A 60,948-nucleotide genomic window follows, 5' to 3' on the forward strand; every position below is an offset into this window, starting at 1 on the left:
ATTTGTCTAAGAACGTGCTGAGCTTTAGTCTTGGAACAGTTTTGAGGGAAGCGTTCTGTACAGTGCTGACGTATCACTACAGTAATAAAATATTTCCTTTTTGCCTTCATGCTGGATTGCAGTATGCTGCCATGTAAGTATGAAGGATGAAGTTTATACCGTAGTTTGTGTTTCTCCACCTGGGGTCACTTTCTTGCAGCCTCGGTAGCTTTGTATTGCAAAAAGTGTTTTTTAATCTCTTGTGGTCAAGTGAATTGATTGCCCTGTTTTAGCATGTGCTGCTTGGAATTATAAACCTAGAGCTATAAAATGGATGCTCATTCAGGCCACCTCTTAGACTTATATATATATATATATAAAATTTCTGCCTACCTGTCAGTTCTTGAATGGGCAGGAAAGATATAAAATCCACGGACCATGGAGGCATTATGCTTCTGAATGCTGGTTACAGGAGGGGAGAGTGTTCTTGTGCGCAAATCCTTCTTTCTAGTTTCTCACAGGCTGTCACTGTGCAAACAGAATACAGGATTAGATGGGCCATTGGCATGATCCTGCAGGCTCTTATGCTCTCAAATGCATTGTGATAATTTAAAAGTAATGCTAATTTTAGGAAAACAACTATAACAAGTTTGTTTCTTGTTGGATGTTCTGGTCTTTATTGCTTGCTACTGTCAGAAAGGGACGCGGGTGGCACTGTGGGTTAAACCACAGAGCCTAGGACTTGACAATCAGAAGGTTGGCGGTTCGAATCCCCGCAACGGGGTGAGCTCCCATTGCTCGGTCCCTGCTCCTGCCAACCTAGCAGTTTGAAGGCACGTCAAAATGCAAGTAGATAAATAGGTACCGCTCCGGTGGGAAGGTAAACGGTGTTTTCGTGCACTGCTCTGGTTAGCCAGAAGCAGCTTATTCATGCTGGCCGCATGACCCGGAAGCTGTACGCCAGCTCCCTTGGCCAATAAAGCGAGATGAGCGCCACAACCCCAGAGTCAGCCATGACTGGACCTAATGGTCAGGGGTCCCTTTACCTTTACCTTACTGTCAGAAGATTGGTGGGGATTTGAAGATGGAAGAGAGGGGGAGAGAGAAAGAGATTATTAGAAGCTGCTGTACAAACCTGAGTTAATTTAGCTTGTGTTGGCCACTGCAAAGAGCAGAAGTAGAACCAATTCAACTCCCCAGCTGCTTTGCCCCGTGGTAGAGATGGATTCTCCCAAGTGCTATTTATCTACTTAAGCTCTACACAGATATTTAAGATCGCTGGGAGTATTCATCGGATTCTTAAGCCTACATGACTACATTCAGAATTATGGAAGACTTAGTTATGGGAAAGCCTCTCTAGATTCACAAAACTTCCTCCCTGCTACTCTGAAGATGTTCACTTCTCGCTGGTCATGAAACATCAAAGAGATGTCAACCAAGCATCTTTTTACCCTTACGAAAACTTTAAAAGGCCAGCAACTTTAAATGCATAAAGTGGTTTAAAAAACCACTTATTTCATTTAATACGCGACACTGTGTGTATTCCGTATGTTCCTTCAGATCATTTGTAGATGATTCAGGGGCGGGGGAGCCATAGCTCATGGTTTATGTTCATTAGAATCCAAGTACCGTATTTTTCGCTCCATAAGATGCACTTTTTTCCTCCTAAAAAGTAAGGGGAAATGTCTGTGTGTCTTATGGAGCGAATGCGTGGTCCCTGGAGCCGAATTGCCCAGGGGCAAAAAGCAGATCATGCCTCTTTTTTTTAGAAAGAGGGAAGGGGATGTTGAAACAAAACCACTGAGCAGCTGATTGGCAAGCAATCGGGAGGGATAAGGGACTCTAGAGAAAAAAGGAGGCTGCCTGGGAGGGGGGAGGTAAAAGCACATAGATCCTCAGGATTTTTGCACTGGGTCACCCCAAATTCACCATCAGATCACATAGCATGCCAATGGCTACAGCCTGCATCAAAAAATCACGCACCCACTGTTTCGTGGGGCCACAATGGCACGGATCCACATGGATTCTCAGGATTTTTGCATTGGGCTACCCCAAACTCATCGTCAAATCACATATCATGTCTGTGGCCACAGCATGAACCACAAAAATCATACATCCATTGTTTCGTTCAGATTTTTGGGAATTGAATTACGAGAGGATCTGTCCTGGAGTGTCAACACAAGGGGGCTTGTGAAGAAGGCGCAGCAGAGACTGTACTTTTTGAGAATTCTAAGGAAAAACCATCTTCCGCAGAAACTGCTGCTTGCCTTCTATCACTGTGCCATCGAGAGCGTGCTCACTTATGGCTTATGTGTGTGGTACGGAAGCTGTACTACCCAGGACAGGATGGGGTTGTGCAGAGTTGTTAAGGCAGCAGAGAGCATTGTTGGCTGCCCACTCTCCACCTTAGAGCAGATTTATGCCACAAGGTGCCATAGGAAGGCACTGGACATAGTAAAAGATCCATCGCATCCTGGTCACTGTCTCTTCGAGCTCCTGCCGTCGGGACGGAGATACAGGACGATGAAGACAAGAACGAGCCATCTTAAGAACAGCTTCTTCTCCAGAGCGATCTCGGCCCTGAATGGGAAGCCTGGACTTTGAAAGTCATCTAATCTTCCTTGCTGTACTATACTGTATTGTCTTAATTAGTGTTTTTATGGAGCAGTCAAGTAATTTCGTTGTCCCCGAGAGGGGGTAATGACAATAAAGATATTATTATTATTATTATTATTATTATTATTATTATTATTATTATTATTATTGTTTTCCTCCTCTAAAAACTATGTGCGTCTTATGGTCAGGTGCATCTTATGGAGCAAAAAATACGGTACATTCCCCTGCTTTTCCAGTTTAAAAGTTCTTTGACAGTCATGCTAGGCATGGCCTCTACCTGGAACTTTGTGGAGTGCTAATTGGATTTGTGTGGATGAGGGGAGAAAGGGAAGCATTTACAGTAGCTAACAGTAAAGACTTTACAGTAAGGTAAATACAGTTCTTCATAAATCGGTGCCCAATCTCTAACGGAAAGTCTTGACATTTTCCATGCCATAGCAAATAATATAGCAACTTAAGATGAGACGCAACATTTTTTTTTACAATATATGATAATGGGGATTGAGGTCAAGAAATGAATGACCTGATCGTATCATTCCCTCTGCATTTCCAGTCATCAGATTGATCATGGTCAAATTCCTAAGCAATGTGCCACAATCCAAGCTTGCTAAACTATAGTTTCTCTCAGTGGTAGAACCATAGTTTAGCTGTAAAACCATTGCATGTTTTCCCTTTCATATGTTTACTTTGTGTTCTGATCATGTCAGGGTTCTTAAGTGGGGAATCCTTGTTTTTACAAAGTCTGCTTACTCCCCAGGATCTTAAATCTGGAGCAAATTAGTTTAATATCCTGGCTAGCAAATGCAGGACTGAATTGTTGATGTTGGTACCTGGAATGAAGCAGCACCTTTCAGGCCTAATATTTGCTCCCACATTACTGAATCATGTTCTAGTGATCCAGGGTGTGTTACATCTGAAAGGGCCCATCATTGGATGCATTGTGTTATGTATGACAGAATCTACCTCTTTCTTTTTTTCTTTCTTTTTTCATTTATGTAAAGCTCGTCCTTTTTGGTCTGAGTAACCAGTTGGTGGTTTCTTTCAAAGAGGAGAACACTATGGCTTTCAAGCACCTATTTCTGAGAAACTACCCTGGCATTGATGAGGATGACTACAGCTGCAGTGTGTACACACAGCAAGATGCTTACGATAGCATACATTTTGTGGTTGATCAGGTAAGCATCCGTTTTATGGCATCCGCACACAGAGTTTAATATCATAGTTCACATTGCTTTAGATGTGCCAGTTTCTGGGTTGTAGTAACAACCACTTTCAAACCCATATTCACCAGCGACTTGTTCCAGATGTGAACAGGTATTCTTAGCATATCACTTGAAAATACGGTTTTGCCATTACTGGTTTGCAGCCTTTCTGAAGAAGTGTTTTCGTTTTGTGTGTTTGCTTCTCAACTAGTACCGGCAACTGAAGAATATATCCCTGGGTACACTTGGTTATGAGCAAGATGAAGATGACTTGCGAGGCTTAAAGATTTGTAAAGAAGAGTATAAGAAAGGCACAGTACTTTCCTCCAATGATACACTGCACATAGACAGCACGGTTGAAGAAGGTATGGTGCTATTTTTTTTCCCCTCTGGGAGAAAATAGGTCTAACTTCATTGACGAAGGAGGAATTGAATCCCATTATATCACCTGTTTTTATACAGGTTTTGTACTCTTTTTGTACAGTTTAGCTGCCAATGTTTTTAAAAACAACAGGTGTATGAAGGTGTAGAATCTTCAAGGCTTCCCATTACACCAGGGAACTCATTTTATACTTTGAGGCTGTTTACAAGTGCTTTTATCATGTTGTTACTTCTTGTGAATGCTCCTATCTGTAAAAAAATATGCAGCTGTGGCGTCTCTCTGCCACAAGTCTTCCATTCCTTGATGTGATTACAGCACACAACAATTTACCAACCTGTAGAGAAGTTCCAGGTATTCCTGTGAATTTGCTCTTGCTACCTTGTAGATTTCTTTCTTTGGGGTTTATATTTGAACTCATGTACTAAAAGTTGCACCTGTGTCTTGATGGAGGTACCAGTATAAAATCAAAAGCTACAGTATACTTCTGTGAGCCTGTGCATATGACCGTTCTGCCCCCAATGTATATTAAAACTCCTTACCATTGTGCAGTGGCGTAGCGTGGGTTGTCAGCACCCAGGGCAAGGCAAGTAATTTGCGCCCCCTAACCCGTGGATTTGCGCCCCCTAACCCCCAGATGTTGCGCCCGGTGCAGCCGGCCCCCCCTGCACCCCCCACGCTATGCCACTGCCATTGTGGCAAACTAATACAGATGAACAAATTCTTGGAGCAGTTTCACTGTCTGCATGGACTCGCTTTATATACAGACAGAGCCTATTGTTCCCCATAGCTAATTTGGTGGGAATTAGACATGCATAGGCTTTGGGCTGCATGGATAGAGAAGTAGCCTGCTATTTACATGCAGAAGATGACACAGACTGTTTCTGAGATTTGCCATTGCATGGCATTGCAAAGTGGGGTCAAAAAGGTTGCCGTTTTGCTGCATAATCCTCCATAGTCTTAATAGTCCTAAAATGAATTATTCCCAAGTAGATGTCTCTATGATCACAGTTCTAGGTTACTTGTGGTACAATTAGAAATGCATTTATGTCTTTTGGTTTTCCCTTTCACTTCCAGAATGCATTGTTGTGAAACCACACGACGAAACGGGCCACTTTAAGAATTCGTCTTTTTTCAACTTTGAGTTTTATAGGTAAAGTGCGGTTTGGGGACACCAGTTTTATTTGTGTTTCTAAAGAAGCGGGGAGAACCTAACATAATACAGTATCTTCTTGCACCCAGGCTGATACAGGTGATAATTTCATTCAAACTGAAAGGCATTGATCTACAAACCATCCATTCTCGTGAACTGCCTGACTGCTATGAGTTTGAAAATACTGTAAGTGCTGTTCTTGTTATTATACACATAGACAATGGGATCCTGTCTCTTAAATTACTTACGATGGGCTTCAGTTCCTTTTCAGTTCAATAGGCTCCCCACCCCCACCTTGAAAAGTACATAGAGCTGAAGGAGGAAGTTGGTAGAGTGGCAGAGTTCTACACTTTCTCTTTAGCTCCAAGTTTGGATCAGCAAAGAGTGGCCCAAGAGGACAGGAGCATAGCTGTCAACTTTTTTAAAAGGGAATTTCCCTTATTCCGAATAGGATTCCTCGCAAGAAAAGGGAAAAGTTGACAGCTACGGACAGGAGGTAAAGGGGAGCAATATGGGACACTGAAAAAGGAGATGGGTGGGTGGGAATTTGAATTCCAGAAGAATCAGGGTGGGGCAAGGGAAAGAAAGAACATGCACGCACTGGATGCAATGAAACATTTGTAACATAAAGTGCATAATTCCCCGCCCCCCACTTCCCTCAACCACTGTCAAATCACAGGTTGCAATTGTTTCCATTGACAGAACAGTAAAAATCACTGATATTTACACCAACCTTGTGATATAATATTGGATGAGAACACTTCTGCCCATTTCTCGTTGTAAATATTGTCCAATTCAGTTTTAGTCCTCGTTCCAAATGCATATTTGCCATAATTGGGCACAGAGTGTCTTAAAGGTTCTGTCTGTATTTTTCTTTTACACCTGTTAAGAAAATGAACAACTTTTAGCTTTATGCCAGCATCCTCAGTGTTTTCAAAAGGGACCCTATTAGACATGTACAAAAAAATATATATTATTTTATTTTGTAATGCCACTTCAAAAAAATAGCACATGTGGTATTTTCCAGCGCTGCCAAAGTGTGTGTGTGTGTGTGTGTGATGTGTATGTATGAATGAATGAATGACATGGATCGTTACAGATCACCATACTATTTACAAGGGTTGCCATCAAATTTATAGATCACGTGTCCACAGATGTGTTCTGTGCCTTGTTGTTACCCTCATGGATCCTCAATTTTTTCTTTTTACATAGTATATGTGCCTTCCATCAATGCTTATGTGCCATTGGCAAGCATTGGATGTGTGATTTTTTTTTTTTACTGCGCAGTCTTTAAATTGGATGGTGGTTCTTTGGAGACACCATGTGAAATCATGTTTGTTTAAAAAGATCCCAGTTCAATTCTTACTTATATCCAGACCCCTTAGGAAAGCTGTGTGTGTGTGTGTGTGTGTTACACGTATGCTCTGGCTTGTTTGGTGGAAGGGGAGGGGTCTAATCTAGCATCCAATTTATAGATCCCAATTTTCAGGGTATTGATGGCTGGTTCTGTCTTTTGGCCACAGTAGGTTTGGGACAACATGATTGTCAGGCCTTTGGAAGGTGCGTGTCTGTCTGTGTGTTTGCACACGAAGTATATTGATTTTAAAATTTTCAGATGTGTAAAAGTTGATATGTGTGAGCAGGGCCTTTATTTCCAGAAGCTCCGTTCCAACACATCTCAGGTGGGCACCATTGCCCTTCTAAGAGAACAAGGGAGAAGTTCATGGTGAGCTCCGGCACCTCTTTTTCTGGAAAAAAACAGCACTGTGTGTGAGTAATGCACACTGATGCTGTATTGCTTCAAGCAAGTAAACTAAAAACAACAACATTTATCTCAACAGATTACTTTTAACAATAAAGCCCACAGTGGTAAAATGAAAATATTTTTTGATACGGATGCTGATATTGAAGAATGTAAAGACTGGAACATAACTGGCTCTAGTAAGTATCTGTGTGTGAGAGAACTATATCCATGTTTGAAGATGAGCACAAAGAAGCCTGGGATTTTCGTGTGTGTTTCGCTGATGAGTTGGCGTAGGGGCTGGTGGCACTGTGGCAATTTGCAGAGCTAACTTTCTTGCAAGCAGCAATTTTTACACAGGGACAGGCTTGTTCAGCGACATTGTGCTGCAGCTAGCAAAGGTGATCCTGCTAGCCAATAAACCTGATCCCATGTCTGCATTTTTACTTTGCTATAATAATGTTAAAATTTTAGAAGAAGAAGAAGAGTTTGGATTTGATATCCCGCCTTTCACTCCCCTTCAGGAGTCTCAAAGCGGCTAACATTCTCCTTTCCCTTCCTCCCCCACAACAAACACTCTGTGAGGTGAGTGGGGCTGAGAGACTTCAGAGAAGTGTGACTGGCCCAAGGTCACCCAGCAGCTGCATGTGGAGGAGCGGAGACGCGAACCCGGTTCCCCAGATTATGAGACTACCGCTCTTAACCACTACACCACACTGGCTCAAGCGGGACACTACTTGGATTGTTTTGCAAGCCCTCTTCATAAGACTGAATTCTATTCACTCTTGTTGGAGGGCTGCTTTTTGGAAGAGGTGGTCCACCTACAGATGTGCAATAACTTTTTCCTGTTCATTCTTTTGCTTCTTTTGCTTCTCAGCCCTCTGTTTCATTTAAGACTTACTGAAAGAAAGGGGAATGTAATTTAGACTTTCTCTCTAAATTACTTGAGCACCCCTATGCTGATTAAATTTTGCATTTTTTTAATCTCCTCTAATAGTTCAGAAAAACACACAGTATCTTTTGGTTTTTGATGGGGCTGTCATTGTCATCTGCATCGCTTCCCTTATCCTCTGCACACGATCCATCATTCTTGCTCTGAAACTGCAAAAAGTAAGCATACCTTTGTCTTTGTAGTAGATGTGTGCTTGGCTTAAAAAAACAAACAAAAAACTATCCTAAAACAGGAAGGATGGGCTGAACCTACAAGAAATAAAGTAAGAACAATTTGTCTGGCATTATCTGCCTTGTAGCTTAGTCAGGAGTTCTCTATGGTGGCTGTACTATTGGCAATTTTGGATTTGTCTCTCAAGCAACATGGAGGATAAGGCTGTCATCCACTGTCAGAGGCACCATACCTTTGAATACTAGTTGATTAGAACAGAATTGGTGTTATGTACTGAGTTGAATAGGATCCAAAATGCAGCAGTCTGATTGGTCCTCGAACAATAGGATTCAGAATGCAGCAGTCTGATTGGTCCTCAAACAATAGGATTCAGAATGCAGCAGTCTGATTGGTCCTTAAACAATAGGATCCAGAATGCAGCAGTCTGATTGGTTCACAGGAGCCACCCAATCCAGCTCCAGGTGGAAGTGAATCCGCAACCTGATTGGCCTACAGGAGAATCCTCCGGAATTAGCCAATCATGTGGAGCCTATTGTGTAAATAATTTATATAAAGCAGACATTCTGGGGGAACTTCCATTCCTCCTCATCACTATGAGCTGAATAAAAAGCATGAAATCCACTCTCGACTTCGAGTATATTTCAATTGGGGAGTTTAGAACAGAATTGGAGTACTGCTGCTGCACTCATGCCCTGCTTCTGGGCTTAAGGAATCTGGTTGGCCACTGTAAGAACAGTATGCTAGACTAGACAACAAGACCGGTAAGGGGCCATGCGCTGTGTAAAGGAATTATTGCCCACACATTTATGGCAAATATAAAATTTAGTTATCTTTCGCAATCTTCTGGTGGCCATCCATAGTGAAACAAAACCACTCTACAATTTAGTGCAATACCTGTTATAGTCGCTTGGTGGACTCTAGTAATGTGAAGTAAATAGGTTTTCTGCTCTGAAAGAGTGGGAGTTTTCTAATCGTTCTTCTCAACGCTTAAAAACAGAGATTTGTGAATTTCTTCCTGGAGCGATATAATCGCCACGTGTGCAATGCAGACCGCCTGGAGTTCTTAAACGGGTGGTACGTCCTGGTGATTATCAGTGATGTGATGACTATCATAGGCTCCATCATGAAAATGGAAATAAAAGCCAAGGTGAGCCTTAAAAAACAAACAAAAAACCAGTCATAAATATTTTGGCCTGTTCTGGAGCAGCGGCTGTGGGAATCCTAAATTGCCAAGCCATGCTTTTGAGGTATTGGAGGAATCAACTGTGCGAAATCTTGTTTTCCTTTTTTTCTTCCAGAATCTTACAAGCTATGATGTCTGCAGTATTTTGCTTGGCACGTCTACTTTATTCGTTTGGGTTGGAGTCATTCGGTACTTAGGCTACTTCCAGACCTATAATGTAAGCACTAGAGTAGAAAAAAATCAGTGGTGGAGTTTTCCTTTCTTTTAATGCGTGTGAGAACACCACCTTACTTCAGACAAGCAGGTCCGGGTCTGGTCAATGCCTGGATGGGAGACTCCCTGGGAACAACATGTTTACAACCGTGGGTACAATGATGGATTAGATTCTGCCTTTCTTCCAAGAAAAGAAAGTAACACTCTCGTCCTTTCATAGGTGCTCATTTTAACAATGCAAGCATCGTTGCCCAAAGTGCTAAGGTTCTGTTGCTGTGCTGGGATGATATACCTGGGATATACTTTTTGTGGCTGGATCGTTTTAGGACCATACCATGACAAGGTATGTGGGTGTCTCAGTTTGTGTAACTGGGATAATGTGAAAAGTACCGTATTTTTCGCTCTATAAGACGCAGCAGACCACAAGACGCACCTAGTTTTTGGAGGAGGAAAACAAGAAAAAAAATATTCAGAATCTCAGAAGCCAGAACAGCAAGAGGGATCGCTGCGCAGCGAAAGCAGCAATCCCTCTTGCTGTTCTGGCTTCTGGGATAGCTGCGCAGCCTGCATTCGCTCCATAAGACGCACACACATTTCCCCATACTTTTTAGGAGGGAAAAAGTGAGTCTTATAGAGCAAAAAATACGGTACATGTAAGCAAACACGGTGCTCTCCAGGTGTGGCTGAAGCACAGTTCTCAAAGCCTGCCAAAAAAAATTAAGCTGTGCATACTCTCCATTCAAGATACTTATTTGTATATGCATGCTTCACTCTGCGTTCTGAATGAAGCGTATGTCTTGGAGTCCAAATAACCTGCAACACTTGGTTTTGTAAAGCAAACCTCTTTACTGGAAAAGAAAATCGAAGGAAATAATGAAGTTTGCTCAGGAAGGAACGGAAAACTACTAGGGCTTTTTGTCTGTGCCTCACCCTCAGGTTTCTCACAAGAGGGCAGTCTTGTATCACAGTTGCCCATCGACTGTGAACATGATCTCTTCACTGAAAGAAGACCGGTCTTGGTAGTTAGGTCAGAAGTTCAAGTGTTTTCATCCACTTCTTTGGTCCAAAATACCTTCAAACAGCAGTTTAAATTTGATCTCGCTGAAATCGCTGACAGAAAAGGCTCATTGTTCTTCATAAGACTTTGCACGTGCATTATGCAGAGTCTCAGCACTATTTTCTAACTCAGTTGGCGGTTTCCGAACAAAGAATTTTATTTTATTTTTCACACCATTTATATGATGGCATTTGGCTTTTTAGTTCAGACTTAAGAGGTATGAATGATATTTAGGTCTGTGCACGTCAATTTATAGTGGTTTTAAAGAAAGATTTTATAAAGCGAGCCTTTGATTCTTTCAAGTGCAGTTTTCTCTAATGCCAGTTTTCATGCGTTCTAGTTTGAAGATCTGAACACGGTAGCTGAGTGTCTGTTTTCTTTGGTCAACGGCGATGACATGTTCGCGACATTTGCTCAAATCCAGCAGAAGAGTACTTTAGTGTGGCTCTTCAGCCGACTCTACTTGTTTTCCTTCATTAGCCTCTTCATCTATATGATCCTCAGCCTTTTCATTGCCCTTATTACGGATGCATATGATACAATAAAGGTAAATTTATTGAGTTTGTGTTTATCAAGAGAGATGAGCTATAGCTCAAGAAGTAACAAGAAGTTCCCAGATGGTGAGCTGGACTTCAATAACATTTACTAACTTTTGTTGTTGCTCCTTAAAAGTATGTAACTGTGTAGACTGGGTGGGTAGAGTTTGTTAAAAGGGGCATGAAAATTGGCTTCCTCTCAATTTCACTTGCTTGCCCTGGCATGCACCATATGTGACGGTGATGGAACCTTCCAATCTCTGTCTGTAGTAAGTTGCAAAACTAAGGTTTCTCTATTTTTGGGAATGCTAATGTTCCATTTTATTAAGCTATTTGACAGCTATTTCTCCACATAGAATATGAAACTTCAGCTCTTCCAACTTTTGCTGTAATAATAAGGCAGGAATAATAATAATAATAATAATAATAATAATAATAATAATAATATATTATTTTTACCCCGCCCATCTGACTGGGTTTCCCTAGCCACTCTAGGCGGCTTCCAACAGAACACCAAAATGCAATAACCTATTAAACATTAAAAGCTTCCCTAAACAGGGCTGCCTTCAGATGTCTTCTAAAAGTCTGATAGTTGTTTTTCTCTTTGACATCTGGTGGGAGGGCGTTCCACAGGGCAGGAAGCAGGTAAAGGCAGTCCCAGGCCCATGTAGAGTTTATCTGAGGCCAGGGGCGGAAGTCTTGTTGGTATAAAGTTATAAACGCAAACAAAAAAAGCGGTCCGTCCCTGACGGGAGCCCCCCGGCCGGCTTACCCCTCTGTGGCCCAGGGCAAATGTACTCTGCTGCCCCCCACCTCTGCATGGGCCTAGGCAGTCCTGTTTTGGCTGCACAGCCTCAAAAGACACTGAAAGCCAGAAGATACCGCTGTCTTCCCTGCCCTGGTTGTTTTGAACAGTAGTATTGAAAACCCTGTACTAAAGTAGCCTGGCAGAGTGTGTCTTGGAAAGGATATAGGGAGCAGGAACAGCAAATTGTTTGATATTTTGTCAAGCCCATGCATAAGAACATTAGTAGTTTTGTACTGATGTTGCAGGTTGAGCTTGTTCTATTTAGAATAAGAGGATGCAAAGGGGAGAGCATTTTTATCTCCCTCCTTACAGCGTGCACTATAAAAAGAAAAAAAAATTGATCGCAACCCTACAACTTGGTTTAGCCTTGCAAGCTTCTGCTGTGACTTCACCCATTCCTCTCCACCTGTGATATACAGAGTCGGGAGAGCAGTATGAAACGGAGAGTGGCTTCCTAAACAGATTGTCCCCCCTCCCTCCAACTCCTGTTTCAGAAATACCAACTGATTGGTTTCCCAGACACAGACCTACAAGAATTCCTAAAAGAATGTAACAGTGAAGAATACAGCACAGAGCCACGAACGTTCAGGAGTTTCTGCTGCTGCAAGAGGTCAGTGTGTTGTTTCTTCAGATTCCTTTAAATTCTGCATACCGTATTTTTCTCTCTATAAGACGCACTTTTTTCCTCCTAAAAAGTAAGGGGAAATGTGTGTGCGTCTTATGGAGCGAATGCAGGCTGCACAGCTATCGCTATAGTAAGAGCAGCAAGAGGGAGCGCTGCGCAGCAATCCCTCTTGCTGTTCTGGCTTCAGGGATAGCGGCGCAAAGCCTCTTCAGCGAAGTCGGAGCGTTCCTCCTCCCGCTTCGCTGAAGAGGCTTTGCACTGCTCTGCTGAAGCCAGCACAGCAAGAGGGAGAGCTGCACAGTGCCTCTTGTTGCGATGCCTTAGCCTGATCCTCCCTCCTCCTTCCTCTTCAACAACATTTGATTCAGAATATTTTTTTTCTTGTTTTCCTCCTCTGAAAACTAGGTGCGTCTTATGGAGCGAAAAATACGTTCTTTGTAAAGAGTTCTTTGTAAAGAGCTTTCAGGTTAAAGTATCCACCTGGCTTTTCTGCTGTTGTACCTTCTATGCCAGCTTTTAAACACCTGCTGGAAACTTTAAATTCCTCCAAGCTTATGCAAGCAGTTAAGGATCATACGAGTCGGAAGGGAGCCAACAAGGGTCATGTTGTCAAACCACCTGCAATGCAGGGATCGCAGCTAAAGTCTCCATGACAGAAGAGTACATCCTCCACAATGGGTTACTGGTCTTTGTTTTGAACCTTGTTGTTTTTTTGACTTTTTTTGTATTGTTTTATCTCACTGTTACAAACTGTTTTGATAGGTTTGGCTGGTATAGCGGTAGATAAATATAATAAGTAATAGAATAAAACTATTTGGAAGTGGCTTCTTCTAGCAATGGAGGGGAAGAAAGGGATCACATGCAAACCTCTCCTCTTGTGGAGCAACTGTGCTAAGGACATGGCTGCCCACCAGGAGTCATGTGGTTGTGAGGTGTATTGTCCAGAATGCCTCTCTTAGTGATTGCATAGGGGGGAAAGGATTGTTTTCAGTTACATTTATTCAGAATCATAGAGCCGGAGAAGACCATGAGGGTCATCCAGTCCAACCCTCTGCAATGCAGGAATCTTTTTGCTCAACGTAGGGCTCAAACCCAAGACCCTGACATTTAAGAGTGCTGTGGCATCTACTATTGCTCTAGCACTGGGGCTCCAGGAGCAACTAGGACCAAGCAGCAGAAGGGTTGAATGGAAGTAAGTGCTGGATTTCACATATGGAACTAACCAGTTTTTTTTTCTTCTAAAGTCTTTTAGTCTTGAGTATTAATATTTACAACTCGCCTCCATCAAGCAAGACTTCCAAACGGCAGCTGAAAAATGCCGCATTTAAAATAGCCCCTTCAATATCCCTAAAGACAGGCTTCCTCAACCCCAGCCCTCCAGATGTTTTGAGACTACAATTCCCATTATCCCTGACCACTGGTCCTGGTAGCTAGGGATCATGGGAGTTTTGTAGGCCAAAAACATCTGGAGGGCCGAGGTTGAGGAAGCTTGCCTAAAGACTTGTTTTCTTTTTTAAAAAAAGAAAGGAAATGCTTATCAATACTGAAGCAATATTCGACCATTTTGGATAACTTTTTAAATAGCCGCATATGGACACGTCCTGTACTTATTGTCCAAGGACAGCTTGAGGTTAAGGGCAGAGCACACCGGCCTTTTTTTCCTGCCCTACTTCTCTCCTTGCATCTCTCTCTCTCAAGCATAGCAGTCGTTTGCTGACACCGAACATGTATGCGCTAGCCTTGAACTAAAATAGAGGGCGCACAAGTGCCCCCTGGAGATGCATGTTGTCCAGTATTCAGTCTTTGCTGGCTGTCTCTCTTTACACCAGTCTTTGGCTCCTCATAGTAGGTGCATAGCAGGGAAGGTGAAATATACTTGGAGTCCTGTAGTGATTTCATGCTCTTTGTTGCAGCTTGTAAAACAGTGATTGAATTGCCCCCCAAACCTCAGGCTTTTATATACATTATTTACACAATGAGTCCCATCTGATTGGCTGATTCTGCTTCCCTCCTGGAGCCTGATTGGTCTTTTCCTGCAGGTCAATCAGTTGTTGCATTCTACGATCCTACCAGCCTAATAGGCTGGTTAACTTCCTTCTGGAGGCTGACTGGTCTTTTCCTGCAAGCCAATCAGTTGTTGTATTCTAGGATCCTACTTGCCTATTGTTCCAGGATCCAAGCTTAGTACATAACAGAAGGGCTGTGGCTCAACGGGAGAGGATCTGCCTTGTATGCAGGTTCAGTTGCTGGCAGGTAACCTAGTCTGGGGCTGCTGCTACTTGATGCAGACTACTCCATGCTAGATAGACCGATGGCCTGACTGGCAACTTTCCGATGTTCACCTGCGATTCCTGGTGAACATCTGGAATGTGTTGTGAGACCCTCTTGCCTCTTTTCATGAACTCTGGATGTAGGGAAAACCCAAAGAGAGCTGTAAATATATGAAAGGGGACTGATGATAGCAGAGCCCGGGACTCATCATTGCCAGGAACTGATAACTGAGGAGGTTGGAAGCGCAGAAAACAGCTGCAGCTACAGATTTTAGCGCTTTATCCTGTCTTTTCATTATTATCCATCTGAAACGGTGAACTTCTTCTTTCTGCAGACGGAAGAGCGATGACAACTTGATACTTATTAACTGAAGATGAGTGGTGCTGGCATAAATTTTTGCACACGTGGAGGTAACTGCTGGGAAAAGCTGAGCCTCCTGAACTGCAGTAGAACCACCGCCATGTGGTTCTTTCCCCCCTCTACGAACCAACGACTACAACTTTATAAAGAGAAGTGGTGGAGTCGTCCTGCAGTCCACAGTTGGAAAGCTCAAAAACTGTACATCTTGAGCTAGCATTTCATCAATAGCTGATGACCATTTCTTGCTTCATTTGTAAATAGCTCATCTTGCAAGTCGTGGTCAATGAACTTCAGAGAATCGGTTATCATTTGGTCACTTCTTGATTTGCAACCTGCTTTCTAGGTATTTTTATATTAAAATATTTAAATGAAACTCACCTCCTAAAAGAACACAGAATATTGCGGTTCTTGGTGACAGTACCTTTGGGGGGATTCATTTTTAAGGTTTCTTTTTTTGGAATTACAAATGTAGGTTTTCCCTTTAAACCTATGCAAAACTTGTACCATTATGCTTTCTCTTCTTTCTGGATTTTGTTTCATGAAATTGATCTAAAAAGCTGTTTGGTCATTTGAGGTTCACTCAGCCAGGTGTGCATTCCCCCCCCCCTTTAAAACAAACAAAGAATCAATCATTGTGTGTGTCATCCCTATTGTCCCCTTGCATCTAAATGAGGCTGCAATTCTTTAAGTTGGCCAGGAGATGATACTTGCCTGCAAATCCTTTACAAATCCATGGCAATGGGAGGCCTGTTCGCTCTTCATTGGCTTCTGAAGCAGAAAAGAGGCTGCACCCTAAAACCATCAATGGATGATAGAGCCCCACCAGGACCCTCTCAGCCAGGAAGGCCTAGGGGGGCTTTGCCTCCTATCAAGATCTACCCTGCCTTCCTTCACCTCTCACTGTCTGCTTGTAACCACTGGCCACCAGGTATAAAGCAGTAGTGCAGGTGAGGACAATGCGGGATTGAGAAGGAGGGTGGAACTTTGGGTGAGCCGCTTGAACTTTAAGGCAATTATAAACCCTCAAAGCTGGTATTAGAGCCCCAAGTCTTTCCTGGCATCTGCAGTAGAAACAATGGCAAGTCAAGGCAGGTTGTGTGACTCCTAGCAGTAAATTCAAAGGGGGGGGGGGAGCCAACAGCACAGGCTACAGCCTGCACCCTAAGAAAGAAGGGAGGCAAGCAAACCAGGCAAATTGGGGTCCTTTTCTTTGTTATCTGTTTGGTGGCAGAGGGTGATTTCCACCCCCTTTTCCTTAGGCTGCCCCCATTAAATAGCCCTTGGAATTAGGTAGAGTGGAATGACAGTTCAGAGTGAGGTGAATAATAACCAGGTTTCGTACCAGATTTTTCCAAAACAACCTGTGCTTTTGCTAAAAGTTTTAAAAGGCAACGAGCTTAAAAAGCTGTTTCGAGGAAATTAGTTTAGAAAACCCTGAATGCAAGGACCTTCCCATTACATAAAACCTTTTATTGAAATGAAAACGACACATGTATTGATAATTCTCATGCGCTAATATCTGAGAGTCGGACTTGCATAGCAGGTGGGACTGGCTTTGTGGAAAGATCAGGACCTGCTGATCTTAGCCTAGCTTAGCCAGATGCTTGCAAGAGGTGTGATAGCCCTTGGTATCTTTTGGAGCAAAATAGCTTTTCTGTTTTGTTTGTTACATGGGTGGGTGTTTGTTCTAAGTTTGCTATATATCAGGCAGTGAACTCTTGTAGATTTCACTATGTTCGAGCTCAGTTCAACTCCCAATAATGACAGTGCGACTGAAAACGGGTTTATTGGAAAATGAAAGGTCTAGGAAACCCAGCCAAGAGAGATCCTATTGCCCAGTACATAAGGAAAGAACCTAGCATGATCTGCCTTCAGGAATTTTGCCGTGTTAACTGTTGGCAATGTTCATCAAAACAAAAACAATTAGGACTTCACTTTTCTGCATCTGGCACTTAAAAGTCTCATGGGATAGCAATCATATTATACTGTAATTTCCCCTTTTAAGTGCCATGTAGTTATTGGCAGCCTTCCAGGTACCTGTCACTATCAAGGGTTTATGGGGGAAAGCACATCACAATAGCTTTGGTATACAGCCCCAATGTAACACAAAGGGACTTTCTCAGAAAGACCTTGACAAAAATTGCTAATATTAAATGGAGCTGATTTAAAGGTAGTTGGAGACCACATGCAGACTAACCTTGAAAGAGGAATAGGGCTGGGCCATATCTGGTTTTCAACATCGTGCTATATCACCAGTTGAACATCTCCATATACACAATGTCTAAAATAAGGATGGAGCTATGTAAAGGCATTGGCTGGCTTCACGGTTTTCCCCGCATTGTGATTTTTGCTGGCGCTTGCTTTTATGATTCGCTGCCCCCTGTAGGAGCCAGGGGAGAGTTGAACCAACAAGAGTTAATGGGAAAATTGAGAGAAACATTGGCTGGCTTCATGGTTTCCCCTCATTGTGATTTTTGCATCACACACACACACACACACACACACACCATGATTTGAGATATATATTGCCAGGTCAAAAATTATGAAACTGATATCACAATAATGGACTTCAAACCAGTTTTGGACGATATAGGTATTGGACGATATTGCCCAGCCCTAATGAGGAATGGTAGTTTGCTGAAATGTTTACAATTTTATTTATTATTATTATTATTTTTACAAAACTGCTGCTTTGATTTGGTAGATATGCATACGAGGGCTCCCAGTCCAAATCATTAACAGTATGCCTTCTATTCAGCACTTACAGATCCTTTTCTAAAATAAGTTATGTTTTTTCCTCCATAAACCTTTTGGTGTGCCTAATCTGCATCCAGGGTATACAAAATATTAGTACATGCCTCATGACAGCACAATTCTGTATTTTCAGTCTCCATATGACACCCCAATTGGAGATTTAATTTTAAGTTACTTTGCAAGAACATTGAAGAGACAATCCACTACTGTACTACCTTAAAGGCAACAGTGGTATGGGACTACAATGAAATCTGTTACAAGGGGGTTGCAGCAATTAGTGGTGAAATTGCAATTATAAACAGCATGACAAATAAAAACTTACTAGGATCTTAAATGAAGGCATAATCTACCTGGTTCTCCAGCAGCAGGTAAAATAATGGAAGATAAAATATATGTGTGTAAAGAACTAGATAAGATAGAACAGAACTGAAGGATACAAGATGATTTCAGTTGTATCTTAGAAGTAATTTGAACAGGTAAATAAACATGCCACTGCCCTTAGAATAAATGAAGGAAACTGCCCTTAAAAAGAAATGCAAAAATTGGAACCAAGATGGAGCCAAGACTTTTGATTCGAAAACAATGGAAGATTTACTATGCACCGTTATATAAAAGCAGTGACTCAGGAGGGAAATGAAATGCTCCAAGTTAATTTCAGATGTATTTTGGAGGATTGTAACTTACCTAAATGGCAAAGTAACATTGGAGAAAGTGCAAAGGCAATTAATAAGCTGAAAATCTCATTGACCTGATCGGTTTTTGAGTGCTTTTCTACAAAGCACTTAGAGCGCCTTATGCCTTATTTAATAGACAGAGGAGGGCGTGCTAGAAACATGACTGTGGTTCAAAAGAGTAGTTATAACCTAAACTAGGGGGTAAGCTGAGAGCATGTTTCATCATACTGACCAATCTTGCTACTTAACTCTTTACATTAGTCTTGGGAGAAGAGTTGAACTCAGTAATTTCTAGCTATATTGGTCTGGATCACATCTAAGAAAAATCAACAATTTTGCAATTGCATTTATTCAGATTATTTCCAAACTATAATTTCTAGGAATTGCAGTCCAGAGACTTCTAAAACGGAATTATTGGTATGTTCTTCAGGGAAATATTATGTTTTATAATGTTTGGGTGATGGGTTGATCTGTTACTGTGTTTTATAAACTTGTATCCCTGCCGTCCAATGTAAATATTGTCTATGGTGACTTAGGATAATGTGTATACACACTATTGAATAATTAACATGATTCTGTGTTATGAGATCTGGGCAAGTGTGAGTGCAGGTTAATCTAGCAAAGAAGAGTATATAATTTTTTTTCTACCCCCAAGATAAATCTAATTTAGTGTTAGCATTGCGTGTCCTCCTTTAAAAACTAGGAGGAATAATAATAATAATAAATGCTGTCCCCAGTGCACGATGAAAATGCTGTGACTTTCCACATGGAATATGCTTTCGATAGCTGGAGGCCACTGTGGAGAAATGTGTTGCAGTCCTACTATGAATCATCTTCAAAGGTTGAGGGAATGAAAGTCGTTAGTTTAATTGAAATGATGGAAATGACTCAGCACTCTGTAGCAGCAAGAAATCTGAGAACTAGCCCTAAGTATGGCCTAAGATAGAGTGGAGAGGCAAGACAGCACTGAACTCTGCAAACCAACTTTCCTAGTTTGCTGCTACACCAGAAAGAGATGCTGTCATTTGCCATCTTGGGTGGGTGGGGGAGACACACAACAAACTTATATGGCCTTAGTGAGGTGAGCAGTACAGGTGAGTGTTATAACCAAGTAGCAAGATTGCGTGGGTGGTGTCATTCTGCCACTGATTTTATTCCAGACAGTTTCATTTTAGTAGCTTTAGATGGGGAGGCGTAACACAACCACATGTGTGTCCCAAATCGGTTGTATTTATAAATGTGCAAAGTTTCCATTCCAGTGATGGAGTGCGGTTCTGTGATGCTCTTTGTTGTGAGTACATTTGGTCTAGTCCACTTCTTGTCGTCCCCCCCCCCCGCCTTTTCACTGAAAGCCTTTTACTGGATCAGCTGCAGGAAGGAAATGATAAATGATCTGGGTTTAAGCCTAATGACAGAGAGGAAAAGCTATCTTCAGGACCAAGATATTAACCATAAGAGTCTGAGTACCCTAAACCTCCAGAGTTAGGAATTTCAGACTTCAAATGATTCAGTATTGATCATATATTCTTATAACTGTCCATTTATCTTACATATTTGTAAAAGACTCTGGAAAAATGTAGTATTCTACTGACTTGATTGCTTCCACAGTAGCCCTTTTCTCCAGAATAGACATTGTTAATTCACTCAGTTGTTCTTGTGTCTTTTTTCAAATTGGAAACCTGCTTGATGCTTCCAGTTTTTCAAATGAAAATACTCCAGGAATATTTCTCATATAGCAAGACATACACAGATTTCGTCATTGTCAGATATAATTATAGGGATGTAGTATGGCTGGACCAGGGACGCGGGTGGCGCTGTGGGTAAAACCTCAGTGCCTAGGACTTGCTGATCGCAAGGTCAGCGGTTTGAATCCCCGCGGCGGGGTGAGCTCCTGTCGTTTGGTCCCAGCTCCTGCCCACCTAGCAGTTCGAAAGCACCCCTAAGTGCAAGTAGATAAATAGGTACTGCTTTATAGCGGGAAGGTAAACGGTGTTTCCGTGTGCGGCGCTGGTGCTGGCTCGCCAGATGCCGCTTAGTCACGCTGGCCACATGACCCGGAAGTGTCTCCGGACAGCGCTGGCCCCCGGCCTCTTGAGCGAGATGAGCGCGCAACCCTAGAGTCGGATATGACTGGCCCGTACGGGCAGGGGTACCTTTACCTTTACCTTTATGGCTGGACCACTTATCAACTAACTAACTACAAAATACTATTGTATATATTGACAGCAAGTTTCCTATACGCTAATAGTGTAATGTAGCCAGAGTCGCAGCATTCGTGCACAAGAGGAAGGTTCTGACAGGCTCAGGAAAATGCCAGGTTTGCAGAACTACAAAAATCTTTCGGAAAAAGAGCAGCAGCTTAATCATGACTGAGAATGCTCAGTGGCCACAGAATTCTGACTGGTTGTTGTCAGGGTAGGGACGAACAGAATGAAATTTCAGAGATAAATTTACATGAAGCCCTCTCTTTGTTGCTATTAAGAATTTTTTCTGAATAGAATATCTGAACAGATACATTATGATTATGATCAAATTATTATTATTATTATTTACTGTCACCCACCCGCAGATCTCAGGGCAGTTCACAACATAAAAACACAATATAAAAGCACAAAATACATGATAAAAGCAATAAGCAAAAAACCCCCACCACAAATCAATAACCTTCACACCCACAAACACATTTTAAAAGGGTTTAAGATGTTAGCCAAAGCCTGGTTGAAGAGGAATGTTTTCACCTGGCGGCTGAAGGAGTATAATGAAGGCGCCAGGCAAACCTCCCTGGGAAGAGCATTCCACTTACCTCTAAATGTATACATACCAAAAGGGTATATTATCCAGCCCTGTTACAGTGTGGAAATTATTCTGGCTTTTCAATTATTGTTACATTATACCCTCTCGCTTCCAGCTTTTGGTATTGCTACTGTCAGTTTTATCAAGCAAGATATGGAAACCATGAGTGCTAGAAACATTAAAATAAACAGGAAAGCTATGGCATCAGAGTTGCAACAGGAAATGTTGAGTGGCATGAAAGTGGCCCAGTTGACTGTGTAATCCATGAGCCTTTTGCCAGCCTGCCTATAATAATAAGCAAACAGCAGATAAGTTTGCAATAAGTCTGCCTCCACTGAGAAGAATTCATAATCCAGAGTTCTCATCCTGCTGAAACTAACTAACAAACAAAAAACGCTTTGCAGTTGCACAGCTTTTAAGTAATGTGAGCTACACTATTCAGCTTAATGGGAGAGAAAATGATTTTTTTTTTAAGTGGCTGAAATGGTGCTTATTGAAAGCAAACTTGACAGATGAGACTGGAGGTGATAATGGAGAAAACCACAATGCAAGCTAGGCTTATTTACCTGCTCCTCACAAACTAGTTAGTATTTTGTCATTACATTTTCAAATGCAAAAGAGAAAAATGAATGTGTATAAGCTGTATAAGGTTTTAAAGTTGTGACGCTTAGCCCCTGGGGGGTGTGACTTTTATCAAACCTCTGTGCTATAGTTTCTTTTTCAAAGGGGAGGGTTTTTGGATTCCACAACGCCAAGTGGGGACTTGCATTACTTTTTATTTTATTTTAAGAAATGCTGAAGATTAATTTTTAAAATCTGAGCCAAGTAGTCTCAGTGAAGTTCATGCTCATAAATTCGGCTGATCCAAGTGACTTAAATTTGGCTTCGCTCTGTTTTTGAAGTTCCACAAAGTTCTCAGGGGCAATTAAATTATATATGGAATATTGAACAAACCTTGGCAACGAAGCTGTCTTCTCAGCCTCTCCATCTTAATAACTAAAATGACCTTCTGTTTTACAATATGTAATGGAACAATTACGTACCATAGCACACAGGGGTTTCTCCCCCCTCTATGTGTGTGTTAAGACAGAGTCTCCTTGATTTGAAGTTCAATGTAGATTCTGAGTTCTCATACACATAGCTAGTATCCACCTGAATATTCCTATTTGGCATATATTCCAATTGCTATTTCGTGGTGTGTATATAAAAAGGTAAAGGGACCCCTGACCATTAGGTCCAGTCATGACCGACTCTGGGGTTGCGGCGCTCATCTTGCTTTATTGGCCAAGGGAGCCGGCGTACAGCTTCCGGGTCATGTGGCCAGCATGACTAAGCCGCTTCTGGCGAACCAGAGCAGCACACGGAAACGCCGTTTACCTTCCTGCCGGAGCAGTACCTATTTATCTACTTGCACTTTGACGTGCTTTCGAACTGCTAGGTTGACAGGAGCTGGGACCAAGCAACAGGAGCTCACCCCGTTGCAGGGATTTGAACCGCCAATCTTCTGATCGGCAGGCTCTGTGGTTTAACCCACAGCGCCACCCGCGTCCCTGTGGTGTGTATATACAGATTAACAAAAAAACCACACCATTTTTGCACCTTCATTTCAACTTCATGGACACGTAGCTGAGATTAAGCATCACTTTGTTGCTGCAAAGGTTAGTATATATTAAAAGTAAAAATAATAAAATTGAGCAACTGTAATCATGCATGTGCTTGACTGGCTAGCCCCTGACTGCACAATGTTTTAAACAACAGGAAGAGGATGTTGTGGCAACCAGAATTGGGTGTATATTGGAGCCTGTTTGACACTGACCCACCTTCTGCTACTACGTGGATAGTTTGGGATGGTTCTGGCCCCCTTGAATTTCAGCCCCCCGCCAAGCAGTCACATGCAGGTTCTCTGCCCACAGCATTACATCCTCAACAAATGGCAAAAAAAGGTATCTGAGGAGTGGCTGGGGAAACCCAGCCAGATGGGTGGGGTATGAATAAAAATTATGATTATGATTATTATTTTCCAACTTACTGGAAGCTACTTCCACTGAAGAGATAAATGGAGAGGTTTCATTTCTCTTTAGTGCCTTAAAACATCTCCGAGGTAAAGCATGCAATAATGCAAGGTAAAACATTGGTGTGGGCAAGATTGCTCGCTGCCAACCGAGCAAGAGTGAATCTTGCAGAAGTACAGCTCACGCACAACTGATTCTCCGTAGCTTCACGTGCCGTACGGTGGAGCTGCACTGCTGCAGAGGTTTGAACTAGATGACCCTTGGCAATCCCCTCCAGCTCTACAAGTTCTATGATTCTATCATGACTCAACTACAGATTAACCTAACAGCAAAGATATCAAATCCAGTTTGCTGACTTTATAAGAGCAATAAACGCAAGGGCAAGATCACTGAGATACTGGTCAGGTGGGCGAGTCATTGTTTGGGTCTACAACAGGGCTAACTGGGCTTGATGGTTGTATCAGACTGCATGTCTGGCCTAGTCATATATAGGGTGTGTCTGTTGTTAGCTTCAAAAAGAGGCACACAGGTTTGGGGAGCTGAAACCTCTTTTGCTGGCTCTATGTTTCTACAGCCCGTCGGCAGTGCTTTTTTTCTAAAAAAATGTTTAGGGGTACTCTCATTTTGACTCAAGAAAATCACCATTTTATAGTTCAAATTGAGAAAAATAAATACAGTAAATGGACAAAAGTACAAAGATTCACAAAATGTTTAGGGGTATGCGTAACCCCAGAAAAAAGCCCTGGATGTCAGACTTGAGAAGGACCTTCTATATTAGAGGGATATGAAAAGTTGACACTTTTACGAGACCTGAAATTTCTTGCTGAACTTTTCGAGAGCACAGCTTTCATATTTATTTAGGTTTCTAGTGCTCATGGTTTTCTTGCTTAGATAAAGTTACAGATGGTCTCTACAAATATTTGCTTTGAAACTCCAGCGCATGAATATTTCAGCTCAAATGTCCGATACTTTCTTTCAGTGCTTCCTAATTGAATTTGTTGAAAAGTGAAGACACAGCATCTTCCTTTATTTGATTTGATTTGCTGCTTATTGGCAAGATTAATGTTTCAAGCCATATTGTGGAAGAGCTGGAAATTAATGCTTTACTGAAAACACTTGTCATGTTCATTGCTGTCTGTCTTGCAACAACAATCGAGAGGTAGGCTGCCAAAAGTCTCATGTCAGCTCTTTACGTTTTGTGGTGCTACAAAGTCAAGAAGATGCCTGGCGCTTAGATCAGCTCTTAATTCTGCCTATGACAAGAACCGGCAAGGCAGATTTCTGGTTAGCTCATGCTGCGAGCTGTCCCACAAGTGGAGGCAGACATCAATATGGCCACTTAACAAGTTTTCTGAGAATGAGCGCTCATTTCCCTTCGTTCATTGAGTCTCTATGGGTTATCTCAGAACCAAAATTGTAATTTGTGTAAAAAGCAGGAAAGGAATTAGAAAACAGAAGTGGCTTTTAAAAAGGAAGGTGGGGTAGGAGAAATTCAAAGAAAGGAGATATCTGTGTTGGGTGAGGAAAGGCATAAGAATTGCTTTAGGAACATTGGAAGCTGCCAAGGCAATTCTATGTAACAGAACTAATGCACAAAAATAAAAAGGGTTCCAGTGGGGAACAGGGCCAAAGTTGGATTATTTATCTACCTAGCCCAATATTGTCTACACTGATTTGCAGCAGCTCCTCAGGGTCTCAGGCAGAGGTTGCTTGTAGCAAGCACCTGATCATATTGACTGGAGCTGTGTGAGGGCTCAGACCAAAGTCTAGCTAGTGAAACGTTCTGTGTTCCAATAGTTGGTCCACAACATATGGTACTCAGAGCCATACTGCCTCTGGGCATGGCTGCTCTGCTTATCTGTTTACACTATTTGTAACATGTTATTCATTGTTCACACAACCCCCAGAATGAGAAACAGCATTAAAACAACACAAAAAGACAAAGGTGGCTAACCTGCGGCACGCAGAGATATTGCTGGGCTACCATTGGGGCTGGAGTCCAAATAACATCTGGAAGGGCTTCAGGTTCCTCACCTCTGCAATAAAACAACATTTCATTCACATACAATTTAATGTAAAAACAGACAATATACTAATATCTGCAGCAGCCAAGCGAAGGGTATCACTTTAGTCAACTACTTGGGTGAGTAGCCATGTTTACCTAGTGGCAAAACTCGCATGGGTGCTGCTGCTGTTTGCACCTGAGAATGGAGGGCAGTCCAGAGTCAGGTGTCACTATTGCATGGGTCCCCAAATTCTGTGCCCCAGAGAAGTGTGGCACCTGGGGAGGGCATCCTCTGATGACCTCAAAGTCCTGGCAAGGTGCAAAGGATCAGAGTGCCTTTTGGGCATAGCTGATTACACAGGGGTGGCCAATTCAGCCCCTGTCTGGTTCATAACTTTTCTGCATGGCTGCAAATCTTGCTGCATTAGGGGCAGCAAGGCACACCTGCCATCCATGCAAATTTCCAGAGGCTAAGACAGGACAGAAGGTACCTGCTCCCTTCTGTCGCATGATGTAATTGTGCGTGCATGTACACAAAAGTCTGGAGTTCTGTATGCTACCGCAATCCCATGCCTGTGGGGGCTGGTAGGGTGGAATCATAGAATATTAAAGAGTTGGAAAGGGACCCTGAGGGTCATCTAGTCCAACCCCCTGTGATGCATGCATCTCGGCTAAAGTATCCATGACAGATGCCCCATCCAGGCAGGAAGCCCTACAGGAGGTGGGGCCAGAGCCACGGGCACACATTCCAATTCTGCCCCCATCCTCGCCAGGGCCCATTTCACAAGGGAAACACCAACGTCGAGGAAGTGCCATCCCTGGACCAGCTGGAGCAGCCTTTCTCAACCTGTGGGTCCCCAGATGTTATTGAATTACAACTCCCATCACCCCTAGCTAGCAAGGCCAGAGCTCAGGGATGATGGGAGTTGTAGTCCAACAACATCTGGGGACCCACAGGTTGAGAACCGCTGAAAGGTGAGGGCAGACTCAGGTCTCGGTGGGGCACTGCCCCCTTTGCCCTGCGGGGGCTAGTCTTGACTGAGTATGCACGCATGTGAAGTGCGGGGAGGGGAGAAGAAGAAGAAAATGTAGAGGAGGAGCAGGAGTTTTTCACTCGTGGCTGTGAGGGACTGATCCAGCCAGCCAGGGGCTGGGAGAGGAGGACGAGGAGGAAAGAGGCGGGAGCAGGCAGGGAAGCGAAGCAGCAGCGACTGGGCTTTCCCAGTGCCGCTGTTGCCCTTGCGCCTTGCTCCACATTCACTCGGGAGGAGCAGCAGCAGCGCCGCGAGAAGCTCCTCAGCCCTCCGCTTGCGAATGAAACCATAACAAACCACCGAGGGCCCAATGGGAAGGACCCGGGAGCGGCAGGTTGCGAAAGAAACCGCGCGGCGACGTACCCGGCGCCGGCCCAGAAGGCAGCCTTGACCGACGGAGGGCGCCTCGGCTCGCCCAAGGGTTCCCCGCCCTCGCGCCGCCTTCGGTGGGGGAAGGAGGCAGCCCACGCCCACGCCGGCGGCTCTGGGGGCTGCAGCCGCCAAAGCCAAAAAACGTCGACCGTGCACCGTCCGGCTTGACGCGAAGCAGCCGGCGCCGGAGAGCGAGCGGGCGGCGTGGCGGGTGCCAGCCGGGCATGCGGGCAGGCTGCAACTGAGGCGCGCGCGCGCGGGCTGCTGTGGTGAGTGAGGGGCTTGCGCCCTGCCGTGAGGGGAGACGGGCAGGGAGTGGGGTAGGGAGGTAACAGGGGGGAGCGAAGGGTGACTGACACGCCTGCAATGTGGCTCCCTTCTCGGCGCCTTTTCCACTTGTGGAAGCGGGGGCCCCGTGGGAAGCTTTGAACTGCCAGGGAATCCGGCCTCGAGCGGCACCGCCGCCTTCTTCAAGCGCCTCTGGCTTCGCGCGGAGACCAAACTGTTGCTTCGCCCAGCAGCGTCCGCCGCGGTGCTGAGGCGCGCGCGCGGAGGAGGGTGGACAACGTGCAAAGCAAAGAAAAAGAGTTTTCTCCGGGGAGGTGGGGAGCGACAGGACAGCGGGGATCGGGAACGCGGGACGCCTCTCTCCCGAGTCTGGGCAACGGAAGGAGCAGCTTCCCTTCTTCTCCTAGCGATGCTAGCACAGTTGAAAACCTAAGCAGGGTCCCGTGCGGCTCCAAGTTGGATGGGAGACCGGGTATGAGATTCCTGCATGACTTAATGACCCTTATGGACCCCTTGCAACTCCGCAGTTCTATGATTTGCTGGCACTCTTCCTTTGAGCATGAGCGTAGCCAGGATTTATGTTAGGGTGGGGGGCAGGACACCCATCCGTCGCCCTCCTCTGTCTAGCAGATTCGGAAGGAAATGTCTCAACAGCAGTTGTTTCAAATTACTTTCTTTGGAACCCAAGGTAGCTCAGAAAAATCTGTCAAAATCTTTCTCCAATTTCTAAGTATTTTTATTTATTTACTTGATTTTTGTGGTGGTGGTGGGCAGCCACCCCCTGCCTCCCCTGGCTATGCCCCTGACTATGCCCATGTCTCTGGGTGGTGCTCTTTAGGGGATTGGGCCCCATCACCCTTTCCCCGACAGAGTGAGAAAGCACGAGTGAGGAGATGGAAATGGTGGCTGCTCTTCCATGGAGTTCCTGGGGTCACCTTTCACTCCCTCTAGGTGACCAGCTAGAGCCGGGCTTCCTTTCAACACTGCCCAAAGAGAGAAGGCTTTTTCCCCCAGCAGGTAGAGTAAAGATGGGAGCCTGTATGCCCTTCTAGACTGGCAGCTCCCATCTTTCCTTACCATGGGCCATGCTGGCTGAGGCTGATGGGAGAAGTTTGATCTGAAGGGCCACAGGTTTCTTCACCTTTGAGGTAGAGCCTTCCAGCAGTGCCGGATTTAGGGCGGTGCGGGCGGCCCCCCCTCACAGGGCGCCGAGCCAAGGGGGCGCAAAATAATAACGAAACCTATTTGTCATATTGGGTGTGTGTGCCAAAATTTGTCCTTGCTCAGGTTGCCGTATTACCAAAATCCGCCCCTGCTTTCAGAGGGAGAGGGCAGGTGTGCAATTAGAGATGGGAGCAGCCGTGACCTGCCCTAGCCTTGTTAGCAAAGCTGGCAGGATTGCCAACAAGGGAAGAATGAACTTCTCATCATCATCACCACCACCAAGAAGAAGTGTGTTTGATTTAATGTATGGACTTCAGAGTAAGTGTATCATTGCAGCAGGCAATTGCCCATGTTCATACGCTCAGGTCTCTGGGCTACTAAATGCCTGTTTGTTGTTGTGACCGACTCTGATGCAGCTAAACCAGGGCAGATGTTTGGGGTTTTTTTTGGTAATCCTCATCCACAATCCATTGAGCACCACCATTTCGATTTTCCTCTGCAACATGTTTGGTTCTGATGAAGCCATTCTGGCATAAGCTCTTACCTTTGCTTTATTCATCCAACCGCCTTGGGGCCAATGTAAAAGTGTTTTCTCCCCTCTTTCTCTCCCTCTCCCTCTCTCTGTTTGCAGTTCCTGCATCCATCATTTGACTGCAATGCTAATCTGGCTAGAATACACACACTCTTCTTCTTCTTCTTCTTCTTCTTCTTCTTCTTCTTCTTCTTCTTCTTCTTCTTCTTCTTCTCAAATCTAGACAGTGGGTCCTTCCAGACGGTTGCTAATTTGAGGGTGGTATTCAACCACATACTGGCAAATTCAGTTTGTGCAATTAAAGTGAACATGGTGCTCTTGCACAACAGAACTACAGTGATACCTCGGTTTACATACGCTTCAGGTTACATACTCCACTAACCAGAAATAGTACCTCAGGTTAAGAACTTTGCTTCAGGATGAGAATAGAAATTGTGCTCCGGCGGTGCAGCGGCAGCGGGAGGCCCCATTAGCTAAAGTGGTGCTTCAGGTTAAGAACAGTTTCAGGTTAAGAACGGACCTCCGGAACGAATTAAGTACTTAACCCGAGGTACCACTGTACTGGCAAATGCTCAATAAACAGCTGGTGTTGTTTAACCTCCCTGCAAACTCTGTGCAAACCAATCAGAACGAATGCTCAATAGACAGGTTGTCTTAAGTTAGGGCTGTGGCGCTGCCTTTGTTTTTGTGCTGAGTGCCTTGTCCCAGTTGCCTTTTCAATCACTTTGTGATCCCTAGCCAGCTCACTTCATGGGCAGGCAGTAGCACTGGAAAAGGCTGAATCCTTGGCTACTGGAGAATGGAAAGAATTGCAATAAGGCTCCAACCCTGAGAGATATTACTAACAGGAGTGGAACTGCCTTCTTTCAGGATATATGTTTACAAGAGCGCCTGGACAGCCAGATATATTTAAACCAGGATCCAGTAATAATCCTGGGTGACTTGTAAGGCTGAAACCTAATCATTCATTTGGGTGATTGCAGACTGGGATTGAGTTGGGGCTCTTCGGTGCATTGTTGGGCCGCAGATAAGATGCAAAGGGTTGGCTTCTTCCCTTATCTTGGACCTCCCTTGTGACAATCAGAGGGCGGCTCTTTAAGGAACGGTGTCCCTAAGGATGAGACTCTTTTTGTCAGCCATGCAAAGTATTATACACTTAAGCAGCCGTGCTAACCTAACCTCTGTACCTACATTCATTTGGAAGTTGGCTAATGGTACATAACATAATATAATAATTGTGACTACAACAACAATAATAACGCCAATGAATTCACGGCAATCCTTTCCATTTACTGTTGAGCGGGAAGGCTAGCAAATAGACGTAATTGATTATAAGCCAGAGTTTGAAGTCACCAAGCCTTGTGGGCAAATGCCTATTGCAAGGCAAATTGTTGGCTAATCGATGCATGAAATAGAGTGGCACCAAGTGGAGATTAAATGCTCTAAGGTTCGCCACTGCTGAGGCCGATAACAGTGATGAATTCACTGTGTTATCAAATATAGCCAGGAGCTAAAGTCTCTCTCTGTGTGTGTTTTGCTACTTGCATTGTGTCTACACAATACTTGCAGCCTGTGGTGGCTTTTCATTGTAAGTGTGTTACTGCAGATGGCTGGATGTTACTTCTTTACAGCATTAATTGCCTCTTCACTAAGGGTGGATCTACACTGGGGGGGGGGGGGGCACACGCTATAAATAAGCCAGAAATTAAATTTTTATAACGAAAGGGGGAAAAACACTATGGAAAATCGCAAAGAATGTTTTTTGCTCTCCAGCGCCATCCTGTGTTGCATGCTTATAATGCATTCAAAACACTGTTTTCTGACTAATGGAGCTGAGTCCTAAGTCTGAGGACCAAGCTAGATGTGATGGCAGTGGAACCGCTCGTTTAAACAGGGCTCTTTTTAAACAAAAAGGGGACAGAACTTGGCAGCATAATTAGCTGGCCTCAGGGATTGTGGACTTCATTCCTTGCCTGCAGCTCACTTGCCTACAATCTATGTCTCAAGGTGCTCCTTTTCCTCATTCCAGCTGCAAATAAAGTGCTTGGAGAGAGAGCGCAGTGAGGAGGCAGCCATTGGTTTGGGTCAGGATTCGGCATTCCTCACGCACATCATCCTTTTGCTGCTGAGCATATTCTTCCTGCCTTTTTTTTCTACATCAGGATTTGCACAATTTTCACAGAGCTGCAAGGGACCACAAGGACCATCTAGTCCAACCCCCTGCAATGAAAGGAATCTTTTGCCCAACATGGGGCTCAAGCTCACAACCTTGAGATTAAGAGTCTCATGCTCTACTGACTGAGGTACCTGTAGCTGATGGGCCAAATGCCGCCCCAAGTTCCCTCTGGCCAGATCTCATCATAGTCCACATTCAAGCTGGAATATGCCCCGTACTATGGCAATGATGCACGTTTGCATGTTTGCCGTGGTGCAAGATTGGCAGGCAGGTGGAAGCGTCAAGCTTTGGTGTGGCTTGATTGCAACGTCCTTTGCAAAGGTGGGAGTCAACCCCATCGTTCCACCCACTTTTGCTTCTGATCCCACCCACTTCACCTCTGGCCCTGCCAGCCGTTTGCTTCTGACGCTCAGAAGGTTATTTGTGAGAAAAAATGTGGTGCTTCAGCTGAAGAAGGGTCCCCACCCCTCTCCTGCTTCAAGAGGGCTTAAGAGAACAAGTCAACAGTGTAAACTTTTCCACTTTAAATTACATGCCCTTCATTCTTCCAGTGTAGTAAGAATAAGATTTTGCATACAGCAATCTGAACAAGAGTACTTCCGATACTGTTAATTTGTGTCAGAACAGTTGATGTTACAGGTAGGTAGCCGTGTTGGTCTGCTGTAGTTGAAGCAAAATAAAAAAAATTCCTTCCAGTAGCACCTTAGAGACGAACAGTTGATGTTATCTTTATTCTTGTTTATACTTACTGGGGCAGCAGAAAATTAGTCACACGTGTAAAAAATAGTTTCAACTGGTAGAAAAATTCTCCACCATGAGAAAGGACTCAGAATTGCTTTAATATGGCAGTCTTCCATGACATGTGACATTGGTCACATGCATGGCGTACATTTAAAGCACATGGCTACCCCCAGAGAATTATGGGAACTTTAGTTTACCCACACAGAGAGAGCTACAATTCCCAGCACCCTTGGCAAACTGCAGTTCCCAGGATACTTTGGTGGAAAGCCATGTGTGGTGTGGATATGCCCAGCCAACTCAAATGAAGTTTTTCTGTTATCTGCTCCATTGATATTGGACTTTTTATTTGTCTAACCTGTGATTTGGATTAAGATATTGTCTGAAAGCCAAAGCAACCACAACCTAGGACCATTCTGAATTAAAATTCTACACCACGTGTCACATTCTCCAATGAAATATTCTGGACATTATTCCCAGCTCATTCCAGATACTTAATTATGCAATGTGTGAAATAGAGGAAAACATGCTTGATATAGTGCTTATGGCTTGATGGCATGGGTATTTTTATCTTTCCTCTCTATATAAGTTTTGGATGTGCACTGGAAAGCGAAACGAAAATATACCCTGTACCAGGCTGCAAATCCTAGATTTGTCTAGGTTGGACTCTTATTTTACTTTCAGTCCACTGTAATCAAGACATTTCAGGGACTTTGAAGGCGCCTGCTCGTGGCTTTACGAGATCAAAAATCACTTTGGCTCTTTTCCTGCTTTCAGAATGCAAACAACGTTTGCAGGCGTGGTTGGTGCAACTTTTGCAGTGGCCCAAACATGCATGCACAGACTCCTGTAATGAGGGCAGTGTAGATATAGGAATACCGGAGGGGCTGTGCCCCCGCCTACTCTGCTCATCAACTCCCCACCAGCCCCTCCAGAAGACACTTCTATTTGCTGTATTATCTGCCCAATCATCCCCACAGAGCCGGTGTGGTCGCGCTGGGTGCCACACTGCAGAGGCGCCAAACAATGCTGCAGAACGGAGTGCAGGAGGGACAGCTGGGATTTGAACCTGTGACCATCTGCATGCAAAGCAAGATGCACTACCATTGAACTATGGCTCCTCAAGGCGTACATCGCAGTTTCTGAGCATGGAATGTCCCCTCTGGATCTTGGCAAATGTGCTTTTGCTGCCACAGGTCAATGAAGTTGCTCTTCTAAAATCTTGTATGCTTTTTTTTTGGGGGGGGGGGGGAGGAAAGCTTCATTTGCATTGCGTTCCCAGTACCAATATCTTCACAACTGATTCTGTATTGAATTGTCTAGACTAGAAGACAAGAGGCTGAGATACGGTGACTCTGCACAGCTGTGTATTGTTTTGTTGGCCGACATGTTGAAGTATCCAGTCATCCCGATCAAGGCTCAATCCAGTATTCTCTGCTGACTTCCAATCCTGCTCTCGGTATATACTGCCCGGGTGAAGAGCAAAGTTTAAGGGGGAAAGGATATGATGGTGACGAAAGGAGTTGGCACATACATATTTAGTAAATAGTATAGAGACCGGCTTTATAATGTCTTAAATGCTGAGATTATTTCCTCATTACAGGCTGAGATGCCAACTCTTTCTTTAGTCCTCAACTCCGGGAGTCTTTAAATGAAAGCTTTGTCATGACGTTTTTAGGTTAGATGCCATGTATAGACTTCCTAAACCGTAATTTCAGAAGATCTTAAATTATGAAAGCCTCCAGAGTCTAAATTTGTGGTAACTAGAGATGTACTGGGTGTCTGCCCTTAACAGGTTTTAGCATGGCTGCAATAGCTTTGAACTAGAGGAGTATGGTACAAAAATGGCCCACAATGTCTAACATTAGCATTGCATAATATTGTCTTTCCGTGTGTGGCTTGCCTCTGTTGACTTTTAATTATTTACTCATGCCTGGGAAGTAATAAAGTGATGATAAGACACACTTGTGGACTGCTTTTCACTTGGATTATTCAAAGGTATCTTCTGTACAATATATTTAAATAGTTGCAGTATTCAATAGACATTGTTACGATTGGCCAACACACCAATCAAACTAACTTGTCAGATGTTATGTGATCATGGTCAAATATTATCCAGTCTTTCAAACAGCTGATGATGCTTGAACAATTGAGGTTTTGCTTACTTGGCAGAAGTGCCTTTGAAAACCAGCTTTAAAAAAATGCTATTGCTTTCCATTATTTCTGTTTATAAATTTATTTTTCCTATTATTATTATTATTATTTTTATTATTCCTCTTGGCACACTTTCATAGGTAGTTTTTTTTTTTTGGAAATGTTAATAAATATTTCACAAAGTATTTCCCCCCTCCAACTCTATCTTTTTATAAATTATAGAATCAGAGAATTGTAGAGTTGGAAGGGACCCCAAGGGTCATCTAGTCCAAAGCCCAGCAATTCAGGAATCTCAGCTAAAGCATCCCTGACAGATGGCCATCCAATCTCTGTTTAAAAACCTCCAGGGAGGGAGAGTCCACAACCTCCCAAGAGAGACTGTTCCACTGTTGAACAGCTCTTCCCGTCAGAAAGTTTTCCCACATGTTTAGTCACGATTCCTAGGTCAGATCCTCCCCCTATTGTGTGGGCAGGGTGGTCCCTCCCCCTACCTGGCCTGATCACCTTGGCAACGCCTCCCCAGGTGGGATTGAGCAACTGGTTGAGGTAGGCGGAGACCTCCAGGTATCCCACGGGGGAAGGCGAAGCCAAGCCTGTGTTAATGGTGCCGCATAGGGTCCAGGGGGCTGCGCGCAACTACGCAAAGGGTGCCCCCCATTTAATGTGGGGAGCGGTCATTCTTGTAACTTGAAGCTGTTGGTTCAAGTCCAGCCCTCCAGAGCAGGAGAAAGCAAGCTTTTTCCTTCTATGTGACAGTCCTTGAGATAGTTGAATATATGTATGTATGTATGTATGTATGTATGTATGTACACATGGAATCCAGAAACGTTTTGTGTCTTCATTTTTACCAGAAATTTTACTTATTCCAGCACAGGAAAGATATACTTATCTTTTTTTCTTCTTCTTAAAGAATAAGCCTGCATGTTCTAGTGTAAAAAAAAGAAAAAGAAAACCATTAATTTTGTGAACCAGCACTCCATCAGAGAGATCCGGTTGCAAACCCTTTCCCTACAAATCAATTTGCATTTTGCATTGTTACACTAAGTGGAAAGTTAATGATTCATTGCTGTGTGTATAAGATGACCACATTATTTGTGCTTGAGGGTTTTCCACAGGCATCTGGTTGACCACTGTGAAAACAGGATGCTGTGCAAGAGCCCTTTGGCCTGATCTAGCAAGCACTTCTTTATGTGAAAGGAGCATTATCAAACCCCAATCAAAACATTTGTCTTCATATTTCACATTTATGTTGTTGTTTTCTTGGCGTTCTTGGTAGCTCCTCTAATTCCATGCAGCTGCTTGTTCCAAGTTACCTATTGACTTAAAAGGTGTGACCACACCCAGTGGCAGAGGAACCCTTTCCGGCACCCGGGGCAGGATGCTGAGGGACGGGGCGAACCACCCGGCGACGCATGTGCGATGTCCGTATGGGCTGCGCATGCGTGACAACCTGTACGGACGCCACGCGAGCGGCGCCCATACTAACTGCGCGTGCGCCCTCAGCTGCTCTACAGCTGGGGGGGGGGCAGCAGGCCATCTTGTCAACTCCCCCAGAGGGGTGCCCAGGGCGGACCACCCCTCTGCCCCCCTTCGTACACCCCTGATCGCACCCATGAGCTTGGCCATGTTGCTGAGAATGCAAGGACACTAATCCTCATAGCTGCTTCCCATCTCCCAGTTTTGCATCTTGGGAAGGCTCCTTATCAAGTCAGGGGGTGCAATTCAACATTGCACTTGTTCCATCTGTGCAAGCAGTTTGGCTTGCCAGACAGAATGACACACACACACATCCCACCCTGCATGCCGTTTTAGGGGTTCTGCCACCCCCGTTTGCAGAGGATGTGGGTGGCATGAAGCACTACTGTGCAAGATGAGCACCTTTCTAGAGATAATGTCATTATCCACTGTGCACTTCAGGACTTGAGACCCACACCTTCAGCTGAAATCCTGGTCGGTGGCTCTGTGAGAATACAGCAGAAGCAAAGCAGAAAGTTGAGTACACAGTGTCTGTAAAGAACAGGCAGCATGTTCTTTTTCCTGCGAATAACAATGCAGGCAAGGTGTTTCTGCCATGGGAAAGTCCTGGTGAGGCATTATCTACAGAATTACCCAGAGTCCTGAAAACTAGACGGGACAGGGATTGCTTATACCCTCCTCTGCAAATAACATAAGTTCCACCTGACCTTAAAGGCTGTGCTCTCAAACACACCTCTGGAAAAAGTACCGCAACATGCCCACCAATATCAGACCCTCCAAGTGTCCCTCTTTTTCAGGGGCAGTCCTGGATTTACAGCAGCCATCCCAGTTTCTGATTTGATCCCGGAATGTCCCGCTTTTCTTTAGGACTTCCCTAATTTCATTGGAGAAATGTTGGAGGGTATGGAGTTATGCGACCCCCCCCCCCGAGCCAAGGAGATAAGTAACTGTACAATCTTTAGAAGACGTCTGAAGGCAGCCCTGTATAGGGAAGTTTATTTTAATGTTTTATGCTTTATTTTTATATATGTTGGAAACCTCACAGAGTGGCTTGGGTGACCCAGTCAAATGGATGGAGTCTAAATATTATTATTAGTAGTAGTAGTAGTAGTAGTAGTAGTACTAGTAGTAGTAGTATAGAATAGAATAGGATGTCCCTATTTTCATTGGGGGACACGGGTGGCACTGTGGGTTAAACTACAGAGCCTAGGACTTGCCGATCAGAAGGACGGCGGTTCGAATCCCTGTGACGAGGTGAGCTCCCATTGCTCAGTCCCAGCTCCTGCCAACCTAGCAGTTCGAAAGCACGTCAAGTGCAAGTAGATAAATACGGTAGGTACCGCTCCGGCGGGAAGGTAAACGGTGTTTCCGTGTGCTGCTCTGGTTTACCAGAAGCGGCTTAGTCATGCTGGCCACATGACCTGGAAGCTGTACACTGGCTCCCTCAGCCAATAAAGCGAGATGAGCGCCGCAACCCCAGAGTCGGTCACGACTGGACCTAATGGTCAGGGGTACCTTTACCCTTATCTTTATTTTCATTGGAGAAATGTTGGAGGGTATGCAATATGGGTATTCAGGAACTATTTTGCATATAGCTACTTTTTGAAATATGGCAACCCTAAACTAGACTAGAAAAGTCAAGCGAGGGTATATAAAAGTGTGTTGGGGGCAGAATCTCTACTAGCTATATTTGCCTATATTCACCATGTTTGTGTAGGCTTCACTACTCTGTTTCACTCAACCCTTTAATTCAAGGGAAGCTAGTATGGTGCCTGCCAGATGTTTTGGTCTACAGCTGCTACAATCCCTGATCATTGCCCATGTTGAGTGGGGCTGATGGGGAGCCATAGTCTCACATCTGGAAGGCAGCATGTTGGCTCCCCTTTGCTACAACTGCTGGTCCATTTGCAGGACAAGGCATCGGACTTCCCATACCCAAACACATATAAATAAGAGACAAATGAGGCTGGTTTTTTGGGTAAAAACAGGCCACAACTTTATTGAATACAGATGAAAGAGGTTTGGCTTGGGCATGGGGCAATCTAAATACTTCTGGCCCGCCAGCCAGAAGTGATGCGTGGTCAATCCAGGAGGGGGTTCCTAAGACTTATATCAAATAGGGTGACCCCCACAGGGACCGCCGTCTGGGGGAGTGTCTTCAGCCCCAGCCCCCTGGGCACGTGGACACGACCACTCCCCCTGGATCCCTTTAATGGGATACCCTAGCGTTTGGAGGGGCAGGCGGGGACTGAAACCTCCCCTCCATCCAAAACAAGGGATTGCCCCAATGCTCAACTGCCAGAGGTGAGCGGACTTGGTAAAACAAGTGTGCTGCTTTGAGAAATAAGCACACAGGTCTGAATATGACGACAGCAGCCTATCTCCCTGAAATCCCAAATAAGGCTTTGGCCAAAATGCAAAGGACTGCTGCTAGTGAACCGAAGATGCTCCGAAGCGGACGAGCAGAGTGTGTGGTTTTGGAGGGTGAGAGAAGGAGGGGTAAAGTGAGATGAAATTAAGGGGTGGCAGAGATTTTTCGTGGAATCCCACAATGAAACAAATGAGCCCGTCCTTTTCCAACCTTGCGATTCTTCCTTGGGTAAGGAGGAGCTCCAACGGATCACAGTCATGGAGGTCCAGTGCTCTTCCTCAACAAGAAAGGGTCTGGCTCAGAGGAGCCCCAAAAGCCAGCAGCTAGTCTTTGATTCAGTTGTTCTGAGGCCCAGAAAAAGGGCCAAAATGTTTGCGTGGACTGACCCAGGGAAGGTTAACAGCACACATGTGATTCTTGACATGGTTGCTGGAGGCCTCCTTCCTCTGTTCATTTACCTTGGGCAAGGCTTTATAATTGGGTTGCTCAATCAAGCAAGGTAGATCAATCAAGCAAAGCATCCTCTCTGTTTATAAGGCTTCGTATCCCAAGGCGACTCCTGCCTTCTCTGTCTGGCCCTCAGGACTCTCCCCAGACCACACCACTTCTCCTGAGGCCATGTCCCTCAGCAGTCTTGCTTCACAGCCTCCTTGAGTGTGTTTTTTTGCCTGACTGGAATGTGCCCTTGAACTCTGATGATATCTTTTGCTTGCCTAGATGAAGGGTGGGAGGTCTGTGTAGAAACCAGCATATGATACAAAGGTAAATTGTAAATTTGTTGCCTCTGGCTCTGCACAAAAGCTTGTCCAGAAACAAAAAAATGCAGTCCTCTGGCTGACACACCATTGGCTACTGCATTCCTTCCTCTTCCTTTAAGTCTTCAAACTCTGAAGTTACCTCACAGGGAACCTGATTCTTCATGCGCTTGCCAACACACTGTTGACAGGAACAAGAAGAGGACAGGATCAGACTGGTAGGGAATGAGCAACACTAGTGCTATTTGAGTAGCTATAGCAACTAGGGAGGAAAATTGTGAGTTCTATGGTTCGCAAGTGATAGAGGGATAAGGAGAGGCCTTAGTTGCATAAATTGTGGCAGGTCTGCTGCTCTTCCCAAAAGTAATGGCCTACCTGACTCAAAGGTGACGGCTTCAAGCTTAGCAAAGCATTCCCGTCTTGCACCTTTCAGCGCTGTGTACCAGAAGGGATTTCAGCAGGTTTACCTGGCATTATATGCTACATCTGCTGAAATGCCACTTCCTATACTTGGGGTGGACAGAAGGTAGGGGGGTAGATCTTTGGATGATTTTAAGTTGACCATCAAGGATGCTAAACTCCCAGTATTTAACAATGACAACAACAAAATGCCCCTGTCCCTCCACATTACAGTGCTGAAATGAAGGAAGCGGAAGCAAATGTTACCAGGATTGGATTGTTGTGTGGAAGAGCTGCAAGGTCCATTCAGTTCTGGGATTTAGAACTATTTCCTGGTCGCAAAGTTCTTTAATTCTAAGTGGACATCTTTTGTACTTGGCTCCAGTTAGATCTTGGGGTTCAGTGGGGGGCGGTGAAATGAAGTTGGTTCTTACAAACTGAAGGCTGCTCTCACCTCTGTTCCACACAGCTGTTAGAAGTGCGAGAGCTCTGTTAATTTTTTTCAACCGACCACCCATGTGCTCTGCAGTATAAACTGGGAGGAATGGAGAACCTGGGTGTCTGTGTCACAATTAGCACACAGTGTGCACATTTTAAGTTAGAAACGGTGAGCAATGCCTGCTTAGCTGACTCTTGTGTGCCCAAATAAAGCTAGCAACCTAGGAGAGTGAAAATTATTACCTAGCATATAAATTACCGTATAGCGAATATATGCAAATATACATAACAAACACGACTCCTAGTGAAACAGAACTTGCTTTTAAGGTTGCGGCAGAATTGCCACTCCTAATCTCTTAAACATTTGATTGATTGATTGATTGATTGATTGCCCTGAAGGGTTTCCAAATGTTTCCCCTGACGCTTGGGGGTTCTTAAAGAACGGGGCAGGACTCCTTAGTAAAACTAGGAAAGGCTCAGGTGCCTCTTGCTCATCACATCAAATATATGTGCCTGATATTGTAACCAATACGGTGGGATAGAAATGTAATAAATTTAGTAAATTCCATGTGATTAAATCCATGGACGGGACATTTGGGACATTTAATTACATAAATAAGCCATTTGTAAAGGCATTTATATATTTAATTTATGCTCTGGGGTTTTTTATTTTTTTATATATATTAACGGGCACTCAGAATGTCTTGCCATAAAATGACAAAGAGTATCTGATTCGTTCGGAAGAGTGTTGAATGTGCTTGGATCTGGAGTCTGACACGTGGCTTGCTTGTGGCGTGCAGGAACTCTTAAAATGAGGCATGTCCACATAAGGACTCTACCTAAAAACATCAAGGTTCTGAAACCGGAGTAAAAGGCATAAATGTGCACATAAATGGATTTAGCTTGCCTGCTTCGCATAACCTGTGTAGTTGCATGATTTGACTTTTGAAGGTGAGAAATATTTGTTTGGGACAGCTTCCTTATCCATGGCAATTCCAAGATGGCACCACTCCTATCCTTCATTTTTTTTAACCTTCCTTTCTTTTTCTCTCCCCCTAGGATGCCATACTCTAATCCAGGATGAATGAATGTCACTATGATAAACGCATGGACTTCTTCTATAACATGAGTAACACAGCCACAGCAGATGAGTGGACGGGGACAACTCTCGTCATTGTCTTATGTTTTGGGGCCTTCTTTTGCCTCTTCATTTTCATCTCCAATTCACTGGTCATAGCCGCTGTGGTCAAAAACAAGAAGTTCCACTTCCCTTTCTACTACCTGCTAGCCAACCTAGCAGCTGCGGACTTCTTTGCAGGCATCGCTTATGTATTCTTGATGTTCAACACCGGCCCAGTCTCCAAAACACTAACTGTTAACAGGTGGTTTTTGCGACAGGGACTTCTGGACACTAGCCTGACGGCTTCTCTGGCCAACTTGCTAGTCATTGCCGTTGAGCGCCACCTGTCTGTTGTTCGGATGAGGGTGCACAGCAACCTCACAAAGAAGAGGGTCACCTTTTTCATTTTGTTGATCTGGGCCATAGCTATTTTCATGGGCGCAGTGCCCACCTTGGGCTGGAACTGCCTCTGTGATATCTCAACCTGCTCTTCGCTGGCTCCTATTTATAGCAGGAGTTACTTGATATTTTGGACCGTCTCCAACCTGGGAGTTTTCTTCATTATGGTGGTGGTGTACATAAGAATCTACATGTACGTCCAGAGGAAAACAAATGTTTTATCTCCGCACACGAGTGGATCCATCAGCCGCAGGAGGACTCCAATGAAACTTATGAAGACAGTCATGGCGGTCTTAGGTAAGAGGATGTGGAGGGCGGATGTGCTTGTGTTGTATCATCATCATCATTCAGTTTGAGAAGGATGGTAGATCTTGGCTGAGCCATCTGTGGTTACATTTCCGGTGATTAGGGCCCACTTGGTCCTCATCGTAGGATGGGGGCTCTGGGATGGTGGGATGGAAACTCACCATTTGTCCTCAGCTACAAGAGAGTGTTATTACTCCATGCCTCATCCTTTCTCTTGGATCTATGTTTGTGGTGCCATGGGAGGGCTACACAGCCATTGACCTGATGCTTGGCCTTGGGCTGCTTATGAATCATTAGGCTGCTTATGAATAATAACCAGCTTTAGTTTACAAAGTGACTAGTCAAAGCCATTTAACCTGCAGATGGAGGATGCATCTACCTGCAAGCTTCTTGCATTCCCAGCATGGTGCTTTGCTGAAAAATTATAAATGTGAGGTATGGTAACACCACTCCACTCTCCAAACGCAATATCTTAGGACAGGCATAGACAAACTCGGCCTTCCAGATGTTTTGGGACTACAACTCCCATCATCCATAGCCAACAGGACCACTGGTCAGGGATGATGGGAATTGTAGTCTCAAAACATCTGGAGGGCCGAGTTTGCCAATGCTTGTCTTAGGAGATGGCTTGTGCATTTTCTCTCCTGCAGGGTTTCTGACATTCATGCTGATAGCTTGACTTCACACCCAACCCTACTATTCAGCTGTAGGGTTTGTGGTAGTCATGCACAGGGATGGACAGATCTGTCAATTTTGGCTCTCTCGGTTCCTCATTTTTCCAGTTTTAAATTCGGTTCTCCATATTTCTGCAGCAAAAAATAAAATCATCAGGAAAATTCACCAGCATTTTAGTGTGAATTCATAAACACATTTTTACATGGAGTTTTGACTACTTCTTTGCTATCATTTTCTCCTAATACAATGCATCATTTGCATGTTTTTTTTCTTTTATTAATACCGTATGTTCATTTTATGCACACTTTCCTCTAATATATGCATTTTAGTCAACATTTGTTTAGTGAACTGCATCACAAAATTTGTAGAAGCTGCGTTTTGGTTCTCATATTGTTTCATAAAGTGCGAATTTGATAGCTTAAAATACAAGCTGAATTGAATTTTAACCCCATCCCTAGGTCATGCACAGGAGGTGGATACACTGACGGGAAACCTAAGAACTAGGAATATCAGCAATATGTCTGATTGCGTTAATTGGCACCAACAGCTTTGCAACAAAGAGCAAAAGATCCCAAGAGGAAGCCCAAAGTCTCACAAACTATATGAAGCTTGTTAGTATACTTGGTAGTAGTACAAGGAAAAAAATTAGGTTGGAATCAGGCTTTAACCTAAATATATGGTCATCTGAGATGAGTTGGAATTGCCTCCAACTCATCTCAGATGACCATATATTTAGGTTAAAGCCTGATTTAGGTTAAAGCCAGGCACATCAACTCTTGTAAACTTGGGGGGGGTGGGTGGGTAGGGAAAGAGAAGCTAGTTCACTCTTTCTGTCAGGCTAATAATAATAGTAATAATAGTAATAATAATAAATTTCTTACACACCCTTCACTCTAATGTCCTGGCCATAAATGATGTGGCTGGGCTGATGCCCTGGTTTTTAAAAATAAATAAACCAACCAATCTGTGGGCTTGTTAACTTTTGTTCATTGCGTCCCAAAATATTGAGATGGGTTCAATCTACTCCATAGATTGGCCCTTTAACCCTTTTTTGTGGTTATCCTTTCAGCTACAGCTTTAGGAAGGCTATAGGATGGGTATGATTTGAGTAAAATGGGGATGGGAGTTGGGTGTGTGTGGAACTTGGGGGTTTTCATTAAGTGCCTTTTACCGCAATGCAACCACAGTATTAAGTAAGGACAGTCTAGAATCTCTCTGGTGGTTTATTGGCACTGTGATAGATCTTAACTTTCCCTGTTTATAAAGCCTTCTACCCATTCCCTCTCCCCAGAGCTCATTCTCCGCACAATCATTATATTGCTCTGTCCCTGGTACCCAGGTTCTGAAAACCTGCTCAGATGGAGCCTCTATTCTAATTACTGGCAGGTGAACCCTCTCCCATGTCTGGAAGACTCCGAATACAGCTGCCTCCCCTGATGTAGTACCTTCTTGTTTATCTTGGGCTACAACTTCCTGTTGTCCTTGGCCATGCTAGCTAAGGGGCTGATGGGAGCTGCAAGCCAGAACATCCGGAGGGCACCACGTTGAAGGTTGGGGAAGGCTGTTATACAGAACACCTTTATATCCAAACCAAATCTAGTATTGAATTTTCATTCTCACCTGCTTGGGCATCTACAGTGTGCAGTGCAAATATTATAACAGTCAAGGAATGCTAAGTGAGATGAGGTGACCCTGAGCATCTTGCCGTGGCTGTTATTTATGTTGCAATTGCCTGTCAGGCACCGAATAGCTTCTTTCATAACCATGCCATGTCCTTTTCACAGGAGGTAACAAAAGAAAGCATTGCTCTGGCTTGGGGGAGACCGCTACTGACCCTATTGTAACATTGCAAGATATCTGTAACATGGAGGACAGCCTCTCTTTTCATAGTCCGAATGCTTCGCCCATTTATCTACTGAATGCCAGGCCCAAGGACTCTGCTGCTTAGGTCTGGCATCAGAATTTCTCAAGGAGGCCTTGTTTTCTCGTAGCGCAACACAAAGTATGTGTGGGAAAGGTGGAGGGGGACGGGGACCCAGCTATTAGATCTAAACAAATACATTGTGGTTGACATAGTGAATTCAAAGTAGGGATTGTCTTCTACAATACAGCTGTCCCATTGCGAGGCACGTTTGTTTTTCCACTGGGTCAATGCAGCTGATTTTAGTAGATACAAAATGATAGCTTTGGGTAGAGCAGTTCCTCCCCTCCCCCAACTTGGGGCTCCAGCTGCTTTTGGACTACAATTCCCATCGTTCTTGACCACTGGTCCTGCTAGCTAGGGATGATGGGAGTTGTAGTCCAAAAACAGCTGGAGATCTATATTTGGGAAACACTGGAGTAGATGGACATAGCAAGCTGCCTTATACTGAGTCAGGCCATTGGCCCATCTAGTTCAGTACTGTGTACTCTGGCTGGCAGCAGCTCTCCATGGTTTCAGATGGGGTTCGTCCCAGCCCTACCTGGAGATGTCAGGGATTGAACCTGGGACCTGTTGTATGCAAAGCACACTTACCATTTTACCACTGAGTTATGGCCCTACCCCATATAGTCTTATATTATTGACTATTACCATTGGTAGGAGGCAACACAATCTGTTTGCTTAAAGCAAAACCATGATGTGCATTCTGGGAGGTTAGAAATCCTCCCACGCCTCTCTCTTTTCTTCCCTGGGTGGTTTACATTTCCTCTCCTTCTTTTCCTTGCCTGTTTGGACATGCTGGGAGACAGGTTACAGGACACCAGAACCAACACAGTCCCAGCAAAAGCTTTGCTCTCTTATTCGTCAAATCTTACGCATCTATAGCATCAAGATGTGTTTTGAGCCATGGTTTGTTCAGGCTTCTTAGCCCCATAATTTTTCTTCAGGAATGCCGAAGTCACAGTAAAAAGCAACAGCACCTTTCTCTTACTGCTGAGTAATCCACAATAAATGACCACACTTCTGATATCAAAGAAAGACTTTCTAAAGTTAGAGGGTGTGGGAATTTCTTTTTAGTGACTTTTAACTATACTACTACAAGGAGCAGGTTACAAATGGAAGAAGGGTTTTATGGTTTGGTTGTGTGTATGTACCTAGATAATTGTATTTCGGGGGCTTTGTGGTTTGTTTGTTCATGTGTGTGCGTTTGTGCGCGCGCATGTGCACAGATGCATTGCGCCTCCCATCTCCTGATGGCTGGAACATGTCCACTGTGAGGGGCATATCTTCAACCCCCTCGGTGCAGTACTTCCTCATCCTGTATGAGGGAACATCATCCATTCACTTATAAGGGAGAGGACAAAGAAGTACAGTGGTACCTCGGACTACGAACTTAATTTGGTCTGGAAGTCCGTTCTTAACCCAAAACATGCTTAAACCGAGGCGCGCTTTCCCTACAGGGGCTGGTGCCCTTCCACCGTACGGCTTCCAAGGCAACGTTCGCTAGCCGGAACACCTACTTCCGGTTTTGCGGAGTTCGTTGCCCAAATAGTTCGTTAACAGGGCTGTTCATAGACCGAGGTACCACTGTACACCTAGTGGGGAGTGGGGTACTATCTTGGGTCAATATCAAACTTGCCGTTGGTGATTCTGGTTCCTAGAGTTCCGGCCAGCTTTTGCTATATCTTGGCTGTGACCTTGATTGCTCCCTTTTGACTTTGTCAGTGGAGAATCCTTGCTTAGAGCTAACTTTTCTCTGCATAGCCTGAGGCATTCTGATGCCATTTCAGATTGTGGTGCCAATCAGGGACCGCCCCTCCAGATCCTATTAAGACTGCTACCCCTGTGCTACAGTGAGGCATAACGTTTAAAAATTAGTTTTTAAATACAGAGAAGACGCAACCCTAAATACCTACCGTAAGCTTTTGAACTCTATATATCTACGACCCACTCACCCACCCACAAAACTATTGCACTTTTTACCAGCAGCATGGCAGGCTGAAATGTAAGAAGCGAATACTGTTTTCCTGGCCTGAATACACAGTGATAACGAGAACTTCAGTTGCTGAATTTCTGCAGTCATTACAGGGGCAAAGAGTCTTCCCAGGGAAAGGGAGCTTCAACCCTAATTCTGAAAACTTGTAGCGGCAATTGGTTTTTATTACTTAGTTTTTAAAGATACCTGAGCAGGAAAGCAAGTAGAACGAATACCCAATAAGCCTTCCTCAAATAAGTACTGCTAACAAGAATTGCAATTGCCTCTGGATGAAAGGTTCCCAGTGCACATATTTGCACTGATTCAAGTATGTTTTGCTGCCTTTCAGTGGGAAAGCAGAGCCCGCTGGTGCAAACCGCTTGTAAAATAATGCACTGCCGTGACTTTACCCAGCTCATACCGAAATGGATGGCAACGCTCTCCATAAATTTTGGCAGGGCCAGATAAGGGCTTAGTTTCGCAGTAAGCTATAGCCTATTAATTTGCTCAGGAGAGCAGCATTTTCACTCCAGTCAGACGTCATGCCAGTTGCTTTTCAGATGTTTCTGATTCCTTCTCCTATTATGTTGGGAGATTAGAATCTAGCTGGGTTTCTTTAAATGACAGTTTCCACTCTCTGGAAACTATGTATTTTAGTCACAATGCCTTCAATTTATTTCGAGTGCCTTCCTTTTTATCTGAAACGGTTTTCTGGTTGTCAGCCGTTGAAGATGTTTAGACTTGTAGCCTGTGTGAGAATTCATTTCATATTTCCATTTCCTAGAAAACAGACCAGAAATAGTTCTGCATTATTGCCATTCTGCCTGCTTCTTTCTGTTCCAACGTGATACCAACATCTAGATTACAAGAACCCTTTCTAGGCTGCCTTTTTCAGCATCCTGTTTTTCAGAGCTAACCTGATCCATAAATAAGGGCTAGCTGACCCTCTTAGAGTGGCATTCAGAGCCATGGTGCCTCTCATCTTGTTTTACAGCCACCAATAGTTGTATCCTCCTCCCCTACAAAAAACTTTCCAATTTGATAGTCCTCATTCACTACATCTTGTGGTGGTGAGTTCCTTGGCTTAGCTGTGCTCAGTGGGAAGAGGCACTTCCTCTGTCCTGGCCCACATCTACACTTTTCAGCTTTATTGGTTGACCCCGTGTCCCAGAATTACGAGAAAAAGAAGAAAAACTCTTATCCGCTCATTGTCTTATTATTATGATTGACTAGCAAATATTTCCACCGAGTCAATTTTATCATGCGCTCTCATATCTTTGGATAATGATAGCTGTCTTCTTGGGAGGCTTACCCAATTGAGTGGTAGAGAAATTTAGATAACGTTAGACAGAAATTACTTGCTGTGGTTGTCAGTTCCATTGACCTATGTGTGCAATGTCTGCGTTACTCTGACCCTTGGACAGATAGGGGAGAGCCCTGTCATCGACCCTTTTGTTCTTCTTCTTGCTCCTTTCCCCTCGTGATTCCCCGCTCCCACTTGAGTTTCCCTTAAGAACACAGCATGGATCACAACCCACAATTCCATAGTCCCCAGCTTTTTCTTTGTCCTTGACGTGATCAGATCCAGATTTAGCAGAAAGTGATCCAGATAACCGCTTGTCTATTCAAATATCCACTCAACAGATGCTTCATTGCGTTTGATGGTTGTGTTGTTCCCTGCTTTTCCCTCTGAAATGAAGCCTAAAGTAGTTAATAAGTACAATCAATCAATTGCACAAGTAATCTATGAGTAGAGGCACAGTGGTCCAATGTGCACGTAATGCCAAACCATGGTTTAGTTCAGAAGCCTTTGCAAACCTAGGCGGTACTTTGGGCTCAAGCACTCCCCTCTCATGTTACCCTTGCAGTCAGGAGGCAGAAATAAACCAGTATTCAGTTGCACTTTAAGCAGTCCAGGTGATCAGGAATTCACTGTGCTTTCAGTTTCATTCCTTGCCATGTGAACTACGAAATGTGGTTTAAAAGGCACACTCATAAATTTTAAAACAAGCCAACTTCCAACAATGGGTTGATAAGCGGCTGGCTTGTTTAACAAGTAGGTGTTTTACGTGGCGGCTGGATCATGATATAGAGGTTTATAAAATAAAATATTTTCTTCCTTTCTTATAATAGTAGAACTCAGGATCACCTAATCAGTTGCCTATAGGTTTGCAGGCAAGAAAATAAAGTGTGCTGTTGTCTCATGAAATTCACTACTCTTCCATACTCTTCTAGACTCTCAAAAGTTTGTGAGCATGCTCAGACCTTGTTGAGCTACACACCCATGGTGGAAAGCTCTATTTAGCCAGTGCAGCTACAGTCGTATCTTGGTTTTCAAACAGCTTAGTTCTCAAACGTTTTGGCTCCCGAACGCTGCAAACCTGGAAGTGAGTGTTCCGGTTTGCAAAGTATTTTTGGAAGCCGAAGGTATGACAGGGCTTCTGTGGCTTCCGATTGGCTACAGGAGCTTCCTGCAGCCAATCAGAAGCCTTGCTTTGGTTTCCGAACGTTTTGGAAGTCAAACGGACCTCCAGAACGGATTCCACTCGACTTCCAAGGTATGATTGTAAATGGAAATGTCACCTATGGTAGGAATTCACATCTAAGGATGAATAGGAGTTCATGTTGAGTGAGCTTTCAGCGGTCTCCTGTTGGCTGCTCTTAAAAACACAGGACAGGACTGGATGAATCTTTCATCTGATCCATCAAGACAGTGTTGGTTTTTTTCCCTTCATGTTATAGATGCTTCACTGCATGTAGCTTGCGCAGAAGCATCCCAGTGAAAAATGCAAAGCAGCCTTTTGAAAGGAAAGGAGGTGACATTCCAGGCAAGTCCACACATGACCTTGGTTTTTGCTAAGCTGAAGAGTGATCGGCAGTCTGTCCTAACATGCTTATATTTGAGCAGAAATGATGCTTGCAGAAACCAAAAAGCAAATAAAAGGTCTCTCTCTTCGTATAAATTCGTATCGCTTACGTCTATACGGCTTACACTGACATTTTTTGTATTGTGCAAATGAACTGAGTAGCTGTTTCAAAAGTGATTGAGATGTACTTGGCCTTGGACTTGTCCTGTACGTGGAATGCAGGAAGGGACAGGGCAGAGCCACACTATATAGTTAAAGTACATTTAAAGCACCTCAACCCCCCCCCAATCCTGTAGTTTTCACCTCATAGAGCCACAGTTCCCAGTACCCGTGTCAAACTTACAGTTCCCAGAGTTCTTTGAGGAACGGCATGTGTTTTGAATTTAAGGCATTGATCTGCCTACAGTTAGGTCTCACCGCCATATGCATTTCTTACAATGCCTGCAACACTGATAGGGGAATTGAAATAAAGCTGCCCATTTCAAGGTGACTGCAGGATTGGGATTTGAACTCTTGTCCCCGTTCAGATTAGGTTTCCGTTGCCCTACATTTGCATGGTTTGTGGGCGGGGAAACAGAGCGCTGGCATAACTTGCTGGAATATTTCTTTGCTGGCTTTAGGGGAGAAGGGAAAAGGCTTCCTAAAATGTAAGCTTTTGACTTTGATTTTTTTTAAAAAAAACAACAACAAAACAACAACACATAAATGGGCAGCACTTCCTCTGTGCGTCTTCTGCAGCCTGCCTTTTGTGCAGAGCTGTAATTTTCCTATTTTTGTAAACTAGGCAGCAATTGTGGCTTGAGCTAAGCACATGCTGGTTTGTGCATTAGCTCTGGCCTCCCTCCCTCCCTCCTTCTCTTTCTCTCTCTTTTTGCACTAAGAAGCATGGAATGACAAACCGGCAATGCCGGCACCAGAGATGAAAGAGCGATACAATTAGCCTGTTCCATAAATATTAATTGAATTTGTCTGTTTTACTGTGTGGTTTTAGTCTTCCTGATTTGTTAGTTGCTCTGGGAACCCAGCAGGGTTGATGAACGAAATACAAATTTATGAAAGAAAAGAAATGCAGTGCTTGTGTGTGGTGGTTCATAGATTCTGACCAACGTCACCAGCCTGCATGCTTGGCTGGTCTGCACATTGTTCCGGGAGGTGCTTTGAGACAGGAGATAAATATTGCAAACCGGTTGTTGCACTATCACAAATGGGCGACGAACCACAGTTTTTCTCAACTTATTGCAAGAAAGAAATTCGACTCGTTTTGCACTTGAAGGTGAACTTCCCAAATTTGCACTTTTTGAAACAATGCTCAAATTGAAACACAGCCATCCTTCAAAATCCAAGTTTCTCTGAATTTTGCAACATGGTTTTCCATGCATATACCAGGGTTGCTGAGGTCGGGGAGAAGGATGAAGCAGCAGCTGCCTCCTCCTCCAGTGACGGCTGTGAAGGAAGCATCCCATGGCCTCTCCATGGCCACAGCTGCCAGCTTCCTCTCTTGGGCAGCTCGAAGCAACTGCTGGAGAGCAGGCAACGAGGAGTAGAGGCTGCCATCGCCAACAAGGCCCAGTCCCGTTTAATGTGCTGTCTCTGAAGGGCAGGCAGAGGGTAGGGCTGCCCTGGGCAGGAAGAAAGGGGGAGTGGAGCAGAATCTCTTTTCTTCTTTTAATGCTTTGTATGTCCATGTCTAATCTTGCTCCTTTCTAAAATTTATGTACAGTGGTACCTCGGGTTAAATACGCTTCAGGTTACAGACGCTTCAGGTTACAGACTCCGCTAACCCAGAAATAGTACTTCAGGTTAAGAACTTTGCTTCAGGATGAGAACAGAAATCGTGCTCCGGCGGCGCGGTGGCAGCAAGAGGCCCCATTAGCTAAAGTGGTGCTTCAGGTTAAGAACAGTTTCAGGTTAAGAACGGACCTCCAGAACGAATTAATTACTTAACCCGAGGTACCACTGTATTGGTACGTGTTTTTCATTTTGTAAATCTACCAAAGAATAAAATAAAATCTGGATTAAGTGGTTTTCTCAAGACAGTGGAGGGTGGGTGTTCTGTGTCCCATTGGTGTGGTGGTGGTGTAGATGCTCTGTGGCAGGGGCAGGTCTGTGTGGCAAAAAAATGGGAGGTTGAGGGGGGTCAGTTGAGGGGCGAGTGAGAAATGCTCCTGTTTTCATCTGAGGAATATTGAAGGCTATGTAGTCCTCTTTGTCTTGTCCTAAGCCCAAATGCTTAATGCAGCACAATACAAACAAACAAACAAATCCAAACAAATTGAAACAAACAAACAAACACATCCATTCTCTCTCTCTCTGCTTCCTTCTCTCTCTGATAGGTGCCTTTGTTGTGTGCTGGACTCCCGGCCTTGTCGTCCTTCTTCTCGACGGCTTGAACTGCACTCGTTGTGAGGTACAGAATGTGAAGCGGTGGTTCCTCCTCCTGGCCCTTCTGAACTCTGTCATGAACCCCATCATTTACTCGTACAAAGACGACGAGATGTCGAGCACGATGAGGCGCATGATCTGCTGCTCTTTTGAGGAGAGGCCGGAGCGCCGGTCTTCGCGGATCCCCTCCACGGTGCTCAACAGGAGTATGGACACCTCTAGTCAATACTTAGAAAATGGCATCACCCAAGGGACGATCAGTGGCAAAGGAAACACCTGAGCCACACTCTCTCATTCTTCCTCCTTAAGAAATGGACTGTGGCTTGTGCGGCGGATGCAAGCGGACCAAGCACTGAACCAGCTGAGTTCATAATCCCGAAACAGCAGAAGTGTATACTCTGTGTGCCAGGAAACCCAAACCCCAGTGGGGCGTGACATCATTGTAAATAATTATTGGATGAGAGGGGGAATATGCTGGAAGGGATGGAGAAGAATAGAAGAGCGGACTTATTCTGCAGTGTGTGTTTTTAAAGTTGGAAAACTGTACAACCGGCATTGTGGAGTCCTCATTCTTCAGAGGCCAAGTTACCACTGTGTGTGGCATATACCACTACAGACTGCTGAGATGAGGCTGGTTCTCACATCTAAATGCTTATCTGTCTATATCTATTATCTATCCATCTATCATCTCCACATAGAGAACTAGGATATCAGGGAGAAGAGTTGTAAACTAGCTTTCTGATTCATGTTTTAATTCTCTCTGTGGAAATATTTTTGTTTTATTTTATTTTAGTTGTTGTATGGAGGGCTATTCAATACTGTGAGATCCAGACCAAAGTTGCAGCCTGTCCCTATGCATGTTTACATTGGAGTATGTGCCATTTTGCTCAGTGGGGGTTTGCTTCCAAATGATATGCATTGCTTCGGATTGCAGCCCTAAAGCCCTTTTGAACTCAGTGGGACTTGCTCCCGAGTAACCATATATCGGACTGGGCTCTTCAGTCTCCTGTGTGGTACGGTGTTTGTGCTCCTCCAGTAAACATTTTTATTTTTCATGGCGTAACAGGGTTGCAAAACCAAAACAGCTCTTCTTCATGTTTATCTGGTGCCCCTGCCCCATCCCAGTAAATGTAATGATTTCTGAGCATCCTGACTTTCCTTCCAAGCTGTGATTATGGGGTGGGGGAGTTCAGGAGATTTCTGCAATAAACTAATTGCACGCAAAGGCAGCCAGTCTCCCAATAACATATTATTCCGTGCGTATGCAACATTTGTGACTTGTTCGTAGGGACAGAACTGTTTGCTCTTAAAGAAACAAGCCAAATAATCACTGACTGCTTCAGTTGAAAGTGGGACAATGAGGATTGATGGCAGTATTTTTAAGCCTCTGATCTTACCTTTCAGCTGTCACAAGTTCAGGCCTGAGTTGCTAGCACAAAATATGTTGGAAGTTTGGTTATTAAATTTGAGTTTCTGAAAAGTCCCGGCTTAAAAAAAAAAGGATTTAGACTATTGTGTGGTGAAAGTTAGACCTGTATAACAGAGACATAAGCAAGAATATTTGTGCACTTTGTGGTTTATGGTTTGAATCCTTTCAAGTTAGTGAGGGAAAAACTTCTTGCAAAGGCATGGGATCATACTTTTTGTTATTTCAAAGTATTTTTTTATGTGCATAGATTAATTTTCACACTGTACTTTTTAAGTGGTTTTATCTCCTGTGAACTGTGTGTGAGATCAGTGGTATACTTCAGGCGATGGTCCAGAATTGTAAATAAATGCAATGCTTTATATCTGAGTTTGGGTACCTCATTGTTTGGGGGACCATCTTCAGACACTGGGATTTTTCTAGAAGCAATACAGCTTTCCCTCTAAATGCTGCCAGAAAACAGGACCAGAATTTGCCACCTAACTTGGTGAGAGAAATACCACTTCTTATTAGCATGTGCTAATTTATTCAAATTCATGAATGTTTAAAATTATGCATCTCCTAGGATTGCAAAATAATAGCATGTCAAATGAGAGAAAACTGCACTTTCTCTTCTTGCATGAAAACAAAAATAAACAAAGTTCCAGGCCTACTTAGGTCTGGCTTAATAGCATGCCTAAAACAGTCCATCAGCCCAGTACTTTTCTCTTACTCAATCATTTTGCAATCAGGTGTCGTTATCTGTGTTCAGAGATATCTGCAGTCACTGCTGCCAAATAATTAGCACCAGGGCATTGTGGCAAGAAGAATTAAGACGGGAATTTGATGTTAGATCTCCTGGGGCCCAGCAGATGAAGGCTAAGCCTTGAAGGAATGATGCCCATTGTTCATGATACAGATTGCCCAGTTCCACACAGCTAGCTAACTTAGAAGTGAAAACAACAACAACGCCAGCCTACGGTGCAATGTGAAAATTTGAAAGCCTAATTGCAGGATGCCCCGTTCCTATTTTATTAGGCATGTAATTGGCTCGCATTAGTGTAACCAAGATCTAAAATTGTATACATCTCTGTGTCAGTCTGCTGCTCTCATCTAATACCTGTGCACGCCCTTGCAGGTCCAGTTTCTCCTGACTGCCATATCCCTCACTATTATCCTATAGCATCACCAACCTGTCTCTCCGTTTCAGGTGCCTGCTGTACAAAGATCACATCCTCTCTCTTGATGGATTTTCATCCTCTTAACTACTGCCTGGTCACGCCTCTCCCTTTTGCCTCCAAACTGCTGGAGCATGCATATGCCCGCACTGCCGAGGGCGGGTGCGCTCCCAAGGGAGGCAGAGCGTGACCTGAGGGGGGCAGGGCACAGAGGGTGCCCTCCCAGGCGCGGGATAGCAGCTCGGGTGCATGGAGTGGTGCACGCGCCCTGCAGCCAGGGGCGGAGCGAGCCGCCCATGGGGGCAGAGCAAGCCGCTGATGGCAGACATTTGGTGCGCCACCTGCCCACGACTCCCAAGCCTCCCCCAAGCTGTCAAAACAAAAGGGGAAGGGGGGAATGGCACCATGAAAGCGGCGCAGCTCCCCCCTTACCCCGACGGCTCAGAGTAGGCTTGGGAGTTGCAGGTGGGCAGCGTGCCAAATGTCACCCACCTCAGTGAAGACACCTGGGGTGGTCCGCCCCCACCGCAACCCCTTCCTCCACCCCTACATGCCGGTGACCCATTTTAACACGGCTTCTGCTCTTTGAGCTCCTGTGAAATCTCCAAGACCCCCGGACAAACTTCTCACTGCCAAATCCTGGGATGCGGGCACATCAGGTTCTGCATTGTCCATGCTGAATGGCAGTGGCTCTTCGGGGTTTCTGGCAGGAGTCTTCCGTATCCTGCAACATGCCCCAGCCACTCTGGGTGGCTTCCAACATATATAAAAGCATAATCAAACATTAAAAAACTTCCCAAAACAGGGCTGCCTTCGGATGTCTTCCATAGGTTGTATAGTCACTTATCTCCTTGGCTTGGGGGTTGCATAACCTCCAACATTTCTCCGATGAAAATAGGGACATCCTAATGGACAGTGGGACATTCCAGGTTCAAATCAGAAATCCAGGAGTGTCCATGGAAAATAGGGACACTTGGAGGGTCTGGTCTTTCTCAGCCCTGCCATGAGATGTCAGGGTCTAATCCTGAGACTTTCTGCACGGAGGGCTCTACCACTGGAATGTGTGCAGCAGGTGTAGGTGGGAGCAGAAAGTCTCAATTTCAAATATTTGGCTGTGCTTTCCAGCAAATAAATCACTGCTGACTGCCATGTAGGACTTGCTCTGGTAGGAGGACATGGTTTGTTCTTGATCAACCAGCATGCAAAACTTTTTTTTAATGATGAGAAACAAGGCTGAAGTATAGGGTGGAGCGAGCAATTGGCCCACCCTATGACTTTTCCCACATTTACTACCCTTGGCCAGTGATAAGATTTCTTGTTCCTTAAATATGCTCCATGAACATATGCATGGCCTTGCTTTTCTCCCTTGGCTCAAGCCCTCCTCAAAACCAACATTTTCTGTGTGCCCTTTGTCTTCTTAAATTTCTTAACCAAGCTTCAAGTACATAACAATGAGACTTGTCCACGTTCTTCCCTCCCATTCTCTTGTCTGTTGTTTCCTTTGTCTGTGGTTTCCATGTGGTTTGTTTCAGGTTGTAAGCTCCTTGGGAGCAGGGACTCATATATGTTGCCTGTGTAAATCTGCAAGGTGCCATCGTGCACACTGATGGTGCAGCATGCGGAAATAAAAATATATCCATGCTACAAGAGCTAACTCTTTATTTAAGAGGAAAAAAACGACACTCTTTGTTAATGAATTGTTGACTTATTACTCAGCAGAATCACATACCCTCCAATACCGTGACAGCAAAATGTGGGACACCAAGTTCCTGGACGCCATCTTCCTGTTTTTTTCTTGTGAGAGCACGGCGGCCATTTTGGGAGCTGTGTTCTCGCATGATTTCACGCCTCAATTTTCTACCAAAAAAAGCGCTTTTTGGGGCATGGTGCCCAAAAACGCAGCACCCAAATTGGCTGCTGTTATCTTGCAAGAAAAATGGGGATGCTCCAGTTTTTCTGAGACACTTGCGGGGTATGGAATCACACTTCACCTCCCTTCCTCAGAACAGCCTTCTCCACCTGGTCCTAAATGGTGTGTGTGTGTCCCTCCTCTACTGTTCAGAAAGATTTTCTACTTCCTTCAGTGCAACTGCATTGACTTGTCAAAATCCTGTTTGGGGTTTTTAAATAGCCAAATCTTCATATACCATCTCAATTCAATTCAAATTCAAAATCCTTTATTAGGCATATCACACCTCACATTAACAAACAAACATCATATACAGACTGTATAAAATACGGGCTCAGCGAACACAATTTATCCCAGTCCTATTCTTAACTCCAAGAAATAAATCAATGTACATAAATAATATAATACAACACAGCAACATCACCTACCATTAAAAACCACTAAGTCTCTTTATCATGGCCCATTCTTTCTTCATGGACAGCACTTAAAAATTCAGCCGCTATTAAAGTAATTTGATCATCGCTGTCCGCCAGCAGGTCCTGAACAGTTGGTTGTGTAAAAAACTGTCTATTAAATTTTAGGGCCTCAAATAATTGTCTTCTGGCATAGCTGCCAAAATCACAGGAAAAGAATATATGCTCTAGAGTATCGGGTTCCTGTTTTCTGCATTTACAGAGACACTCTGATTCTGGGATAGCGAAGTATCTTCCTCTCACTACCGCCGAGGGAAACATGTTAAATCTGGCCAACATAAGCAGCCTACACGATTCATGTTTCTTCAGATTTGTCATGTATCCCTTTTGGAAATCTCTACACAAAGGGAGATTTAGGTGGATAGGAGAGCAGGTGCTGTGCTTTGCAACCTCAAGCATGGCGAGAACACTTTTTTCTGTGAGGGTCTTCCTGATAATTTCCCATATATCTTTGGGATCAGAGATTTCAAAATCAGTTAGAGTGAGCCCTATCGAATCCAGTTTTCTCCTACAAATCAATGATAGATTGTAGATTGCACTATCACTTAAAAGATAGTAAAGTATAGAATTAGGGGATAGGGCTCTATAATGGAGGAAGATCCAATATTTCAAGGTCCTCAGCCATGCTCTTACTGATAAAGGCAGTATTCCCAGCTCACAACATATTGTTTCATATTTTACAGAGTTTGCAAGTCCTAATAATGACCTCAAAAGGGATGCGTGAAATTTATCCAACCTCTTAAGGTCACCTGAAATCCACACTGGTGTGCCGTATAGAAGTTGGGCACAGAGTTTCATGTCAATCACTTGCAATACAGCTGGAATAAATCTGTTTCCTACTGGAGAAAAAAAATAGGATTTAATATGGTGGGCTGTCACTTTGGCCTTAACTATTGCAGCACATATATGTGTATTCCAATTCATATTGTTTTTGAATGTGATTCCCAGATAATTGAAGTGCTTAACTTCCTGTATTAGATGTCCATTAATTATACAGCCTTTGGGGTTCCCTCTCTTTCTGAATTGCATAATCTTTGTCTTATCATAATTAATTTTGAGATTATTGAGAGAGCAGTAGTTTGAGAAACTCTTAAATAATTTTTTTAAACCCAAAACAGAGAGTGAAATAATTACAGCATCATCTGCATAAAGTAATAAAAAGAGTGGGCTATTGTTTAAATAAGGAGTATGAGTGGTTGCGTTTTGAAGAAATAATGGTAGGTCAGATAAAAATAGATTAAATAGGGTAGGGGCCAAGATACAGCCTTGCCTAACTCCTCGATTATTCAGAATAGGACCTGCAAGTCTACCATCTTTTGATACTTTAACATATATTTGGTTATTAGAATGTAAACTTTGAATCAGTGTAAGTAGATATGGGTCGATACCAAGGTGTTCTACTTTAGTCCATAGTTTATTGCGGTCGACCGAATCAAAGGCACTTTTTAAATCCACAAATGCCACAAAGAGTTTTCGTTTATTTCTCATGACATATTTATCCACAAGATGACTTAACACTAGACACTGGTCAAGAGTTGACGAGCCTGCCTTAAAACCAGCCTGCTCTTTACCAGGTAGATCTTTTGTCAGCATCCATTCTTCCAATTTAATAAGCAGAGATTTGGCATAGATTTTACTTATGCATGGTAACAAACTTATAGGCCTATAGTTCTCTTGGCAATTCCTATCACCTTTTTTAAAGATCGGTACCACTATTGAGTTGTTCCACGACTTAGGTACAAGGGCTGAGTGATAGATAGAATTAAAAAGTGGTACAAGTTTATTGGCCCACCATTCTACATCTAATCTCAACAGGTCTATTGGAATGCCATCCATACCAGGTGATTTCCCTTGCTTAAACGAAAAGATTATCCCTTTCATCTCCTCAACAGTAATTTGAAATTGTGTGGTTTTTGCCAGAGAAAATTTAAAATTTTCCTTTTTACAAACTTGGTGATCGCTTATATTAGGGAAATCAGTGATATCTTTTATTGAGAGAAGTGACCCAAAAGTTTTGGTATCTTTAATTTCTAATGCAGTAACAATTTTAGACCATTTGGCTAGTGCGAACTCAGATTTTTTTTCCAGGAGCATGTTCTTAAAAGCTTTTTTCATTTCAAAATAAGTCTTCCAGAGACCTTGAGAGTTGGTAATAACTGGGTTATTTTCAAATACTGCTAATAGATCCTCCCTATTTTTATCACTTATATAAACTCTTTTGGCATAGATAGTCTTATCAATACTAATAAGAGGACTAATATCATTATTTCTAGGATTCCTGTACATCTCTAAAACTATTGGGAAGTGGTCACTTTCTGAGCGAGGTACAACTGTAAAAGAGGCAACTTCATTTAACATTTCAACGGAAACTAGAGAATAGTCGATTACGCTCCTACCCCTTTTGGAGCTGAAGGTAAAATTTCCTGGAATATCCGGCCACATTGAGCCATTCAAAAATGAGAGGTTAAATTCTAAAACCAATTGTAAGAGTTTTCCTCCCGCTTTATTAATAATGATGTCCTTTGAATTCCTCCCTATTCTCAATGGAAGTGGGGCATCTTCAGCTAGATTTGAGACATAGTGTTTATAGAGAGCTGTATTATCTGATCCAATTCGAGCATTGGTGTCTCCCATTACAATCAGGGGGATATTTGGGGATTTACTACGTATTAAATACAACTCTTCAGAGACTATATTCCAACCATAATCTGGTCTAATTTCCAACTCTAAGGGAGGAAAATATATATTTAAAAGAAGAATTTTCCTGTAAACAATGGAAAATGATAACAGTTGTGCATACTGTCCAATATTTCTGATATAATTAATTTTAAGGTTAGAAGACTGTTTGATACCACAGATCAAACCAGCTTTAGGGCGACCTTTTGTTGACATTTTAGTAGCAAGTAAATTATAAGTAATAAAATTAGGAATATTTAAAGGTTTAAGAGACCAGGTTTCCTGCAGAAGTATTATATCATAAGACTCAAGAAAAATTATAAAATCAGAATCAGCTAATTTACATGAGAGTCCAGCTACATTCCAGGACATAATAGAAAGAGTTTGGAGAGATCTTTGATTTAAGGGTGCTAGTGAGGTATGCGTGGTGCATTCCGGATGTCACACCAAGTCCCTCTGGTTCTTACTATTAGCCCTTTCAGCGGGTTCAGATAGTTCAGATGCTAATTCGATGATGTTTAAAGATGTATTCAGTATGCTCACATTTGAGGAGGGTGGAATGCTAAGATTGCAACCTGGCGCACCCATGCTGGGGACTTTATTTGGGAACCCAATTCAGTCTCATTTAATTCTCTCCTTTTATCCCATGCTAATGTAGTGACCAGGTTTGCCTCTGAGATGGGTTGCATGCGAGCTGGGTTATAGGAGGGGCGTTTCGACTCCAAGATCTGAGAGGATGGATTCATCTCCGCAACAACCAATTGGCCTGGGGTGACGGAGGGTTTCCCGACCTGTTTGGGGTTTTTAAATAGCCAAATCTTCATATACAAGACAGATAAAGGTTTGCCAGCCTTTTGGGACCTATGGGCACATTTGAAATTTTGTGATAACGCCACAGGCGCCAGTCACAAAGGGACTGAGGGTGACACCACACAAAATGGCTGCTACATCTTAAAAAGAGCAGAAAAGGAGACAGGAATGCAAAATGGTGTGGACATGTACCCCCCCACCCCAGTCTCCCCTGATTGGGGCAAAGAAACCTTCATCAGCCACCATCACACTTGTTCATTGACAGAGATGCTCATTGCTTCTCTCCGGAATAGAATGGAGAATGAGTGACTTATCCTGGCATCCAATGAAATATGGGCATGTTTAAGGGAGCATGTTCAGTGTTGGAGAGTCCAAGTGAGGGCAAAAAAGGAGTTGATTAACCACAGAGGGGGGAAATATTTATTTAAATGATGCTTCTTGAGTGAGAAAATGGTGTTTTTTGCCATTCCTGAATGCCACTTCTATTCCCTGTGGGATGTTAATAGCTAACAGGACTGTAAAAGGGTTCTCTAATCAGCAGCAGTGGGAAAGAGCTCTGCCCTTGGAGAGTGGTAGCCAGTCAGACTTTGCAGTACAGGGCTAGGTGGACCAATGTGCTGATTCAGTAGAGGACCACTCTCTAGACATGAAAACCGGCAAAGCCCTGTCTCTCTGCCTGCCACCGAACAATAATGTGCAGTGTGTGTATTTGTGGTGAGCTTGAGTTTTGAGGGCGTGTAAGAACATAAGAAAAGCCAACTGGATCAGGCCGATGGACACCATCTAGTCCAGCCCCATGTTCTCACAGCGGCCAACCAGATGCCTACAGGCAGAAGCACGCAGGCAGGACTTCGGTGCAAGAGCAACCTCTCTTCTTGTGGTTTCTATAAACTACCTGTGACTGTGGAAGTGGAACCTATCTATCCAGGTTAGTAGCCATCGATAGCCCTCTCCTCCACGGATTTGTCTAATCTTTCAAAGCCATCCAAGCTTTTGTCCCTCACTGTCTTCTGTGGGAGCGAATTCCATACTTTATGAGCTGTGTGAAGTACTTTCCTTGGTCCATCCTGGATCTCCCAAACCTTCAGCATTCTTTTAATGTCCCCGAATTCTGGTGTTATGAGAGCTTTTCTCTATCCGCTTTCTCCATGCCATGCATAATTGTGTGTGTGTGTGTGTGTGCACGTGCACAAAATTATCTGGTGGGAACTTTGGCTGCCAATACACCACCACCTCCTTGCAGAGCACAGACCCCCATCCCTTCTCCCACAACCCTATTCCTGAGAAGTCCTCTCTGATGGTAAGGGTAAAGGTAAAGGGGACCCCTGAGCATTAGGTCCAGTTGTGGCCGACTCTGGGGTTGCGGCGCTCATCTCGCTCTATTGGCCGAGGGAGCCGGTGTACAGCTTCTGGGTCATGTGGCCAGCATGACTAAGCATGGCAATCCAGAGCAGCGCACGGAATCGCCGTT

At 43.9% G+C, this 60,948-nt stretch overlaps 2 protein-coding genes across 4 annotated transcripts in view; both read left to right on the top strand.

Moving 5' to 3' along the window:
• The window catches only part of MCOLN2 (mucolipin TRP cation channel 2), a 20,347-nt gene extending 4,711 nt beyond the window's left edge, over window positions 1-15,636 (top strand). For both annotated transcript variants that reach the window (XM_053391883.1, XM_053391884.1), the window contains exons 3-14: window positions 3,597-3,770; window positions 4,009-4,162; window positions 5,254-5,329; window positions 5,419-5,515; window positions 7,171-7,270; window positions 8,068-8,180; window positions 9,191-9,340; window positions 9,492-9,593; window positions 9,810-9,932; window positions 10,987-11,193; window positions 12,485-12,600; window positions 15,221-15,636. In XM_053391883.1, coding sequence (XP_053247858.1) covers window positions 3,597-3,770; window positions 4,009-4,162; window positions 5,254-5,329; window positions 5,419-5,515; window positions 7,171-7,270; window positions 8,068-8,180; window positions 9,191-9,340; window positions 9,492-9,593; window positions 9,810-9,932; window positions 10,987-11,193; window positions 12,485-12,600; window positions 15,221-15,257 — 1,449 coding nt within the window. In that variant the 3' untranslated portion in view covers window positions 15,258-15,636. The remainder of the gene's footprint in view (window positions 1-3,596; window positions 3,771-4,008; window positions 4,163-5,253; window positions 5,330-5,418; window positions 5,516-7,170; window positions 7,271-8,067; window positions 8,181-9,190; window positions 9,341-9,491; window positions 9,594-9,809; window positions 9,933-10,986; window positions 11,194-12,484; window positions 12,601-15,220) is intronic.
• An 11,003-nt stretch (window positions 15,637-26,639) lies between these two features.
• Window positions 26,640-52,821, top strand: LPAR3 (lysophosphatidic acid receptor 3). 2 transcript variants are annotated; one of them, XM_053391890.1, is made up of 3 exons: window positions 26,640-27,159; window positions 40,441-41,197; window positions 50,978-52,821. In XM_053391890.1, exons 2-3 carry the CDS (start codon window positions 40,462-40,464, stop codon window positions 51,304-51,306), a joined length of 1,065 nt encoding a protein of 354 aa, XP_053247865.1. In that variant the 5' UTR covers window positions 26,640-27,159; window positions 40,441-40,461; the 3' UTR covers window positions 51,307-52,821. The 2 variants fall into 2 exon arrangements, with proteins under 2 accessions (XP_053247865.1, XP_053247866.1); XM_053391891.1 differs by lacking the exon at window positions 26,640-27,159 and adding an exon at window positions 38,397-38,551.
• Window positions 52,822-60,948: the final 8,127 nt, after the last annotated feature.

Source organism: Podarcis raffonei, chromosome 6 (genome assembly GCF_027172205.1).
Source record: "Podarcis raffonei isolate rPodRaf1 chromosome 6, rPodRaf1.pri, whole genome shotgun sequence".
Lineage (NCBI taxonomy): Eukaryota > Metazoa > Chordata > Lepidosauria > Squamata > Lacertidae > Podarcis > Podarcis raffonei.

What these genes read in the sequence shown, in the direction of transcription:
- LPAR3 (XM_053391890.1), top strand. Translation starts at nt 40,462, where the DNA reads ATGAATGAATGTCACTATGATAAACGCATGGACTTCTTCTATAACATG. An exon ending in GACAGTCATGGCGGTCTTAG is followed by an intron (nt 41,198 to 50,977) that starts GTAAGAGGATGT and finishes TCTCTCTGATAG; the next exon opens with GTGCCTTTGTTGTGTGCTGG.